We start from the raw sequence: 72,089 nt of genomic DNA on the forward strand, positions 1-72,089 counted from the left end.
CTTCACACAACACACAATGAAGCTTAATACAAAATAATATACAGCCACAGATATTTTTCCAAATTCCCCCTTTTCCGATTAAAGAACCGTAATTCGTCCATTAATATCACATGACATATCCCATGATCTCTCATTTCCCTCACACAAAATAATGTGTAATCGGAACTGAGTACTGCTCATATTATTACCAAAGTCCCAGGTAGTAACCTTTATCGCCTCCAAAATGTCACCAAACTACCAGTTACCATATTCTAAAGATCAGCCAAGAATTTTTTCATATGATTCATTTCTAAACAGTTCATGAAACTAAAAAACTCATTAGGCAGTAGCTGAAACCACTAACTTTAATAACCTCTAAGTATGAACCTGAAATATATTAATACAGCAACTATACATAATCACATCGGATAAAGCATAATAACATCCTATTAAGAGTGAAAGTAATAGCCATTATATACATTTCAGTATTAAATGACCTTGGTATAAATTATTCTAATCCGGTACTTGTGATAATACACAAAATATTTAGAATTTAGAATATTTATTTGCATTTGTTTAGAAGTTCAAGCACTGAGACAGGAGAGGCTATAATGTAGCACGTCAATGTCCTAGCAGCTGCACCCACTCTAGGTGGTCAGTTTTGGAGATCCATCCTTTCCAACTTTAAAGGAATAACAACCACGCCCCACAGACTTGAAGTTAATTTAGAATCATATTATAATTCTGAATGTTGCATTGCTAATCAATGTACTGGTAGTAATTATTAACTTTGGCATAGCTGATTATGTCATTTAAATCTAAAATATATTCTTAAAATGAAAGACTATATTGATATTAATGATGTAAGCGATTTTAAGTGTAAAGCTTGCGACATAAGTAAAATAACCAGAAAAATTCACCCAAATATTGACATAATCAGAATTCAGAAACTTCAGAATTAATTTATTTGGATCTGTGTGTCCTATTCAGATTGAATCAATTGGTAGGTCCAACTATTTAATGATCCTAGTGGATGATTTTTCTGGAATGTATCTTACATGTTTGCTTAAAAGTAAAAATGAAGTACTTGATGTATTTTCTAAATTTAAAGCTAAATATGAAAATTTAACTGGTAAAAGAATTAAATGTTTGAGAACAGACAATATTTAGAACAATAATAAGTATCTTGCTAATTCTGGTATTTTTCATGAAAAAAGAATTCCACATAATAGCGAGAGTAATAAGAAAGCTGAATGTGCAAACAGAGTTCCTTTGGAAAGGACTACATGACAGTAAGCTTCTAGTAAAATTCTGGGCAAAAGCAATTAATTTTAGTATTCATATATCAAATTTAACATCCGAAAAAGGAAAAGAAAAAATTCCAATGAAAATTTGGACTAGCAAAAAAACAAATTAAATTACCAGAAAAATTTGGATGAGTGGCATACTTTCACATTCCGAAAGAAATGCAAAACAAATTTTATGTACCCAGAAAAAGCAAGTTAATGTTAGGATATGCTAGAGAAAGGAAAGGATATCATATTTATGATATAGTAAGTAATAAAGTAATAGAAGAATGATCAGTTAAATTTAACAAATCATCAAAAGGCAGTAATTATTTAGGAAAAAATAAAACCACAGAAACTTGGGATATTGAAGAATTAAAAGAAATTTTGTGGAAGGAAAATGCAGATCAAAAAACAAAAAAACCACATCTTGAATTTATTGATATGAAAAATAATCAAGGAGATGAATATACTGACTCATCAAATTTCAAAATCACCGACATAAATTATTGTAACGAAAATGAAGCTAGAAAAAATAAATTCCAAACACCTGCTGGCTATGTAAAAAGGAATAAAAATGGAAGCAAAATATCATTAAGATGATCCAAAAGCCTCAAATCAAAATAGCTAATGTCAAATGAAATCAGTAATGCTCCGACTAATTTTTCAGAAGCAAAAAAAAGGTGCTAAGTAGTATGAATGGAAGTCGGCAATAGAAAATGAATTAGATTCATTACATAAGCATGAAGTGTGGAAAATACAAGGCCTGAAAAAAAATTAGTAAAAAGTAAATAGGTGTACGCTTTGAAGGAAGGAGACTCTGGAGAAATAAAATATAAAGTAGGTTTAGCAACAGCTGCGCTTAATCAAATAAAAAATAAGGATTACACTGAATCGTATTAATACTGAATGATTTAGATTATTGCCTGTACTTTCAGCTAAATTAAATTTGACTGTTAAATTTTATAATGTAAAAACTGCATACTTATATAGTGACTTAAACGAGGATGTATATATGACTTCTACACCTGGTTATGAAACTTTAATAAGAGAGGGAAAAGTATGTAAATTAAGGAGAAGTATTTATGGGTTGAGTCAATTGGATAAAAACTGGTATATGAAAATAAAAACTGAATTAAAAAAACTTGGATTGATACAACTAGCATCCAATAACCGTATATGGTTACAGTAGACTGAAGGGTAACCCTTGTATTATCGCAAAGTTGTTCCATTTATTGCCAAGCTGTTGTTTCATTTATGGTAACCTGAGTAGTTGAATGTTCCGTAAATATACTTTTACCTAGAATTGGGTGCTCCTTTGACTTTTTAAGTGAAAAAATATCAATGTGTACATGAACAAAGGGAGTGCGCAATGCCAAGTTTGTTTAATTGTCTGATTTTTTTTTTTTTTTTTAAGTGAAAATAGGCCGACATATACATGGATAAAGCAAAGGAAGTGCACAATACCTAGTCAAAGAATTGCACAAACTCAGTATCCATGTGCCGCTAATTTTCGCCAATGGGTACCCGTAAATATACTTTTACCCTGTATATTCATTAACAATGATAGTAAAAACTTTTTTTATATAACGTTTTTATGTTGATGATTTAAGTTCAAGTTTACTTTTATAAAATTGCTCTTACAGTCTGCAAAAAATAATAAGCCACATCCAATTCGAAGATTAAAGAACAACGCAATTATCAACATTAACTGAAATAGATAATTAGATAATTTTAGCTTATACCATCCGTTATACATTAAACGCGCACGCGAAAACGTATTCTGCGCTTGCATACACGCATATGAGCAGTCGTAAAGGTCTTACGCGCACACGTAAACGCCTATGCGCATGTGTCAACGCGGTGCATGCACAGAAAGTTTTTAGCTTTGAGGTCCAGATTATAGATCATTCCGGATTATGGATGTCCGAATTAACGACTTTTGACTGTATATTATATTTGTCTCAAACAGAATATATTGATTCCTTATTTATTAAAAACAATCTAGAAAATCATAAAGCAGTAAAAACTGCAATAGTTAAAAAGGCAAATAAAGTTTTCTTAAGTACAAATGAAAGTACTGACACAACTTTTATATCTGGAATTAGTTGGGGAACTTTTATATTTAATGAATAGAAAGCATCCTAATATATTATTTGATTTCTCACAATTTAATCATGTAACAGGAAAGGGCATTACCTTTTAGCTAAAAGATTATTAAGGTATTAAAAAAGATTTAAAAAAAAAACTTTCTGTAGCAATGATTTCGGATTTTTAAATGCATACACTGATGACAGTTGGGGAAATGCAGAAAATGGTAAGTCATTTTCTGGTGGTTTTTTCTTTTACTAGGTGATTCATTGATTTCTTGGAAATGTAGTAAGAAAAAATGTTTTAGTCTCTCAACTTGTGAAGCAGAATTGTTTTCTATTCCTGAAATTTGTAAGGATATTGTTTGGACGGTAAATTTATAATCAGAATTAAAATCTAAGCAATTTTTCAATGGTGCAGTGATTCTGAATACAGACAGTCAAGCTGCTATCCAGTGGATCAACCGTGAAAGATCTTCTAGTCCAGACACATGAACTTACATTTTCATTTTATGAAGGACTTAGTGATCGACAATATCATCAAATTAGAATATTCACCAATTGATAATATGATTGCAGAATTTTCTACTTGGTGAAGAAAAATTACTGTATAAATTGAAAATCATTTCTTTAATTTCTTGATGTAATGTGTTATATATTGCTTGTTCGTATTTTCTATTTGCATTGAAAAATGTTGCTCAGAGGAGGAGTGTGCTGAGCGGAGGCGAGTGAACTTTTTTCTTACATGCATACGTATTAATTATTAGAGCCGCAGTGGTCACTTCTACTGACACATCCATCATTTGAGTATACTCAGGCTTGAGATATACTATTCTGTGTGATGTATTATTCGATTGCTGTGTGCTCTATTCATCTGTTCTATGTTTAAATAAATTATGCTGTCCTACAATTCATGGATTTTTTACTGTGTATATGGGCCTCTGAATAACAAAATGAAACAAAATTGTGTTCCAAAATCATTGCCTTACAGAGACAGCAGTTTTTTTTAACAACGCTGTGAAGAACACAAGTATAATATAAACCTAAGTATAATAATATTTACTTTCATATATTGTTTTCTCTGCTAACTTGAATTTATGTCATTTATTATTTAACTTATTTCATTATATGCACTAAATATCACATTTAACCGGCTCAATTCCATGTGCTTAATCAGGGCAGGGTTTACACTTGATAAGCTATTTGAGATATGGGGCCATTTTTGGGGGGTTCCCCAAGAAAGTGGGGGCCCTAAACTATAGCTTGTGTGGCTTATAGTATGTAAATCCTGCACTGTGCTTTGTCTGATAACTTAACTATACGCCGCTCATAGTCGATCAGTCGTGGCGAGTAAAATTACAAAGCCAACGGGTTCTTTGAGGGAAAAAATCTCAGAAACTGAATATGCATATACAGTTAAATTGACATCTGAAATATTTTAAAATGTAGAAGTACTCACTTTTCGAACGTTTATTTTCGCGCCTCATGTGAAATAAACAAACAGGAAAGCTAACTTTTGCACCCGTCAAGTCTTTTTGCCCTCATGGCGAAAAATAAGGAAGGACAAAAGAAAGTGCTTAGGAAAGACAAATAGAACGAGGGTCAATTTTGTTTTAGAAAAAATTATTTCGAAGCATTCGATATGAAATTTTTTAAAGCCAGTAAGAAAATGGTTTAAAAAGAGAAAAAATATCGCTATACAAAAAAATATTATGGGCCTAAGTAAAACACAGGAAATGAAATACAAGTTTGATGTAACCAAGGATGAGACTCCTATATAGTAGCTCGGGTATATAAGAGCCTTATTCAAAGAAGACACTTGTTACACTTAAAAAGGCACTAAAGCTCCTATGACATTAAGCTTCTATATCTCCAATAGCTCTATCTCATAGGCTCGGAGTTAAAATTTTTCATCTCTTACGTCAATTCCTTTTCAAAATTGACTACTTGGGTTAGGTTAGGTTAGGCAGTCGAGTTAGCTTACGTTTGTTAGGAGCAAAGTTCCGCTAGTGTAATCGGGCCTTTAGCGTAGGCGTGATGTTATTGAAAGAATTATTCTACCCAAACAAAACTTCCGTTTTTCCAGTAACAAGTTATTCGAAAGAAATAATAATTTTTTAAAGTGTGTGGAAATGATCACAATAATTGACCCTATCATATTTGTATATATTAATAAAATTCCAACTTAAAAAAATATGCTTCATTGCCTTGAAGATAAAATTCAAAATGAAAGAATTGGCTTATCAGGGGATAATATAAAGCAAATTATTTTAAGTAAGGCCAAACAGGCAAATTATTTTTCTATTTTACTTGATTGTAACCCTGATGACAGACATCAAGAGCAAATATTAATTTGTATGAGGTATCTATCTTAATTTAGAAAATACGAACACGAGTATTGAAGAAAGGTTTATAGTATTTTGTGTTTCAACAGATACGACCGGTGAAGGACGAAAAGACTTTAATGAGGAAAATGGTTTAGGTATTAGTAATTTACTCAGCCAAGAATACATGAGAGGTAAACAGTTTTCGAGTAATTATGCTCAAATCGTTGCTTTTCCGAATTAAAAAGTCAACCTATGTTTAACATAATATGTAACTGCACTTACCTTTTTTACGTAGAAAAACAATAACAAGCAAACATAAAAAGATAAATGTTGCAGAAATTACTACTATTGCAACAGTAAACACAAAATAAGGATTAAGCAATTTATCGAATGCCTCAGCCCTTACATACGCATCGGCATCACGTATTTTTAAGTTCAAATGAGACAGAAGAGAACACCAGAGACGAGCTCCTGCCCTGTTAAAAACTTTCGGTCAAATAAGACAGTGTGCTAAGAGGAAGGGTCACTCAGACCTGGCAAGCTAGAGGCTGCCTTTAACGCAGTTGAACGCCCCAACCCCTAAAGGCGATCCAAGAGGCCGCTAACCTATCGGCCGAGCCGACGAGCTAAGCTGAGTCAACAGGAATACTTAGCAATTCACATTCCACGGCCCCGTTCTGGAGGGATTGTAAAGACATCTACCATCAACAGAGGCCTCCAAACCCGGACAGCAACACGAAGTCATTTAAACACTGTCAGACAGACCGGGCCAACAATCCGGCCTGCTAACCCTATATCATGGTATACATATGTCAGTTTCAGACGTCTCCAGATAGAAACCAAGGAAGGATATAAATATGCAGTTTTGATGCTCCAGGCGCCCACTGGAAACCTCAAGCAGTTTAAAGGTTCGCTGAATTCCCCAACTCCACCGACTAGGGTGTTTCGCCCCGGAAAACCATAAATATCTGACTATATAGCTCGACCACAACCAGCTGAACGGACTAAAATGACATATGGTAACTGTCGAGCCTGAAACAGCCATCGCTAGCAATGACTCCAGTCCTGTGGAGACTGATTTTAAACACCCGTGGCCGAGACTGCCTAGGTATATATCCTGATAAGTAGCTTTCCAGGTTTTACATGAGTCGTTTAAAGTTAAAATCCTAATCGGTTCTGTTTAGACAGGCAGCGAGACGAACTGCTTGTTTTAATGATTGCCAGGCGCCTTTTGGACTTTGCACTCTCGTTCGCCGCGCGACCTTGCACCTATTGTCGGCGCGGGCCTGTATATATGTCATTTTATGGGATTAACAAAATACGCAAATTCTGCCCTGCAGTAACCGCAAACAGATTTTATTGTTGCCGCAAATCATTATTATACTAATTGCAAATAGCAAAATGAGCAGAATATATATGCATTAGAATAACTTAAGTGTGGTTATTACATATTTTGTTGGTATGTTGCTTAGACTGCAAAGCATGCAAGAACTTGGAAAATTTTCTGAGGGCACCTGCTTCGTTTTCGCATTGCATAAATAAATCATAATTTATTCATTAAATATAACTAGGTTATTATACTCATTGAAATTAACTAGATTATCAGTTACAGGGGATCTTGTTGACCACTTCATCGAAACGTGTTAAATGAAAAATTGAATTGATGGTGAAGAAACTGGATCATGTAAAGTGGCTTTTATTCCGCAGTTTGAAACGGAAGTAATCGATATCGATAGCAATTTTCTGTATATATGTAATTGGTATCGTAACCGTGTCGGTCCCGGAAGTGTCTACAAGTACGACGTCGGACGGTTAGCTCAAACATGATAAAAATGCCAAACGTACGACTAGTTGCGCAGAGACATCTGCGCATCAACATACTCCAACGGTCCCCAACGTAACATACATTCTGGTGTTTTTTCCCTACACACATATTTCCCGTCAGCCATTGCTTCCTTATGTCCGCCATATCGTTGCTGGATCATCGAGCGCTCATAGTAGGAAGTAGCACAGAGTGGTGTGCAAGCAAGCATTTGTGGGGATACCGAATCGCGGCCCCATGCAGCACTCGCCATACGAAATAAAAGAGAAATTATTACAAGCTCTGGACCACGAGTACAATGTAGGTATTATTACAGGCTTATTTGATTGCACCTTTTGAATTAAAACGTGTGTGTTGTTCTAAAATATTTTCAGAACACTTCCGTGCTATGTATTAACGTTAGGCATAACATTTAGAATTCTTCGTTTGTAGGGGTTCTGCACTCTATATTCTTTGAATTCAAAAACTTTCCCATGAATTTATTATTTGTTGATATTAAGAAAATGCATGATAGAAGTAGTAATGCAATTTCATCCCTAAGAATGTTTCTGTGTTGCTGAATTGTGTTGAATATCATTATCACGTAGTCGGTCACGTAAACGTCAAAGCACATGCGCGGGATAGTTATATATTGTATTAGTTTTTAAGATTGGCGGGTTCATTTAATATAATGGTATAATTCATTGCTGCATGAAGCGCTAGCGTTCAGGAAAACAAAAGAGTCCTGTATCATACGCAGTATAGTTAGTAATTTGTATTTATTCTTGAGATGAAATTGTTGCATGTTGTATTACACGGAGCAAAGCTATAAATTTGTTTTCTTGTGTTTCCCTGTAGTATTTGATTATATCATTGCCCATTCTTCAAAAAATGATCGCGTAGATTTACTTAAATAGCAAGTGCTATAGTAATTTGATATGTAAAGTTTGGATGCTCAAGTGAGAAAGTTTGGTTGCCTGTGCCTTTTATATTAAATTCCTTCTTTTTCTTGTGTATAATGTTTAAATTCCATTTTTTCTGATGCTAAGCTTGAAAAAAGGTTTCTAATAGATTCTTTTATAGCAATGAAAAGATAGAATTTAAATTTTTACACATCATTATAGAAATCGTGATATTGTATGAATGCATAATATGTAAGATTTTTTGAGATGCAGAAATAACTGAGAATTATTTGATACTTAGACTGTAAGCCGTCTATGATTCCGATGTTTTTCTCCAAATTTTGTTCAATGCTTACCTGCTTGTCTGAAATTTAATCTTTGTAATCGTAGAAAATGATTCAATTGTTCGATTATCTTGTACAAATAAATTTCTTTTTTACAAATACCAAACAGAAAACTGCATTTAAAACTGGTTTCACGGGCTTAAGTAATTATTTTGATACTCATATTCAGAGATTGATGATAAAGGTGAATGATATTGTAAGACTGTAATATTGGCCATTTTTGTATCATTGTGTGATATATAAATATACTTGTTTAAATTTCATTTTGAACAGTGTTACATATCGGAAGTGCATAATGTACTTTGCATAATTCTATGTCAGTGTAGTTTAAATCTGTCTGCTTTTTTATGTATTGTTCAGTGATTGCCATTTATAGTTTTAATTTAAATAAATATTTATTTGAGAAATGACTCTACATAATAAAAGAAATTTATGAATTACCAAAAGTAATTTTATTAGTTTGTACTACATGGGACAGGTTTTCAGTATAGGCCTTTTAAGATAGCCGTAAAGTGATATTAGCTCCATGTGGCTATTAAATTTTGATTGGTTTTAGGATGGATAAAAATAAAATTATGTGTAATTTTCATTATAGGTATTTCAGTGATTGTTAGTTAATGGTATTTGGTTTTTCTTTTGTTTTAAAAATAGAATTCATAGTTTTTTCACTATAGAGGTTGACATGGTAATTAAAGCTGATTTTTTTCCCATACATAAGATTATTTTCTGTGAAAGTTTATCTTAAAAGGGTATAGTATTTAAAGATTGAAATGTTAATAAAAGTATTATGCCATGAAAGTAATTAATGGACGTGCCTGTATCCATGCTATGTGCAGATTAAAATAAACGGAACTACTCTTATATATGCCCTCTCTTGGCGACAAATTTGTCTCCAAATGCTTTTGGCGAGAAACTCCATGGTGCCATATTATTACTATTTAAATTTTTTTGTCTACATTTCGAACTGTAGGCCTAAAATGTCTCCAAAAACGTGGTTTTCGCATGTGCAAAAACCATGTTTTGAACACACAATTTAAACTAAAAATCCGAAACAAAAACAAAATTTAGATCGCAAAAACAAAGTTTCTAACCAAAAGTATTTGGCAAGAATCCATGTACGCAGCAATATGTTTTAACTTAAACAAACATCTACGAATTGCACAATCTAGGCAATGAAGGAATCTACGAACACTTCGCTTTAATAAATTAACATAACAATAAATTTCAAAGAATGCCATGTACACAGTATCCTGTTTAAACTTTAAAACAAATCTACAAATTGCACAATCTAGTCATCGTGCACAACTTAATAAAATAAACTAAAATTACAAACAATTCAAAAAACAACAACAGAAATTCATAGTAAAAAAACAATAAACATAACATTCTACATAGTAAAAACAGTAAAATAAAATGCAGTTGATCTTTGGATTATGGTAACTTGGTGATTTTTTGGCGACCAACTCTGCTATAGCAACCCTCTTATTTTTTTTTTTTTTTTCCGCCGCCATTTTGTCTTCGCGAAGTAAAGACATGTTTCTTTTCTTTTTATTTACTGAACACTTTTTCCAACAATCTACTAGCCAAATTACACTTATACTAGAAATTTTATCTAACAAAACTGCTTAATCATGACAAATATTCACTGCAAAATTGGGAAAAAGTGCACAATCGCAAACTCCTTGCGCGTTTTTCACAATAACACATACACATAAACCATGTACACGTCGACTTATTTTTACTTAAAAAAAAAAATACCAGAATTGCACAAAAATGGCATAGCGCACACTCTTCACTATATCCATGTACACTGCTTTTTTCTCATAAATTAGAAAAATTTCACGAAAATGCATGACAATTTTCTGAATCTTTAAACCCGGTAAAAAGAACATATATGAAATTACCTTATCGCGAAAAAGTATATACCCTTTCCAAATATGAACATTTCCACATATAAAATAAATAAAATATCCACAAACGTTTACCTCTAAATTATCTATTATATTATAAACGTCACCAACGAATTCATACCGCAAACATTACAAATACTTAGTGTCAAATATTTAAATTATTTTCATGCAGGTTTACTTCAACTAAAACGTATACCAAACTCCTACAAACATAAAATTCACAAAATAACTATCATTTAATTAAAATATCACTAAACCATGTATACATCGACTTATTTTTACTTAAAAAAAAATCCCAGAATTGCACAAAAATGGCATTGCGCACACTCTTCACTATATCCATGTACACTGCTTTTTTCTCATAAATTAGAAAAATTTCACAAAAATGCATGAAAATACTCGACGTATACTACTCAAACATATTCCAAAGTACTACAAACATATAACTCACAAAATCACGATCATTAAATTAAAAAACTCTACTTAAAATATAAATAAGCACATTCATTAAATTAATAAAAATTAGATTACGATCCTAATTACTTTGAACTAAATCATTGCTAATAACAATTTTCAAATAATATTTTAATTTATTTACTCCTTACATTTAGAACAATGCATAAAAATAATATCCTCAAATGATTAAAAATACTAACTTACCTAATCTTCTTCAGAATCTTCATTACATCGCTGCAGTACTACTGCTAATTTCTAAATCCTAAATCCAGTAGTCAACTGGAAGTCTATTCACCAAGTAATAAGAAATTAATAAAATTTCACCTATACTCAAAACTACTTTCAGCAAACCACGTACCCTTCCTTACACTCCTTTTCACAAAATGTCCATTTTCACCATATTTCTTGCACCACCATTTAAACTTGTAATATCCTTCCTTTCACACAATTTCAACTTATTATTATTATCAGATAAACGCATTAAAAATTTAGAATTCACTTTACATAGTGCCATGCAATCCGAAAATTAATCAACACTATTTCACACAACACACAATGAAGCTTTTCCAAATTAACCCCCTTTTCCGATTAAAGAACTGTAATTCGTCCATTAATGTCACGTTTCACACAACACAGAATATAGCTAAATACGAAATTTCCAGATTCCCCCCCTTTTCCGACTAAACAACTGTAATTCGTACATTAATGTCACATGACATATCTCATGATCTCCCATTTCCCTCGCACAAAATAATGCATAATCGGAACTGAGTGCTTCTCACATTATTACCAAAGTCCTAGGTAGTAACCTTTATCGCCTCCAAAATGTCGCCAAACTATCAGTTACCATATTCCAAAGATCAGCCTAAAATGCACTTTGTTAGCAATTTCGGTTGATCTTTACATTATGGTAACTTGGCGATTTTTTGGCAAAAATTTGGCGACCAACTCTCCTACAGCAACCCTTTATTTTTTTCCCCCGCCGTCATTTTGTCTTCACGAAGTAAAGACATGTTTCTTTTTATCTCCTGAACACTTCTTCCAACAATCTACTAGCCGAATTACACTTATGCTAGAAATTTTATGAAACAAAACTGCTTAATCATGACAAATATTCACTGCAAAATTAGGAAAAACTGCACAATACCATCCTCCTTACGCATTTTTAAAATAACACATACACATAAACCATGTACACGCCGACTTATTTTTACTTAAAAAAACATCCCAGAATTGCACAAAAACGGCATTGCGCACACTCTTCACTATATCCATGTACACTGCTTTTTTCTCATAAATCAGAAAAATTTCACGAAAATACATGACAATTTTCTCAATCTTTAAACCCGGTTAAAAGAACATATATGAAATTACATGATCGCGAAAAAGTATTTACCCTTTCCTAATATGAACATTTCCACATATAAAATAAATAAAATATCCAAAAACTTTTACCTCTAAATCATCTATTACATTATACACGTCACCAACGAATTCATACATGAAGCATTACAAATATTTAGTATCAAATATTTAAATTATTTCCATGCACGTTTATTTCAACTTAAACGTATACCAAATTCCTACAAGCATAAAATTCACAAAATAACTATCATTTCATTAAAATATCACTGAACCATGTACACGTCGACTTATTTTTACTTAAAAAAACATCCCAGAATTGCACAAAAATGGCATTGCGCACACTCTTACTATATCCATGTACACTGCTTTTTTCTCATAAATTAAAAAAATTTCACGAAAATACATGACAATTTTCTCAATCTTTAAACCCGGTTAAAAGAACATATATGAAATTACATGATCGCGAAAAAGTATTTACCCTTTCCTAATATGAACATTTCCACATATAAAATAAATAAAATATCCAAAAACTTTTACCTCTAAATCATCTATTACATTATACACGTCACCAACGAATTCATACATGAAGCATTACAAATATTTAGTATCAAATATTTAAATTATTTCCATGCATGTTTATTTCAACTTAAACGTATACCAAATTCCTACAAGCATAAAATTCACAAAATAACTATCATTTCATTAAAATATAATTAAATTCAAAAACACTACTTAAAATATAAATGAGCACATACATTAAATTAATAAAAATTACCTTACAATCCTAATTACTTTAAACTAAATCACTGCTAATAACAATTTTCCCAATAATACCAAATTCCTCTCCACCTTACATTTACAACAATGCATAAAAATAATATCCTCAAATAATTAAAAATACTAACTTACCTAATCTTCTTCAGAATCTTGATTACGTGGCGGATACACTTTTCTTCCTTCTGTATCAGAATCTTTAAAATCATACTTATCTTTCAAAGCAAGATACCAGGTAAAATAAATAACATATTAAAACACCTTTATTTCTCTCTCACACAACCTTAAAAAACATTTCTTACTATCCTTTTCAATACCACTAAATACCCATTTCGAATTCACTTTACTTACGGCCATGGGATCCAAAAATTCACAAACACTATTTCACACAACACAGAATAAAGCCAAATACAAAATTCCCAGATTTTTCCCGATTAAAGAACAGTAATTCGTCCATTAATATCACATGACATATCCCATGATGTCTCATTTCCCTCACACAAAATAATGCGTAATCAGAACTGAATACTACTCACATTCTTAACAAAGTCTAACTAACCTAATCTTCTTCCGAATCTTCCTTACATGGTGGATACACTTTTATTATGGATTCAATAAAATTACTGAACGATTTTTTTTTCCGAATTTGATAGAATTTGATAAAAAAAAATTCTCTTTATCACATCTACAATTCACTTTAGACAGCGCCATACAATCCCAAAATTATTCAACCCTACTTCACACAACACACAATGAAGCTTAATACAAAATAATATACATCCACAGATACTTGTCCAAATTCCCCCCTTTTCCGATTAAAGAACCGTAATTCGTCCATTAATATCACATGACATATCCCATGATCTCTCATTTCCCCCACACAAAATAATGCCTAATCGGAACTGAGTACTGCTCACATTATTACCAAAGTCCCAGGTAGTAACCTTTATCGCCTCCAAAATGTCGCCAAACTACCAGTTACCATATTGTAAAGATCAACCGCAATTTCCACAGTCACCGCCAGATGGCACCGTGATGTTAAAAATATTCAAAGCATTTGTAATAAAAACAAAAACGAGAGATGAGGAATATAACCACGGCGGCAGACGATATTAATCACTCGTGCACTTTTTAAAATAGTAGTAGAATAAAGTATTATAATGTTGGTTGTGAATTTCTGTCCTGTTAAATAATAATGCAAAATCAAAGAGATACGCATAGTGGATGTAAGAGAAAAATCTTGATGCCAACAATTTCAGAATTGGGATTGTCGATGTCAATCTATTGTGATTGAACGCTATTGAAGGTCTGATGCATAAACGAAAAAAGTAAACGTTTTGTTTTTACTCTGTTGTAAAGTTATTAAACGTATGTATGAAAGTTTTTAAATGTATTTTCAAAAGCTATTGAATGTATCAATAATAAGTATTAAACGTATATAAAAAGGCAACTTAAAAGATGTCTTTTCTTGGCAAGGGACACAAAAGCAATGTAATTGAACTTGCGAGGGAAATTGGTCAAACGGTTCCACCAGACGCCATTCTGATTACAATTAAAAACATCATCACTAATAGTAAAAATTATGACGAATTATTTGTAAAGCAAGTCTTTGAAAGAATTATCGAGGAAAGACTTAAGAAAGAAGATGATGAAAGATTGGAAAGACAAGCGCAATTAGAAACTCAAGAACACGAAAAACGAATACAGTTAGAAGAGCAAGATCGGGGAAAATAAAGGAATTTTGAATTACAAAAACTAAAACTTTTAAACGAAAATAATGTCTGAAACGTCAACGGAAAATACAACCGCACGAGAGAACAAGAGAAGAAAAACAGAAAATTACAAATTACGTCTTTAAAAGAAATATAGTATATCGGAGTGTTTTCAGTAAAGGGAGAGAAAAATTGCTCTACGTAATTCCCAAAAGTATGAGGAAAAGCATAGCAGTAAAATTTCATGTTTTAATGGGACATTTTTCAGTGGACAAAACTGTCTGTAAAATCGCTGTGGGTGTTTGGTGAATAAAATTTCAGTAGGTAAACAGCAGGGGTAGTTACACCCAATTAGACCAGGAGGAAGACCTTTCTCGATTATACACATGGATCATCTAGGCCCATTTGTGAAAAGTTGAAGAGGAAATCAAGACTTACTGCTAATAATCGATAATTTCACAAGATTTACCAGGCTGTTCCCTGTAAAAAATACATTCTCTTTATATGTTTTAAAAGCTCTCAAATATTTTGCTGATGAATTTGGATTCCCTCATAGAATCATCAGTGATAGAGGAAGCTGTTATATATCACATCAATTCAAGCTGTACTGTCATGAAAACAATAAATTGCACGTTAAACTCTACGCAACATCCAATGGCTAACGGGATGGTAGAAAGAGCTAATAGAACAATCTTATCCTCATCCATGAGTGATTCATGCCACGAAGATTGAGATTCACGAATAAAAGAAATTGAACAAAATTTGAATAATACTGTCAACAAAACTACGGATAAAACACCTTTTGGAAATCCTACACGGTTATTCCCCAAGATTTAACGATGGAATCCTACGAAAAGTTGCTGATGAAAGTGCAGATGTATGGACTGATCCAAAAGAAGTTCAAGGAGAAACACGAACTGTCACCGAAGGGAAACAGCATAAGATGAAAGACTACTACGACAAGAAAAAGTGCCGAACAGCTTTGATTGTGACAGAAGTCCTCCCCAGTGATATTTACAGAGTGACCCAAATGGAGGGAAAAGAGTGTGGTAGACTATACAACAACAGCCCGGGTAAGCCAGCTGAAGTCTTCGTATGTTAATAACCTAGATGAGTTGGATGAAGAGGAACCGGTAATTCGGATGTTAACTCATGAAGCTACAGGTAATGTAAACTTTTATTTTTTCTTTTCTCAAACCTACAAAGAATTTTAATGGAAAAACTTCATTAAGAACTTTTTGTTCATTCTAGAACTTTAAATTATGATTATACTGTACACAAAATGTGGATTCTTGTGGTATTGCCGCCCAAGTTTAAAAAAAAAAAAAAAAAAAAAAGGCAACAATTGAGGGCAATTGTTTAGTCAGGGTGCTCGAATGTTAGCAATTTCCACTGTCTACCAGTGGAAGATGCCAGATGGCGTCATGATATTAAAAGATATTCAAAGCATTTGTAATAAAAAGAAAAACTGGAGATAAGGAATGTAACCACGGGGGCAGACTAAATTGATCACTCATGCACTCTTTAGAAGAGTATTAGAATAAAGTATTATAATGATGTTGGTTGTGAATTTCTGTCCTGTTAAATAATAACGCAAAATCAAAAAGATACACATAATGGATACAAGTGAGAAATCCTGACGCCAACAACTTACCATAATACATTTGCTAACAAAATTTCGCCAGTCACACAACGTCTGTGAGCAAAAGTGCCACTATTTTGCTATATCACATGTCTTTCCGCGATTCAAAATTTCAAAAGTAATGATAAAAACTTCCTCCAAAGTTAACTTACTGCACAAAAACCACGATCCAAATCTTGAAACTCCGCTGACAGTCACATACGTAAAGCAAGCATTTGACTTCAAATCCATGCGAGAACTATCAGAAATGCCCTTCTTCGTCTGAGTTCTCATAGCAGCTCTGCCATTTTAAATAGCCATTTTAAAAGTCCCTCAGAAATTCAAAAAATACACTTCGATCCTCATAAACACACCCGTGAACAAAAGACTTGTTAACAACTCCAAGATCGTACTAAATTTACTTTCCACACAATCTGAAATACACGATTGAAATCTTGCCACCACGTCTATCATTGCAACATAGGCCATTTCAAAACACGCACGACACGAACCAATGAGCAATTAAACCACTGCAGCAAAAGAGTTAAGTTTGAACGTCAAAAGGGTTGCCATACAAACAACGTCCTCCAAACCACACCACCGCATTTGCGCCAAAAACCAGCGCAGAATATATATCGCCACATTTGGTGATCTGAGGGCAAATATAAGAATAGAGCCAAATAAACATTGCTGTTGAATGTGCTTCCATGTATTAAACTAATCTGAATGTGTATTGATTCTGATGAGTTTTAAAATGAATATGCTGTGGAATAGGTTTTCACCACCAAATTGTCTTATTGCATAATTTTATCTTAATTCTCTGACTGACATGGCCAGCTTTATTTGGTCATGAGCTTTTTTATTATATGGTACATATTAGCTTATAATAACCCTATCCTCCCAAAGCTAAGGTTATTTGTTCTTCTAACAGTCATTTTAAAACATTTTAATATGTATTTTCATTCTGCCGAAATAGTAAGAATATGGAAAGATTCTGTTGGAAATATAATTCGGCCTAGAATGAAAACTGGGGAAAATGGCATCAGAAGTGGGCTGGTCACCAAATTATTACAAACTGAAGATTAACCAAATATGCATTGCAGATGTTCATGTCAACATGTTTTGATAAGTTTATTTAAACACATGAAAGTAACACATCTTATCTGATTATAAAATCACATTGATCATGAAAATTGAAGTAGATCTCGCCATGCTAGTCTGTAGCAGAAGTTTGAAAGAACTAATTGCTCTTTAGATAATCTAGAGCATGGCTTTTTAGAATTTTTCAGTCGCGACCCCCTTTTATCACTGAGATATTTTTTGCAACCACGGGACCCCATAATATTTATTAAAATTTTGTTTGGCCCCCATAAGCATTGTTGAAATCTGACATGCGTGTGAGTGAAACTGTCAATTTTTTCACTTGTACTGTAATATACTATTGCAGTTTTAGGTCATTAACTTTAATTTCTCATTTTAAGACAGTATTGTGTCAATTCAATAGACAATCAGTGCATAAAGCATTTCAACAGTAGGTAAGCCAGGGGTGTTTGTGCTCCGGGGAAATTCCGGGGATTTTGAACTTCGATACCCGGAAATTCCGGGGATCGTCGTTCAAAAGAAAGTAGGAATAATAATGAATTATTTATTTTGATCTGGGTAATTTTGTTTGCTTTGAAAGCAGAAAATGCAAGGTCAGTGTGTGTGTGGTGAAAACTTTTCCTTTCTTTCTCCAAAGGCAGTGATAATGCGTGAAAAGGGGGAAAAACTTCTTTTTTGTTCTTTCCTTATTGCGAGTTATGACTCATTCCCCCTGGTTCTCAGACATTCTCTTCTGGATTCTTTTCGGCAAGTAGGCGCGGCAGAAAAAAAAGGGAGAGACTTCGTTCGACCAGATGTGCGATCACATGACTCTGGGTTCAAAGGTCTTATCTCTCCTGGCGTGGCGCCAATAAGTAGAGAAGGGGGATTTTTCACCGTATTAGCTATTTGTCATTGATCGCTTCGCAAGTTTTTTTTCTCCGCTGTGTAAAATTTTCGTTTCATTTATTGATGCACGTGTAAATTTTTCGTTTCGTTTATTGAAATATTTTTTTATTTATGTACGCAAGAGAATTTCACTATGAAATTTCTCGATATAAATAGTGATATTATACAATTAGAAGAAGGTGTTTGGAATGCATTTAGGTGGAATTGGATTGAACGGAGAGATGGTAATGGGGATACCATCGGCACATAGTACAAGAAAATAAATGTTGCTGGACAAGCATATTGTGTTTTTTGTAACTCACTGCTGAAGTATGGTGGGGAAGGATTTAAGGCTTTCACAAATCATTCTGAAACTATGACGCACATAAAATATTCAAAGTACATTAGACATTCAATGACTTTAAGTAATTATGCTAATTCAAAAAATACTGATGACTTACTGGAGACTGATGCTCGGCCATTGGATATAGTGACAAGAAAAGCATGCCATGAGGTATTAATAACTTTGTTTATCGCCGAGAATTCTCTTTCTTTCATTGTAGCTACCAATTTAATTGAACTCTGCAAACAGTTGAGCCACGATCAGACGGCACTAAACTCGTTGGAAATGTCCAGGGCTACTGCATGTTATAAGATGAAATATGGGCTCGCAAAAACTATTAAGGAAAATATCATTAAAACTTTAAAGAAGACTCCATTTGCTCTAAATTTGGATGAAAGTACTAGTAATGCTCAAGAAAGTATACCGGCAATATTGGTGCAGTTTTATGACAACAATCAAAATGAAGTTGTAGTTCATCATTTTGCATCTCTAAAGATGGAATCTTGCAATTCAGAAGCTGATTTTAAAGCAGTTGTTAATACTATTGAAGATAATAATATTCCATGGGCAAACTTAATTAGTGTATTAATGGACTCATGTAACACCATGCGTGGGAAAAAAAAAAGGGTGTTGAAATCGGACTACGATCAAACAAAGCAACCCACTTATTAGATATTGATGGTGACACATGCCATACAGCTAATAACTGTGCAAAAAAATTTGCTTTATGTTTTGATAGATACTTAGAAGATTTGTTTGATGATATCTATTTTGATATGAAAAGCTGCAGTAAAAGAGAAAATTTTTTCAAAATCTGTGAATCCCTTGCCATTAAAAAACTTAAGCCCTTGAAGAGACCAGACCATAGGTGGGTGTACATTTTATGTGTTTTAGAAAGAATCAAAGATCTGTGGGATGCTCTTATTGCATTTTATTTCACTACTTGGATAAAACTGATAAAGGGGATTATTTTTCTTATGTTAAAACTGTATGTGATGTGTCGAATCCTCGGTTATTTTCTTTACAAAATCCAGCTGTCCGACGGGGATCCTGTAGTTCGGAGAACATTTGCGTTGCAGTTCCTTGCCAGAATGGAAGTCAATGCTGCTTGGCCGTGGAACATCCTTTGGACGGATGAGGCCCATTTTCACCTGATGGTCAAATAAATACGCATAACTGCCGCATTTGGGCAAGTGTAAACACGCGCGCAATCCATCAAGGGCCCTTGAACCCTCCAAAGGTTACTGTATGGTGTGGTTTCACTGCAACATTTGCCATTGGGCCTTATTTTTTTGAAGAGGTGACTCCAACAGGGTTCAAGACCTGCTCTGTCACAGGAAAATGGTATCAGGACATGTTGACAACATTTGTGATCCCTGAACTGCAACAACGTGGCCGCCTCCAGGACACGATATTTATGCACGATGGTGCACCTCCCCATATTCTTCGTGGTGTTCAGCTGGTGTTATGGGCAACTTTTACCGATGCACGTGTGATCAGCCGCTGTTTCCCTACAGCTCGGCCTACCCGCTCGCCTGATCTCACGCCATGTGACTTTTGGTTATGGGGATTCTTAAAGGATCGGGTCTACCGAGAACACCGAGCAACCTTGGCACATCTGAAAGGCGCAATTATTCAACATGTTCGTGAAATTAATGTGGTGCTGCATTCCGCTGTGGAACACACTGCTTTGCGAATGGAAAGAATTGTGGAGAACCACGGCACACATATAGAACATCTGCAGAATGTCTTGTTGATCTGCAGTGCCACCTATCGGCAACTTCTTGTACTAATTTTTTTTGTTTAATAAATCTCGAGCACATGATCTGAAGTGTCTGTTTTTAAAATTTCATCACATTATGACCTATACAACACTGTGTACAGGCCTCTGAGTTGGGGAAGTTTAATTTGGATAACCCTGTATTTTATACATAGACATCAATATCCAGATAATTTTCTGCTTATATATGCATTAAAGGAAAATATATGTATAAATTTTAAAATGCTAGCTTTATGACAAAAGGTGGATTCTAGTTGCAGAATAAAATGATTTCAATATTTAGTAATTTAAAGTAAATAAAATGGTCTGCTTCATTACTGTGATGAACGTGGATTATTCGGAAAGTTGGCAACTGTGTAAGGTAGTGAAAGTGAGGGTCCTAGAAGGAATGCTTTTGTGAGAGATGTATTCGAAGTTAGATACACATATCTTTCCTTCATGTAGTTTCTGAGATGGTGTTGCTCATATAGAATTTTGCAGATGTAGAACAATAGGTATTGATGCCAATGTATAGCAAAATTTATCTGCAGTTGATGAATAAGAAGATGAACATGCACTCTTTCTTTTCGACCATCATCTAACTACATACAGACCAGAAAACTAAAGCAACTCATGTTTGCTGGCGACCAAAACCCAAGTTGAATAACCACAGCTCAGCACTGTGACCAATCACACACTAGTGAGCCACAGTAATGGTAGAAACACACTTGTACATGTTACAAAAGAACAGTATGATTTGTCTTGTTTAGTAACATCTTACTGAATGATGCAAAAATTATGTAGTTTAAAATCATCTAAATTATGCAGTGGTTATTGTGTGCACTTGGAAATGTGTAAGGAATATTCGTCCTCAGTGCATTAGTCAACATAATAGCTGTCTTAAAATATAAGAGCACCATATTTGTCAAAAAATATGAATAAAAAATAATGCAAAGAAAAATATCAAATTCATGCTTATGTTTTCCTTGAAATCTAGGAGTGGGTATTTGCAAGAAATTTCTGTTCATCACAATTTGGAATTAAAACAGATAAATATTAAAATTTGACGGCTAAATATTAAAACTTTCACACTTTCATTTATTCAGTTAATAGTAATATATTGAACTGCTAAATAATTTTTAATTTAAACTAAAAAGAAATATACAAAAGCTTCCCAAGAGGGACAAAACTTAAGAATAAATAATGACAACTCTTTTATTTATTAGATTTTTCTATGCTGCAAAACGGGAAAAAAAAATATTTGTATGTTAATTAGTGTAAACATCTTTGTTTTTTTCTACACCTTTCAGCTATACCTCATGATATTTCAATTTTCATGAAGTTTGTAATCTTGGAGGGAACTTGGGGGTATCATCACAAGTTGTAGATGTTCATGGCAGTCTGGTTCTTTTCGTAGACTTGTTAACTTTCAACCATGAAAAAGACTGTTCTCATGTAAATGTTCTAAAAATGAAGTGATTATTCTTATAGCAAAAATTAATAACTGAACATATTAAGTTTTGACAAGTGCTAATAAAAGTTAATTAAATTTGTATCTGCAAATTTTTGAATGAGATTTATATCATACTGTAAATTAATAAACTCCATTTTTATATTTTCTGAACAGTTACTGACATTCGTTTGTGGTAATGGGTAACGTAAAACTAGTCTTCAAACCATTAAAATATTGAATGTTCTCATAATAATGCTAATTAATTATCGAAAAATATATTAACATGGAGTATAAAATTACTTTATTAGAAAACAATATATGTGATTAAAATTTAGGATGTCCACATTGTTAGAATATTGTTTCACAGCAGAACAAAAGCACAATCTTAAACAGGTGAAGTCACAGCAGATGCAACATAGTGACATCAGACTTCTTCCTGTTAACTAACCCTATGAGGATCGTGTCAGCGAAGAGTCACAAAGGAATGAGCTAGCCCTTCTCTTTAAACCTGGTATTCTCTAACATTTTCTGTAGAAAAGAGCTTCGGAATTGTTTCTGCGGGTGATAAGCAGCTAGTAACCCTCTACTTAGAATGTTCCAAACATGTTTTATTAGGTTCATGTCTGAGAAAAATGTGGCCAATCATTCAAAAGATTCCTTAGTCTAAAAGGAAATAGTCCTCTAGCTGAGCACGTTGTGGCCTGGTGTTGTCTATGAGAATGACCTATGAGAATCCTCGATTGTTGCAGTGTAAAGGACCATAATAGGTCTGAGGATCTCATCCTTACATTGCTAAACGATTAGCGCTCCATTCCTGATAATGTACAGGTCGATGCCAAATCGGAGACTTTCATGGATAAATACGGGAGTATTCCATTTACCAGGTTCTTTCAGGTAAGGTATTGCCTGTTGCCAGTTTATATTCTAAAGTGAAGCTCGTCTGAGAAGAGCATGTTGCACCATTTGTCTGTATCTGAAATGCTCCTGTGCCGATCTTCTGCAGGCTGGAAGGGCTCTTCATAAGAGTAGGAGAACCTTTTTTTGTAAGGGCACTCGGATGAAACTTTTTGTATTTCAAATAGTGGCTAACCTGCTTAGGTGTTGTCACTGTTGTGAAGCTATTCTTTTTAGGTATTGAATAATATTAACTATCTTAGTATTATCAAAGTGTATCTTAGTATTGGGTAATTTTTAAATAAGCATCTAAAATATGCTGAGTAAAAAAAAAGAGGAATTGATGTTGAAATAGGGATTACATGGAAAATATTTTAGGGCATACTAGTAATTATTTTTGTTTGCAGTGTAATTTGTAACATTAAGTAAAGAATGAATATTTCATCTTGTTATTTGATCTGACAGAAAGGAACTTTTTGTTGTTAAATAATTGCTTACATTATTATGAAAGGCCACAAATTATACCATTGTATTATTTATTGTCAACATGTAGCATAAAGATTAAATTCACTTGCTGCATTATTTAGTACTCTTTTAAAATTTGATTATGCCAGTTTTGCTCTCAGCATTTGAATTAATACTTAAGTAGGTAGTATTGAAATTTAAAAAAAAGGGGGGGGAAGCATTTTTCAAACTATTAATATTTTGTAGATGATCATTTTACTAATTGTCATCTTGTCTTATTTTTCAGATGATGAATTTTGAAAACTGAATTGTTTTTGTATTGCTTTTATGCGTTTGTAAAGACTTGTAATATTTTTAATTTAATATAAAACTAGATAATTAAAATTATGTGTATTACCATGACATTTTGATTTTTGTAGACATTTTCTGAATTCAATATGAAAAGTAAGATGTAAATATTTTTATAAAGATATGCAAGCAATAGGAAATGGTTCTAACTCATACGATAGGAAAAATAAGATGTACATATTTTTATGAAGCTTTTTGCAAGTAATAGGAAATGGTTCTAACTCATACGATAGATATGTATTTAACATATGAACAATCATTAATTATAATTCATGCTTTCTGAAAGTCTTAGGAGCAACAGTGAAATTGTAACAGATCATTTTTAATAAATGGTATTCTGGATCTGTAGAATTACTTTTTATGCAAGTAAAGATGTGCTTCACCAATGAAATGTTGATTTATAAAGGATTAAGAGCACAAAATCATAGCTGTTTAGTGTTTCTTTCAAGTTTTTTTCTTTTGCATTAAAGCAAGGGTGTCAAACTCGCGGCCCACAACAAATATTTTTGCGGCCCGGCCAATATATCGGCAAATAATATATAATAATAAAATAACATATCGATGAAGAAAAAAATGAAATGTTTACTGCTAAGTAATTAACGATAATTTATTCAGTGTTGTTAGATTACTCACAGCGAGCTGACACACACACTACTTAAATTACAAATGCGTGTGAGTAGCTTGCGTTCAGCTACCTTCGGCTTTTGGGGGACACATGCACTCAGAATTGTACGCATTCCCCCGATAGCCAAACTCGTGGTCTCTGTTTTCCAATCGTAGTTTTGTACGATGTATTGATTTGCTTTATTATTAATTATTACTTAATTCATATTGTTATGGATTTCATAGTTATTTATTTATTTAGTTTTTTTTATTTAGAATTGTAATTAGATTTGCTTCATGTTGCCTTAGCAACGCAGACGATTTTTGAAAAGACAGCTGCGTTGGAAGGTTAAAAATAAAACAGCGCATGCATTTAATACCTAATAAATAAATATCTCGTAATTGCTGTTGCCGTCCACAAAAATCCAGATATTTATAGATGTTTCCAGTATATTCAAGAAATTAATTATAAAGCTTATAAAAGCCGAAAACAAACAACTCATCTCGGTAGTAGCTGTAGTTCTAGCGAACTGTTTGTTTACTTAATGCTGTGATTGATTTGTAGCGATTTCGCTGTGAGATAGAATTAGTTTCTCTGTTTTGAATTGATTTTTGCTAAACGTTTGACATTTTGTGATACTGTTAGAATATTTTTGAAGAAATATTTCAGCATTTTTTGATTTATCTCTTGTGGAAAGAATAAATTTTTGTTAACTTTTTAACGTTAACCGTGTTTATTCCAGCCCTTTGTATTCAGTATGTCTATATCAAAACCAAGTGGTAGTAAAATTAAATGAAAAATCGCTGACAAACATAGAATATTCCAAGTAAAATGGGAATTAGAATATTTTTGCTGTGAAATAAAAGATAAAATAATCTGCTTGATATGTAATAATACTATCAATGTACCAAAGTTATATAATATTAAACATCATTACGAACAACACAAATCGAAATATAACAATTACGAAGGATTAATGAGTGAAGAAAAGTTGAAAGAGCTCAAGTTAGGAGTGAAAAAGCAACAGTCCATGTTTAGTAAAGTATTGCAAGAAAGTGAAGCGGCGGTACATGCAAGCTACGTCTTGTCCGAGTTGATAGCTAAACATTCGAAGCCTTTTACTGACGGTGATTTCATCAAGGAATGCCTAATGAAAGCTGGAGAAATTTTTTGTCCTGGAAATGTGAAGGCTTTTCAATCAATTTCATTGTCTCAAAATACAGTTGCAGAAAGAGTTACTGATTTAGCCGCAACTTTAAGTAATCAGATCAAAGCAAAATCGTCTAGTTTCGAAAGTTTCTCCATTGCCTGTGACGAGAGCACGGACATTAGTGGCAAAGCTCAATTAGCAGTGTTTCTTCGTTTTTGTGACAAGAATTTTAACATTTTTGAGGAATTACTGAAATTAATACCGATGCCTGGTACTACCACAGGAGAAGATATATTTACTTGTGTTTTTGGACTTCTGCAGAAATACAATCTACCTTTGGCAAAATTAAATTCTGTAGCTATAGATGGCGCTCCATCAATGACCGGGAAAAACAAAGGCTTCGTAGCATTACTAAGAAAAAAACTTAGTGAAATTCACGGTTCAAACATTCATCATATGCATTGTATTATACATCAAGAAGTTCTATGCACGAAAGTAATAAATATGGAGAATGTTTTGTCATATATAAAAAAAAGTTATAAATTTTATAAGATCACAAGGTTTAAATCAGCGTCAGTTCACTGCTTTCTTAAGTGAGTTAGATAGTGAATATTCGGGTTTGTCCTACTATACCGAGGTACGTTGGTTATCTTGCTCCAAGATTCTCAAACAATTCTGGGATTTGAAAGAAGAAATATGTCAGTTTTTAAAAACAAAAAATCAAGATGTAAGCTTGTTTTACTATCCAATATGGATACAAGATTTATCTTTCTTGGTTGATATAACCAAACACTTAACCGACTTAAATTTATCGTTACAAGGAAAAGATCATATCATTACGAACATGTTTGACATAATTAAAGCATTCAAATGTCAACTAGTTCTTTTTGAAAAACAGCTTAAAAATGAAGATTTGACGCACTTCCCGACGTGCAGCATGAACAAATCAAGTTTAGATGATACTTGTTCGTATCAAAAATACGCAGAAAAAATTGCAAATTTAAAAACTGAATTTGAAACGAGGTTTAATGATTTTAGTTCCATCGAAGACAAATTTTTTTTGTTTTCTTCGATTTTCTCAATAAGTATTGACTCACTACCCAGCCATATGCAAGTGGAGGTGATCGAGATTCAATGCAACTCAAATTTGAAAGCAAAATTCATTGAAGTGGGCGTGCCTGAATTTTACAAATATTTACCAGCCAGGTTTGAAAATACTCGAAAATTCGATAAAAAAATATGAAATTATTTCCATGTTTGGTAGCACTTATTGGTAGCACTTATCTACACTTGCTTTAAAAAGATCATAAAAACTAATCCATTCTTCTGTATCCTCCCCTGTAAAGGAAAAAAATTTTAATTTTGGCAATTGAACACCGGATGAATTTACTTTTGCTTCACTACTTGTTTTGATAATAGAATCGCTGGAAGGTTTCTGTAACTTTTTATTCATAGTTGTCCATAAATCATCTAAAGTTTCTTGTATTGTTTGTTGTTCCTTAATGAATGTATCATAATTTTTTTCAGGACACAACAAAAAAAAATTCTTTTTAGTTAAAACAGGTCAAATCAGCCATTATTAATAACAATAAATACTAACAACTTTTAGCAGAACAACAGAGAAAAATTGGAACATACTCACCCCAGTGCCAAGGTTTCTACACTATGCCACACGCATATTTGCCAACTTCAAATCGAAACTGATTCAATTCCGAGGTAAAAGGACCAGAATAATTACAAAGTAAGATATGCACTAGCAGACTGTATTACTACTTTATCAACAATCAGACTTTAAAATAGAAGAAAAGCCGTCCTTGTGGTGACACAACATTTTTAGTTGCACATATAACTTCAAAGCGCAGTAGCAATAAAAAAAAGAGAATATACATACTTTGCAGGTTTGTTACCATAGCATCCATAAATGAATCATGAGGAGGTAGCACCATCTATTGTCAAGACTCGCTAGAAATTCGTTTGGTAACAAAAAATACTAAACACGTTTTATATTACTTTTGATCTCTGTATCAAAACAACAGTATAAGCATTCAAACTCTAAATTTCTATCTAAACAATGAAAATTATTCCTACCTTTGTCTCTCTTTGTTCAGAGGCAAGCTGATGGATTCTTCCTGATCCAGTTTCATTAAAATATCACAATTCTCATAAGCTTCATTTGCATTTAATATATACACAGTAAAATTCCTATAATCTGCAACGTGGGTTCAAGATTTGTGCAGATTTTAGGAAATAAATGAGGATTTTGCATATGAACTATCATAACATGCCCATACTTAATGAAATCAAGGTTTATGCAGCAATGAACTATTATACATTTTAAATACAATTATATATGCAAAGTGAATAATGCCAGTATGAGGGGAGATGTAGTAGAAGGAAAAAGAGATAAATGAGAGGGAAATATTTTGAGCAAGTAAATGTGAAAATGCATCAAAATATTTTGCATATAAGTAAGGTGGGGGATGGTATATTTACCAGTGAAAACACTTTCAAAGTAACTTTTATGCTTCTAAATGAAAGGAAAAATAAATATTTTAGTAAATATATTGTTTACTAAAATCGCTGTAGTGAGATTTTCCTAAAATTGAATCCTTATGCTATCTTCATTGGTGCCTTCCACATGTGTACTGTAAAATTAGAAACATTATTAACAGAGTAACCATATTTTTCATTGTTGCATGTAGCATAAAAGATGACTGTAAACGGCATGTACTTTCTCAAAGGTGTAAAGAAATTGCTATAAAACCAAAAGAAATATCAGATTTATTTATAAGAATGATTAACTGAATTTCATAAAAACCTGAGCCATTTAATTCAATTTTTTAACTAAACATAATCTTCGAATTTATGGATTTTAATTTTCTCTACAATATTTGTGCTTTAAAGTATTTGCTTCAGTAATATTAGTAAATTTAGTGGTATTTCTGCTTGAGTAATGAAATGAAAATTTCTCATTAATTATGTATATAATTTACAAGAAGTATTTGAACTTGTTAATTTTTTGGGGTAGGGGATTTTGAGTTGAATAAAATTAATTGCATTTAACTGTCAAGTGAAGAAATGTGTCTTACACACACATTTTCAGAGTTATAAAAATGTTATTCGCACATTGACTACTGACAAGTTACAAGTTTGGCAACAGGTTGGGGTCTGACTCTGCTGCTGGAGATAAAAATGTTTTATTTCTGACAGTGTTCTGGGTTTGGAAGTTATTTCTATTTTCTTTGACGAAAATGACAACCAATAAAGAGATTTTTTTAGTTACGAGACAACTAATTATCAAATTGAGAGATGAAGGTAAAACTCTTCGCTATATTGGTAGAAACATTTCAAAACCATTTTCTAGTGTGCAAAGAGTTATTCAAAACTATCTTGACACTGGCAGTCTTGCTGTAAAACCAAGATTTGGGAGACCGAAGAAGCTGATGCAGAGAGAAGAAAGAAAAATTCTTTTACGAATTAAATAAAATCCTAAACTTTCTTCTGCAAGCATTGCAAAAGACATTTTTTTAACTAGCAACAAGGAAATTTCTCCTGAAACTGTACGAAAAGTGCTGCGAAAGTCCGATTATCATGGACGCAAACCTAGGTCTAAGCCATACATTTCCGAGACAAATGGAAAGAAAAGAATTGCTTTTGCCAAAACATATTTAAACTCTTCGCAGGACTTCTGGAACAATGTAATTTGGTCATATGAAAGTAAATTTACAATATTTAAAGTTAATGGCCACCCTATTGTATGGAGAAAACCAGGAACAGAACTGAATCTGAGAAATTTAAATCCAAATGTCAAACATGGAGTTGGCGGTGTGATGGTATGGGGGTGTATGTCGTCGAAAGGAGTTGGAAATTTTCACATTATTGATGGTCATGGATAAGTATGTTTATCTAGATATTCTGAAGAAAAATCTACGAAACAGTGCCCGAAATTTAAACTTTTCTAATACCTTTATTTTCCAACAAGACAACGACCCGAAAATACAGCTAAAATTGTGAAGGAATATCTCCTCTATCACACTCCAAGACAGTTGCGTACTCCTCCACAGTCACCAGACCTCAATCCAATCGAACATTTGTGGGCAAAATTGGAGAAACGAATTCGAAAACACAATATTACGTCGTGAAATAAGCTAATTAGTAAATTGCAGGAAGAATGGGCGAAATTTACGTCGGATGACACTGAAAAACTAGTTCAGTTAATGCCCAGATGTCTGCAAGCTGTTTTGAAGAATAAAGGATATCCTACAAAGTATTGAAGTAATGTAAGAAACTTATATTTTGCTTTTTTTTTGAAAGTGTATGCAGACTTATTGGAGGGAATTTCTGAGTTTTTTTTGACAAAATATATTTTTGAAAAAATGTAAAAAGTATTACACTGATATTATTTACTTTTTATTTAAGCTTACAATTTTAGCTAATAGAAGAAAAAAATGCAATGATTAAAATACATTTTTCTATGCTTTAAGTGTTTTTTTAATTCAAAATTTAGTCTGTATGCAGACTTTTGTGACTAACTGTAGCTTCAAATGACAATATCTGAAATTTCATTTCAATTAGTTGAGCAGGTAGGCAAAATGGGGTTCGTATATCAAAGAATTTTTTTTGGGGGGGTGACCACCCTGTATTTTTCCAGTCATTAATATTCTGCACTTAAATAAGTGTTGTCAGGTGTATTGAAAAATGTCTAGATCCAAGTTTTAAATAATTGTTCTTTTCATGCCGGGATTTTTAACGTCTCAAATTTTCCTTCAAATTGAGGTTATTTTTATGTCTTGTATACCATGTTTTTTTAATTTGTTGTAACTGATTGTGTGATATTTTAGGTTGTGGACATGGCTTCAGTTTTGGAAGTTATTGCTGCCTTGGAAAAAGCCATTATAACTAAGGAAGCTTTAGAAGTTTGTATTAATTTTTATTTTGTGATTTAATGTGTTACTGAGACACTAGGCTGTCGCATGCTATATTGTATATATTAGCATAAATAATGGATTTTTTGTTAATAGAAATAGTAATTTATTATAGTTTTCATTGTGTACATAACAGTAATAAACAGCCTTTAAAAAAGTCAGTATTTCATTTTGACATTTAATCCAAGGCAAAATTTTTTATCTTTCCATAATATAGGGTGTCCATAAAATAATGTCTCAGTTTCAGTTATATATTATATCAGTTTAATTTAGACTAGTTACAACAAGTCATACATCAAATTAAAGGTAAGTTTAGTTTTTTTTACAAATGTTCAGTATGTGCACCTTTAGTTATATGGCACATTTCCAATCTTTAGTCCAATTCTTCCCATGCTTAGGTTAACAAGACCGGAGTAATGGAAGCAACAGCCTTTTAAATTCTGTGTCTCAATTCTGGCAGATCATTAGCTAAAGGCAAAACGTAGACACAATCTTTTTGTAAAGCCTCAAATGAAAAAAATTATGTGCCACTAGGTTAAATGAATGTGGAGGCCAGAGAAAAAGTGCATTGTCATTTTGACCATTATGATCAATCCAATAGTCAGGGACTTTGATGTTCAACCACTCTTTTACAAAAGAGATTCCAATGGGGAGGGGCTCCACAAGTTTACAGGTTCACCCTCTGCTAATAGGGAAAAGAACCATTGTAACATATCCAGATAAGCAATTTCTTTTACATTAGCTTCAATGTAATAGAATAGTCCTTGCACTTGATGTTGGTGCACAGAAAACATTTAATGTTAAGGATTCTCTTTGATGGATGAGGATGTTTTGACCCTCAGATACTAACATTTTGAATTCCTCTTCAGATGAAAAGTTGACTCGTCACTGAACATCACAATCAAGAAAGTCAACTTCTTGCTCAAACGTTTCTCTTGCAAAATTAAAACATACACCAAAGTCATCTGGCTTTAAGGCATGTGCCAACTGTAACTGGTATGAATTGTACAAATAAATGTTTCCTTAAAACCATCCAAACTGTCGTCTTTGGCAAACGACGTTTGATTTTCGAACAGATTTCTTAGGACTATGAATGAAGGTAAGATGCTCTGGCATGGTCCACATCCTGTACAGACACTTTTGGCTGTCCCATGCTTTTCCTTTTACGAACACATCAGGTCAACCTGTGCCATCGGCCGATGTTTTTGCCACGTGAGGGATCGCAATTAAACTTTAAACAGAGCATACGTTAAACTGAAATCGCAGATTCATTTTTAGAAAATTGTAGAACACAAAATGTTTTACTCGCAGAAATAACCATTTTGCTTATATGTCGCTGCAAGTGAGAAAACAACAAAGTGATACTCATGTATGTGGTTATCAAAAACTGTTTCAGTTGTTCCTTACCAACACTTTGCAATGCTTATAGTTGATACTATTAAAATTTATAACTTGGACATTCTTATACTGTATTTAAAACTTTATATTGTACATACAGTATTTAAAATTTTGTAAAAGTAATCATGCTAGAAAGGGAATCTCAATAAATGAATGGTTTTTATCTTCACATTAATTGGGCTTTTATGTTTTGGACCCCATTACCAAAGCTGTATACACCTGTATATTGCAGTATGTACTCAGTACAATTAAGAATTATAAGTAGGGAAATGTTTACTCCATTTATTTTATCTGCATCTTTTAGTGAATAAATGCATTTTTAAAATTAACAATATTAAGTAGAACTCCAGTTATCCAAATCAATTAGGGACCCCTAATTGATTTGCGGCCGAGCGGTAAAGTCGCTCAACACTGGTAGTTCGGTCCGAGGTTCAACTACCACAAACGGGCTGGCTGCATGGGCGTTTTCATGGTTTTCTCCATGTGTAACATGTATACGAGCCAGTTCCCCTTAGAAAGTCCTCCACGAAGGCATCCCTCCCCTTAGGCAGATAGCCCTAGTGTGCTTTGCCATAATTAAATACACCACCAAATCAATTAGGACTGTACCCCATTCAGATAATCAAAAATTTGAATAATAGGATTTTTTTCCAAAGAAAGGGTCTATATACACTTTACTTACTATATGTTGAAAATGGGAGAAAAAACTTTTTAAAGAAAAAGAAGTTTTAATGAATTAAAATGAAAAGGCAACACTTTTACATACATGTTATATAGTGTACTGTACAGTACTTACAAGGGCTGAAAGTTATTATTTGCTCAACATCCGAGTCAAAGTTTGATTGTCTTCATCCGTTTTCAGGCAGCCAAGTTATGCATCTGCTTGACAATGAGAAGTTGCATGTGGTCACACTCGGGCTGACGCTCCATCCACTTCAGCACAGTTTCAAAGCCGGCTGATGGTTCTGTGTTTGCTTCATCTTCGACTTTAAGGTCATCTTCCTCGACACTTTTCTTTTCTCATCCTTTCAATAAATTCATCATGATTTAAAATTTGAAACAAATCGCACACCATCCATTCTACTGTATTCTCAGCACTAACTTCTGAACACCAGGAATTTTCAAAAGAATGTTTCTTAATTCCTCAAATCATCGTCATCTTCCATCTCTTCCCATTCCGTTTCTTAAGCTTCTTTTTCCTTTTCTCCATTTCTTCTCATTTTTAGTTGATTATGAAAATTTCTGAAAGCGATTCATATAGTCAGAGTTCAGATAATTGGTTTTGTAATGTGGTTAAACAGCATTGCCATCTGTCCAAGAAAATGATAATGAACATGAATTATTCAGAGATTAGAATCTAAAAGCAATTACAAAGGACTAGATATTGAAATTAATGCCATCAATAAAAGAAAATAAGTTTTTGTGAAGGGGAAAGCTTCAAGGAAATCCAATTCAGCAACCAAAGAATGGACAGTTTTTGCGGGGCTAAAATTTAAAATTCTTATCGGTTTCATCAAGTTATGTATTTTAACTATTTTGCTCTTTTCCATGCTATTCCATGTTTTGAGTGTTTACCATCTTTTTCTTTTTTCCAATTTAGATTAATATGCTATTAGGGAACAATTGGTTTTTGCAAGTTATTCCTCAGGCATATAAAGTTTTTGAACCATCTCCATTTTTTCCTTATATGCAAACATCTGAATAGCATTCTCAAGTTTATGCAAGTTAGATGTAGTCTTAAATTTTCCATTTGTATTTCTAAAATTATGCATAAATTATTATTTACTCATATCATAAGAAAAGTGTTGATGCTTTTCTAAAATAATAATATAAATAAATAAGTATAAAATGTATCTTGATTTGAGATTTTCCAGTTTTATTTGTGATTTTTCCTGTATTGATAAAAAAATCTTGGTCTAGAACTGAAACTTCTTGTCATTGCCATAAAAAAGTTTCTTGCTTCTAAATTTCAAAAGCTGACTTTCCTGTCATCTAGTCTCCATTGCTAATATATCAATTGCTTTTGAAGTATCAAATGAAAGAAAATATAACTTCAACTTTCCAAAAACATCTATACTTTTAGCTTCTCAATCATTGCTTTTAATTAATCACTGCTGAAAGAGCTTTTAGGTCAAGTAAAATTTCACAAACACAAAAGGGTATAATCTACTGCTTGATTACTTAGAACATTAATGCTAATAATAAATCGTTCATCTCAGATCTTAACCAAAAGGAAAGAAAGATCTAATGTGAAATTCATTCTGATTTAAACACTATTATTCCAAAGCTGATAAGGATGGACAGATCATTGTTATGGATAAACACACATACATTGATGGATTTTCTAAACTGATTAATGAAAGCCCATACTGTGGATCAGCAAAGATCCTTTGACGTCCAACCTCATGAAAGTGAAAAAAGCTGCTACCTATAATAATTTCCCCATATGACTGAACTCATAGTATGCTTCCAGCTCGGTTTAAAAAAAGTACTTATTCCGCCAATTGCTTATGCTCTTCCCAAAGTTCACTAAATTGGATTTTTTTTTTTTTTTGGCCATATAATTTTTAACGTGGAAATAGCATCATAGTTTCTTTTAGGATAGTTTTATGGAATCGTAGTTTAATAGCCCAACATCATCTAAGTTTTCCTTTCGCTTTCTAACAATGTTTGTTGTAAAAAAATTTTTTTAAAGTCATCAATAAATGATTTATTTCTTCTCAATGTTCAGTTATGGTTTCTTTTGATATTAAATCACTGATTACTGATATTCCAGTTGAGAGAGCAGTAAAGTATCTTGAAACTAGACTTCGTGAATTCCGTATATGCTTAATTTTGCATTTTAGGAAGAGCAATTTATGTATCTAAAGATAACCTAAATACCCTTGTAAAGGGTAGGTTTTTGCAGACTTGTAACAGTAAATTTTGTTTTAAAGCACTTTTTGTCAAAATTATACAAGTATAATCTAAAGAAACTACAATAAGATCTTAACTTATGTGAATTGCTACTATAAAATACGTTTTGCATGTGTATTCAAAACTTCGTCGAATTCCTGAACAACCTCTCTGTGAATTTGCTAGGTAAAAAATTAGTATTTTTTAAGAGTTTTTTTGGTTGACTTTTTTGAATTTAGGAAATTCGCCATTGTGTAATCTGCTATGATTTTGTAATACTTTATGGTACTTACGTATTAACGCAACCAGGCCAAAATTCGCATAAATTGCCAAATTTGGCGACCCTACTTACGGCAACTTTACGTGTTATACGTAGTTTTGTAAAAAGAGCATGTGGAAATTCACAAAATTTTCCTGCATTTTCGTGCAAATTTTTGTAATTTATGAGAAAATAGCAGTGTACATGGATAAAGTCAAGAGTGTGCGCAGTGCCATTTTTGTCCAATTGTGGGATGTTTTTTTAAGTAAAAATTAAGTCGACGTGTACATGGTTATGGCGAATACGGTTTTGAATCAGTGCTAAAAGCAATAGACAAAAGATTTCCGCGGGAAAAATAATTCTGCAACTTACCCTTCCGGTTTCGAATTTGAATAAGTTGCAGAATTATTTTTTCGGCGGAAATCTTTTGGCTATTGCTTTTAGCACTGATTCAAAACCGTATTCGCCATAACCATGTACACGTCGACTTATTTTTACTTAAAAAAACATCCCACAATTGGACAAAAATGGCATTGCGCACACTCTTGACTTTATCCATGTACACTGCTATTTTCTCATAAATTACAAAAATTTGCACGAAAATGCAGGAAAATTTTGTGAATCTCCACATGCTTTTTTATAAAACTACGTATAACACGTAGGGTTGCCGTAAGTAGGGTCTAAAGCCGTAAGTAGGGTTCAAATTATTCAAATTCGAAACCGGAAGGGTTTAATTGCTATTTTATATTTTAAAACAAAATAATATAAAAAACTGTATTAAAAATTAAGAGTGTGCGCTTCACTAATTATGTTGTAGAAAAAAGGATTCTTTCTAATTTAGCCCTTTAAAAAATTTTATACTAAGATTTGCTGCTTAAAAAACCCTTGAAAGCAGATGAAAAAATTATTCATTATGAAAGTGTGATGCTACTGTTGAATGGAGTAACTTAATATCAAAGTTCATAATTTTATCCAAAATTTAAAAAGAATTAACGTCTTGTGAATTTTTAAGATTTAGTATAATGTACATTATATACCATTATAATTTGGATTATTCTAAATGAAGTATTAATAGTAATTGCAATGTGTACTGTAATTTTGTAGAAAACATGACTGAAACAAGAAAGTGATCTTTCTGTATTCATCATGTGCCGGAAAAATTAAAAATTTACTTTTATGAAAATGTCAGGTTGGCGTCGTATCATTTATCGTGATATGTGGTGTCCAAATTGGGGGAAAAGATATTTCTGACCACCGCCTTGGAATGGTTTTAATAATAATTTTGTTCTTTAATTGAATATTCATATTCTCTGTTCTGAATCTTGGCATGTCTTTTGTATTTTTTCCTCTCTCTGTGTGTGCATGTGCATAAATGAGATGTTTCAAAAAATGAATGTCTTTTTATGAAAAGTATATTTTCAGTATATTTAAAGTCAGTAATTAATAAATGTACATTTTCTTTCTATTCATACTTTTTTACTCAAAGTTACAAATAGCGCCAACCTGGTTGCGATAATATGTAACTACCTAATTTATATATGTTTATTCACATATGTCATTTTGAACTGTATGTATTCAGAATGTTTTTTTACAATTTCTCATTTGTGACAAAACGTGACCACCATGTTTCAGGAAATAATTTAAATCCTGAATGATATCTGCATGAGCAGGTTTTGGAAAAACTTTTTTTAAAACTGTCATTGCTGATATATAATGTTTAACTGATTACAAATTGTAAACTTAGTAACAGTATTTAAAATTAGTTGAACTTTCAGTTGTGTTTACTGCACCATCACTGTCTTGTCTTATATGTTTGCTTAAAATTTTTGTCGGTTTCTATCATACATATTTTTAATAACTATGTAATCACTTTAAATGTTTGCATGCAGATTTGATTATAAATTGCAGTATTATAAATAAGCTTGTGAACTCGACAGGAATTTCATAGTCTTAAAAGTGTGGTGTATAATTTACCTATGTATTAATTTCCAGATACTCCTTTTTTTAATAATAAAATTCCTTATTCTTTAAATGAGCTTTTAAATCTATGTTTAACTGATATTTAAAGAGGGAAAGGAGAATCGAACATGAGTCATATTTAAAATTTTAAAATGTATATTAATTAAATGAAAACTTTTTATTCACATCATTTAGATACTGGTAATTAACTTGCAGTCTGTGATCGAGAGTACTATTGGAAATTTCCTTGGCATTATAATTTCGTTGTTTAAAGCTGAAGTTGTATTTCAGCATTTGTGTAAATTATATACCACTTTATTTATATATTTTTTTATTGTCAGTGAAATTTGTTCAAGAGTGATGTATTCAGTATTTAAATTTTCCAGTTTACCATATTTTCCATTGTTGTTTAAAGAAAGTATCTCAGATTGTTAATGGATCTTGTGAAATTATTGCTCATAAATTCGTTTCTTTTATAAATCAGCATTTTCAATATCTATAGCGTGTTTGAAGTAAGAAGCAGCTGAAAAAATGGTCCTTTATATAATTTTATTTCTTTTAAAGCTTGGCAAGGAACATGTTAAATTTTGATGTAGAAAAATGTTATAAAAGTATTAAAATTACATTGTAATGTTATAAAAGTATTTTAAAATAGCAGTCCTTTTTTTGGTATGCTGTGTTGGCTGCTAATATTTTAGAGAAAACATTTTAACTTTGTGGTGCTTGTGTTGTGAGGTAAACCGTTTTTAAGTGCAGTTAAGTATTATTAGAAACTTCACTAATTATGTTTTAGAAAAAAGGATTTTTTCTAATTTAGCCCATTTAAAAAATTTTATACTAAGATTTGCTGCTTAAAAAACCCTTGAAAGCAGATGAAAAAATTATTCATTATGAAAGTGTGATGCTACTGTTGAATGGAGTAACTTAATATCAAAGTTCATAATTTTATCCAAAATTTAAAAAGAATTAACGTCTTGTGAATTTTTAAGATTTAGTATAATGTACATTATATACCATTATAATTTGGATTATTCTAAATGAAGTATTAACAGTAATTGCAATGTGTACTGTAATTTTCTAGAAAACATGACTGAAACAAGAAAGTGATCTTTCTGTATTCATCATGTGCCGGAAAAATTAAAAATATACTTTTATGAAAATGTCAGGTTGGTGTCGTATCATTTATCCTGATATGTGGTGTCCAAATTGGGGGAAAAGATATTTCTGACCATCGCCTTGGAATGGTTTTAATAATAATTTTTTTCTTTAATTGAATATTCATATTCTCTGTTCTGAATCTTGGCATGTCTTCTGTATTTGGGATTTTTTTCCTCTCTGTGTGTGTGCATGTGCATAAATGAGATGTTTCAAAAAATGAATGTCTTTTTATAAAAAGTATATTTTCAGTATATTAAGTCAGTTTAAGTAAAAGCTTGGTTCTGAAATGAAATATGTAATGAATAATTTGGTTTGAAAATATGTAAATTATATTTTTGGTTTGCATAAAAATATGAATGTAAAAGTTTTATCATTATTCGTGTGTATTATGCACCTATACTATGTGAAAAATTCTGTATTCCGAATCAATTTGTGCTAATTTTCCTAAACACACTTTTGATAAAAAAAATTCTCAAACATGTAAATTTTAAGGTTTGTACGATTGTTTTGTTTTAAGTAACATAAACTTTATCATTTGGGCATTGTTTACTATTCTAAGCATATCCATATAGAATCAAATTTCTGTCAGAATTATTATCTTAATTCTTTTGAAAATTTTAATCAAATTTTTGATGTAATGCACTTGTTTCTGCATAAATGCAGCAATGAAGTATTTATTGAAAATACTTAATGTTGTAGATTTAAACTAATGAATTTTAAATTCTACACAGTGAAAGAAAGTTCATAATTTTTATTCAAGTAAAAGATTGTAAATCATTTAGTGTTTGATGAAATTCAACTGTCATTTCATACTTGGTTAAATTGTTATTATAGTTCAGTTTTTTGCATGAAGATAATTTATATTAAAAATTAATTCATTAATTTGTGAATTTACTCTGTATTCCTGTTGTAACAGGATGCAAAACAGTGCTGCTCAATGCACAAAATTCAGAAATATGATTTCAAATTATGTCAGCTTTAAACATAACTGAGTTTATAAATATTAGGCAATACCTATGGCTAACAAATATCGGAAATTTTGATTTAAATGTTGCAAGAAATATATTATTAATATATTTGTACCTTTTGTTTATTAATGTATTTATAATTTATGTTCATTCAGTATTCTATATATGACTATGAATATTCAGGCAGTTATTGTACATTTTTTTGAATATGTGTTTATAATATTCCAAAAGAATAAATTATCTGCCAATTACAAGCTATTGTGTATAAAATGGAACTTGATGTGTTTGTGAAAAATATTTAATTTGGATTTTCTGATGTGAAAAATATTTTTAAATGATTGTTTGTTTTAAAAGGAAAATGTTAAAGCATATGAAATAATGGATGCAGAGTTATACAGTCAAAAGTCATTAATCCGGACTCGTTGGGACTTTGGTGATTCCAGATTATCGATTTTTCCGGATTATAGATAATCAGTTTACATCTCGTTAGATGGCGTGCAGAAATTCTAAAATTAAAAATATGAAACCGTAATTTATGAAATAAAGAACAATTATGATCTAAAGGGTATCAAAATTTACCAAAAAAAAAAAAAAAAAAAGCTTAATACTTATTTGTTTACTTTATTAAACATTTCTTTCAATGTAAGTTGTTTAAGTTGCTTCGTTTTACGTGATAATACTTTCTCTTTAATTCTATAAACAGACGTAATTTCTTGCTCAGTTACAAAGTTCCGCTGTTCAAGTCCAGTTAATTGCTGTGCCGAGAATACCGACTAACTTGTCAATCGAAATTTTTTCTTTTTCACTAACCTCTCTGTCCCATTCTTCATGTCTTTATCCATTTTTTGCAGCAATTCCACTTTTTGTTTGATGGACATCGAAACATACTTTCGTTTTGTACGATCCTTTGGGAGCTCCAGAATCGAAAATTCTATTTGACATAATCGAAAGTTCAAGTTTACTTTTATAGTATTGCTCTTACAGTCTGCAAAAAATAATAAGCCGGATCAAATTCGAAAATTAAGGAACAACGCAATCATCAACATTAACTGAATTAGATAATTTTAGATTATACCGTCCGTTATACACAAAACGCGCACGCAAAAACGTATTCTGCGCTTGCGCACACGCACATGCGCAGACGTAAAAGGTCTTACGCGCACGCGTAAAACGCCTATGCACATGTGTCAACGCGGCGCATGCGCAGAAAGTTTTTAGCTTTGAGGTCCAGATTATGGGTGTCCGAATTAACGACTTTTGACTGTACTGCATATGACACATACTGAAAATGTTTCATTGCAACTTGCTTTTTAATGCTATATTCTCAAATGGCATACTGTTTCATTAGTGTTATTAAAAAAATTATGAATAATAAATGTTACAAATTGTGTAAATTAATTCTTGAGTTTTATTTTGTATTGACAGATTTATTTATCAAGAAATAAAAATTCTATTTTTTAATCTGTGATGCTTATACCAATTTTCTTTTATCCTGAAGTTAAAAATGAATGAAATCATAATGAAAGAAAATTATGTGTACATTTAACTATATACGCAAAAGTTATGCATAACAAACATCAAGTGAAGTTCAGTGTATATGCTAACTATGCTGTCACATGTTTTAATGTGTAAATTTTGTAGTGATTCTCCAATTTTAAGAGAAAGCTGATTGTGATGAAATATATCTGTTGTTTAAAAATGTACCATGTCATAATGTTTGCAAAAATACAAGCTGAAATTTAATTTTGAGTTTTATATTTATGTAGAATTTAATATCATAAAATTATAATATTTGATTTTTATTTCCTATCTCAAATTTTGTTATCTAGATCTGCTGTTAGTTCTTAAATACTTAAAGTTTGATCAACTACAGTCTATTTTGAAGTAAATTATGATGATAAATAACTCATTTCAAAATGTTAATCATTTAAGTAGTATTTACTGGAGGTAAATGTGATGTATAAAATGCCTGGTATAGGCTGTTAGCCTTAAAAGAAAAAAAACTATTCTTATTAATATTGTTTTTATACTGTATTTTGAAACATCATGATTTATTATAATTCTTAATGTGGTTTCTAAATTTCTTTTGAGTCATGAGTGGAAAGTTTTAGAATTGCTGCACATTTTTCATATTTTACATTTTTTAATGATATGATCTCGACCAAGTTAATTATTTACTTGGTTCCTATGCCTTTGAAATGTAAGAAATCTGAATTGTTTTGAAAATTTCAGTTTTCAAATTTTACCATCAAACTTTTTACAAAAAATGCAGCAGGTAATAGTTTTAATTTAGCTGTTATGTAGAAATTCTGTTATATATACTATATGTAGATACCCTGCAGTTTAGGTTTGGATCTTGGCTTTTATTTCAAGTACCTAATTTTTTAATTCTTTAAAAAAATATTTTTTTCATCTATTCCAGCAGTTGTCAACCTTTTGACTAACACTTACCATTTAAACAAAAATTGAAAACCTCTAGTACCACAGCTACAAAGTACTACTACCACCCCCCCCTCTTGAACAAAGCTCAGAAAGCATAAATTTACGAGCGCTAGAGAAAAAACTCATTCAGGATGTTAGGGTTTTTAATTTTTGAATTTAATAGTTAAAAATACTTTGCTTCTTTGTGTATCACCGGTTGAGGACCATTGATCTATTTATAAAAACCTTTTAGTAAAGGTCTCAAGCAGAAAAGAATGTTGTTGTGAATTGGCAATTATACGGTCATTTATTTAACTTTATTTATAAAAGTTTGCATGTTTATCAACAGCAAGCAACTAACTAAATCATTAAAAGAAAAAGTCTTTTTGGTTGTTTCTTTATGATATTTCACATGTGTTATAATGAAAAAATTCTTGTTATAGAGGATGAGCATGAAGGCCGCCTAATTTCAGATATTGTACAGTAACTGTGGAAGAAAAGATGTGAAATTTTTATTGCATAATTTTGTTGTTGAGGTTTTTTCTAACTATGCTGTTACATTTTCATTATAACTAAATTATTAAAATAGTCATTAAAAAGTATTATATTTATTAACATTAATAAACTCTTAATTCTTATTACAAGACATTTTTAAGAATCCTACTGCAATCTGTTACGGTGCTCTGTTGCCAAGGCAACACTTTTTGTTTTATTAACTGGATACAGTTAATGAATATGTAACATATTCCCTTCAAGGTTTGTATGATACTTTGGAGACCTTAGGTGTTTTGAAAATGATTTTTGATTCTTAACTAAATTTATGAAATTTTCAGGCAGTCCTTTAATTTTTCTCATTTGACATTTCCATCTCTTTTTCTGTGGCTGGCATTCTGAATTAACATTTTGAATGAATGTCGAATTCAAACCATGTGGCGCATAACAAAGCCATCACATATTGATGTAATCAATGAGAACAAATCGGTTATCATAGAATGAGAGTTTTTGAAATTCGTGATTGCTTGCTTGCTTTTTTTTTTTTTTTTTTTTTTTTTTTTTTTTTAATGTAGGCCTTCAGAATAGGTTATCAACAAAGTACTATCTACTTGCAGTAAAAAAAGGAAAGTTTCTTGAACTTCATCCTTAACCTCACAACCATGCTTCGACCTACTGTGACAAAAATTTTAATCTTCAAGAAGATCAAAGTTTGCATTTCCACTTACTGTTATCTGGAAATTCTTCATGGGTAAGGACAATAAACATGGAACAGAACATTTGAAAGGGGGGGGATATTTTGAAAAAAAAATCGGTTGGGTTTAAAAGTAGAGATACTGGAATATGGCAAAGAACAAGATGATTAATCTGCCTTAAGAGGGATGCCTTTGTTTAAGACTGGCAAGTATTCACATTACACATGGGGAAGACCACAAAAAGTAACCATGCAGCAAGCCCATTTGTTTGGGGTTGTACTCATAGCATTCAGCAGTCATAATCATTTAGCTACTGGAAGGGCTGTCTAAGTCTAGAGAAAGCCACTTGTTGATGTAGAGCATTCAAATGCTTCTGCTTCAGTGCTACTAGAGACAATGGAAACTGCCTGCAGAATTACTTTGGAAACATTGTTTTCTGTCAGATTATAGCTTTTATAACAAAATTTAGAAAGTGTATCTGCCAATTTTCATAAGTTTTTCACACTTTTTAGAAAAACCACTCTAGCTTTAAGATTGTGTACACAAAAATAATTTTTTCCAAGTTTTTCATTTTTCTGTAAAAGAAATAAAACATTTTTGCCACATTAGGCAATTTTAAGACCAATTTGTTTGCAAAAAAACCTTTGATTTGTTGATATATGAATACCATGATGATTATTTTAACAAATACAGTCAAAAGTCGTTAATCCGGACTCGTCGGGACTTCGGCGATTCCGGATTATAGATCATCAGTTTAAATCTCGTAAGATGGCATGCAGAAATTTTAAAATTAAAAATATGAAACCGTAATTTATGAAATAAAGAACAATTATGATTTAAAGGGTATCAAAATTTACAAAAAAAAGCTTAATATTTATTTGTTTACTTTATTAAACATTTCTTTCAATGTAAGTTGTTTAAGTTGCTTCATTTTACTTTCTCTTTAATTCTATAAACAGACATAATTTCTTGTTCAGTTACAAAGTTCCGCTGTTCAAGTCCCGTTAATTGCTGTGCTGAAAATACCGACTAACTGGTCAATCGAAATTTTTTCGTTTTCACTACCCTCTCTGTCCCATTCTTCATGTCTTTATCCATTTTTTGCAGCAATTCCACTTTTTGTTTGATGGACATCGAAACATACTTTCGTTTTGTACGATCCTTTGGGAGCTCCAGAATCGAAAATTCTATTTGACATAATCGAAAGTTCAAGTTTACTTTTATAGTATTGCTCTTACAGTCTGCAAAAAATAATAAGCCGGATCCAATTCGAAAATTAAGGAACAACACAATCATCAACATTAACTGAAATAGATAATTAGATAATTTTAGATTATACCATCCGTTATACATAAAACGCGCACGCGAAAACATATTCTGCACTTGCGCAGACGCATATGCGCAGTCGTAAAAGGTCTTACACGCACGCGTAAATGCCTATGCGCAAGTGTCAACGCGGCGCATGCGCAGAAAGTTTTTTAGCTTTGAGGTCCGGATTATGGGTGTCCGAATTAACGACTTTTGACTGTATAAGAATGTTATGATGCCATAAAAATGCTAGTATTGAAATTTTGTTTTAGAAAATATAAAATTATTTTTATCCACCATGTTTTAAAGAAAGCTTTTCCTTGCCTCTTTTTGATTTTTGAATATGCTGGTTCTTTAAAACAAGGTAATCAATCTCATAAAGCAGAATTTTTTTAGTTACTTTTTTGTAAAAAACAAGAGCCCTCGTAATTAATCTCAAATTAGTTTAATTTATGCAAATTTTAGTAAGTTTTCAGCTGTGCATTTTTTCAAAATACTCCTGTGTGTCTAAGAATTCATTTTGTGCTTTTCACAGAACTTTTTCAAAAATCTTCAGATTTTTATTTTACAGTGTTGGCAGCTGTTTTCTTGGCTAAAAATTTAGAAAAGGCCTATGATGAAGTGGAAAATATAATTAATGGTATTTAGAAAAAGACATGTCTTGCTGGAAAATTTTGAAGAATGTTTGGAGAATTCTCAAAAAAAGAAAATAAATAAATAAAATTCTATGAAAACAAATTTATCAACATCACTTCCTTACTATCCAGTCCCTTAGTAGTGCAACCCTACTCATAGCTTTTCTCATGATATGCAAACTTGTGACTGTACCTTTTCTACTTAATCTCAAACATCTTGACAAATCTGTCTTTATTTTGTAGTTTTCATTAGTCAAAAGTATGAAAAGCTATAAAAATGAAAGTAATCTTTGCATATGGATAGGCATCTGTATAAGGGACTTTCTCTGTTAAAAAGATATTGAAAACTGGCAGTTTAAAAGATTGATCTTATATATCGGTATACCTATTCTATCATTTAATAAAGTTTCTTGAAATTATTCTCAGAAGTAAAATTACTAAAGAAATAAGACTAGTGTCTTCTGCTTGTTCTAAATACAATACCAGCTGCTTGTAAAAATTAATGTCGTTCCAAGATGCTGAGTTTAACAAACAGCAATTTATGCATTCTGAATTGTGATATAGATTTTATACTTATCTACTAAAATAGCAACTAACAAGTAATTAAACAATTAATCCTAAAAAAATAATTAAAACTAAAGTTATGGTATTTCTGCAATTCTGAAATTTTTAACTTTTACCAATAATTGTTCTGTCCATGTTTGTTTCATATTGCAGTCAACCCCTTTCAGTTCTAGTGCTTTCTTACAATTTGCAGAGCTTTTTTGTATTTGTGATCGATGTGATCATTTCATAACTTCATTCTTTGTCAGTTTCTGCAGTTGTTACTGTAATGTGCATGTTAATTTTTATATACATCATTTCAGTATTGTCAACTGACTCATATTTTAAAAATCACAATTTCTCCGAGTTTTCTATTTTTTTCATTTCACTAGCCCATTAAAAAAAATAAGTAAAAGTACTACTTATCATCCATAAGTTCTTCGTGCTGTGATAAATTGAAAGTAAATTCTAACTCCTTTCAAACATAGTTTTCTGCTTTTATTAATACCCAGTGTGGTTTCTTTAATTGGATCCATATTGCACTTTAATAACACAGTAGATCATTAATTCAGTTTATTAAACAGTTGCTATTTCAGTTTTGCTCAAAGAAAACTCATTCAATTTCAAAGGCAAATAGGTACAGATCCCCTTCTTTGTCAGGAGCAAAAAAAGTAACAACTTTTTTGTTTCTGAGAAGAAGGATTTGAACATATTAGCCCTCAGAACTGTTAGTTTTTATTCAAATCAATGCCAAACAAAACATCTGTTTCACCTTTTTTATGTTTTTCTTCTCATTTTATTTTTGTCTCACAGGAGAGGCCACTCTGAACAGAACAGTGCTATAAAAAAGTATTATTAGAAATATATTTCTAAATAAAAATAATTTATTTACAGCGGGGATGTTGCATGTTAATTTATTATTTTCATTATTTGGAAGGACCTGAAGCCCTGATAAGTATAGATTCCTCTTCAGTATCAGATTTTAATACATATCTAACTTAATAAAAACATTCATAGTTATATTCGTAATGGAACTTGGAAAATAAATCTGTTTGCTGATCATAAGGCAATCAAAAACTTCTCAACATCCAGGGTCATGAAAATTTTCTTGACATTTTGACACTTGGTGATAAGATTAAATAAGGATTAAATTGAAGGTGGATCAATTATTTTATTTTATTTTGTAACACAACTCGCACTTTGCACAACAATAAGTAAAGTTTAAAAATATCAATTTATGAAATTATCAAAAACATCAATTAATTGTTAGCCAAGTGCATCAACTCACACTTTTTTCTCTTCCTTTTCTAATACAAGATAAAATTTTGGGAATGAAATCTTATCTCCCTCATGCAAGATAGAATTTTGAGTTTCCCTACACTCCCTTTTCTATCTATCTCAAGAATATTCATATTTCATCAAGTTTCTAAATTACAACTGCTTAAAATGATAGAACTCTTATTTTTCGGTGGATCCACGTGCTTTCTAACATATTGCGTGGTCTCTGCATAACTTGGCAGCTAGTATAGTAAAATTTTATTACCGCTTTCTATTAAATTCAATTGCAGTCTTAAAGATATGCTGTTTGAAGTATAGTAAAACATTTAGTTTGTGTACCAAGTGATAATTATTTGTTCATAAAGTATAATTTTAAGTTTTAATGTTTTGGCAACATTGATATTTTCTTAAATTGTAAAAGAATGAATTAAAATGTATCTGGCATATGGAGGGTGTGTTATGGTTTTGTAGAATGTGGTAAAGTTTGTTATGACTAATCTTATTTAATAAAGTTTTCTTTTTATATATTGCTTTAATGTGTTTTTATTAGAAGTAGAATATAGAACATTGATGTTATTTAGGCTTAACAACACTAATTTCTCTAAGTAATAAATTAGACTTATAATTAGTGAATATAAATTGGAAAGTATGGCATATAATATGATAAACTTAAGTTGCATGGAAAAATTAAATAATTACCGTATATGGGTAAATAGAATTGAATGTGAATTAAAAAGTTTGAAAATATGGAGAAGTGTGATAGAAGCTGATGAACCACCAAAACCGTATAAAAGGGATGATGTTAATTTTGAAAGTGAAATAAAAACATAGGAAATATGGAATGATAGTAATGTGATAGCAAGAAATATAATGAATCAAAATATGACAGCTGCACAATTGTTAAAATATGTAAATGGAAAGAATGCAAAGAAGTTATGGGACGAAATAAAAAAATGAAATGGCAGTAAGAACAGAAGGTATTCAAATCAAATGTAGAATAGAATTGGCTCAACTGAAAATGAAAAAGGGAATCTGTAGATGATTATATGAATAGAGCTGTAATTCTAAAAAGTAAAAGTATTCAAGTTGAGTATAAAATTAGAGATAAAGAATTAAATTACTTCATACTAGAAGGACTTAGGAAGGAATTTGATGTTAAAATTATTGAAAGCAGTAAAGAGAAAGATCTAGCTTCAATTAAACAAGCTTTAAAAGAAACAGAAGGAAAAAATAAACAGGAAAGAAATAGAAGTAAGTTCTAAGGCAAAAGAAAACTGGATAAAATCGGAATATGAAAAACGGTGCTTTACTCATGGAAAATTAGGACATTTAATAAAAGAATGTCAGGATAATAATAATACAGTACAAAGTCCGTAATCCGGACTCGTCGGGACTTCGGCGATTCCGGATTAGGTTTTTTTCCAGATTATAGATCATCAATTTAAATCTGGTAAGATGGCATGCAGAAATTATACAACAAAAAATATGAAATCATAATTTATGAAATAAAGAGCAATTATGATCTAAAGGGTATCAAAATTTACAAAAAAAGAAAAAAAAGCTTAATATTTATTTGTTTACTTTATTATATATTTCTTTCAATGTAAGTTGTTTAAGTTGCTTCGTTTTTTGTGGTAATACTTTCTCTTTAATTCTATAAACAGAAAAAAATTCTTGTTCAGTTACGAAGTTCCACTGTTCAAGTCCTGTAATTTTTGTGTCGAGAATACCGACTAACTTATCAATCAAAATTTTTTTGTTTTCAGTAACCTCTCTGTCATTTTCTTCATTATCGGAAGCGGCATTTTCTGGATCTAGAACCATACTGCAGATTTCGCCGCCCGTTAATTGATTGATGATTGGGGCATTGTCATTGTAATGAAAAACTTCTGTTATATCATCTTCATTTATTACCGCTTCTCCACATTTCCTTACAAAATCCAATAACTGGAAAATGCCACCTTTAGTTTGCGATGTCTGAAAACTTCAAATTCGTGGCTATCATCTTCATCGTCCTTGCCATGAAATATGGTAGCTGGCCATAAATTATGCCAAGCATTTTTTAATGTATCTGGAGACATATCCTCCCATGATCTTGCTCCACGCAGCAGATTTTTATGCTAAAAAATTTTAAAAAGTCTTGAATAGTCTTACGCGCATGCTTAAATCATACCAAAAAAAATTGTGACTTTGAGTTCCGGATTACGGACTTTATACTGTATAAAGTGCTTTAGCTGTGGAAAATTCGGCCACAAATCAGCTGAATGTAAAATGAAAACTGAACGAGAACATCGAAAGCAGAGAAATTTAACAAATAAAACTTATAGAATGTCAAGTAAGGAAAAAGAATATGAATCAGCTACATGCGTATCTGAAGTATCTACGAAAATAGATAGCTCTTGTCTTAAGAGAGAAATGATGGAAAGAATGAAATAGATGAACAAGAGAGTAAAAAAATTTAAGGGATTATTGATTCAGGAGCCACATCTTGCAAGGCAACTAGTAAAGAAATACTTACTAATTTTATAGATGATGAATGACAAATAATGACAGCTGAAAAAGGCGCCATGATCAAATCAGTTGGTATTGGTAACATTAAAATGCAAACTGATAGAAATAAGAACATCTTGAGAGTAGAAAATGTTTTGCAAGTACCAAATTTAAGTGAAAATTTACTGTATCAAAAATTGTAGATCATGATTTAAAAGTAATTTGTACCAAAACTAAAGCAGAAGTGATCAATAAACATGGAAACATTCTATATATAGCTAACAGTAATGGAAATAAATTTGAAGTTGAAGGAAATATAGTTGAAGAAGCTAAAATTACTAATCTTAATGATGTACTGTGGCATCAGAGACTAGGTTATATAAATTATCAAAGGCTGATAGAAATTTAAAAAAAAAAACTCATCGGTCATTGGATTAGAAAATGTAAACATTTCTCAAAGCAATCGTGAACCTTGTACATTGAATGACGTTAAAAATGACGCGAACATCTTATAAAAGTGTGGAATTTAAGCAATCTGAAGATATTTTAGAATTATAGCACATAGATTTAGTTGAACCAATTGAGAAATCAATAGATGGAAGTTATTTTTTAACAGTGGTAGATGGTTACAGTAATTTCATATTTGTGATAACAATTGAGAAGAAAAGTGAAACTTCAGAAGCTCTAATCAAGCTTCAAGAAGGAAGACAAACTAAAAAAAGAATTCGTAGTGATAATGTTAGTGAATTTTTAGCTAAAAGTATAAAAGAACTTTTTGAAAAAATGAGAATTAAACATGAACTTTCAACTCTTTATACCCTGGAAAGTAATGGAAAAGCTGGGCGTTTTAATCGTACTATAATTGAATATGCTAGACCTATGTTAATTGATGCAGAATTACTGATAAAATTTTGGTTTGAAAGCGTTAAAGTAGCTGCACGTGTGAATAACAGGAGTCACAAAAATTATAAAAAGTTTACACCATATGAACTATATAAAGGACACAAGCCTAACATTAATTATCTTAAAAGATTTGGATATGAAGCATATGTTCATATAAGACGAGAAAAACTTAGAAAGATGGATCTAAAAGCTCAAAAAGGAATTATGATAAAGCATGAAGAGAAAAGCATACAAAATTTATATTCCTGTATTTTTATTTAGTATAATATATACTAAATAAAAAATTCAAGAAGTGAAGAGATGTAAAATTTAATGAACAGAAACTCTAATCACCTTTACTAAAAGAAAATTATTTAAAATTCAATCAAAATCAAATATTAGAAGAATTTCATATTTTTTACTAGGAACAAACTGATAGCAGTGTAAACAATTGAGAAATAACAGACAAATACAATAGAGAAGATAATACAACAGATGAAGAAGCTAAGAAAATTTTACCATCAAACACTGATGATGAATGCGACGATAAGAATTCATTGGAAAAGCCAACAGAGCATCCACAAATAAATGAAGAACCTGGAAATGATAGTCATGGAAATTCTGTACAGAAAAGACCAAAGCGAATGACAAAGCCCCCCGAAAAAATAACCAGTTAACTGTTGCACTCTCGTTTAAGAGTGCGCACCAGTTTGTATTTCCGGAATCAAGCCATGACAAGTATATTTTTCAATCACAGAGTAAGTTGCGCTGGTAAGATATTGGATGAAAAAGATGGGTTTATTTTATAAAATTGAAAATTTTATTTCTAATATTTACTTAACATAAGCATATATTACATACAGATTAAACTAAAAATGCAATAAATTAAATACTATACATATAAAAGTAAGAATTTAAATTCCTGCTCTGGAGTGATATTCAGCAAAACAGGGTACTGTACGCAATGGGACTTTGCAAATCGAACACCAGTAACATGATTCCTTCCTGATCTTATTTCTGTAGCAGTGCGAACACCTTCACATAAACTTTTTTTTTTCGATGTTACGAGCATATGATCTGGAATATGATTCCCGCCTAATTAATTGGCTTATATTGCATCTAAATTGTCAATTTAGTTCTTTCAATTGGATACGTTGTAAAGTGTCTAATAAATTTGAGCAAAAAGTTGATGCGCGATAATGTACCATTATTTCTTTTATATAATATGAATGCATTCAGACATATAATGTCTAAAAATGGAGAAATTTCTTTTTGTAGTTCTTTTTGAGTCGTTTTCTTGCTGTGGAATACACTATGATGATTTCATCGCTCATATCCACTCCATCCATTTTTTTATTATAATCAATCACTAGCTCCGGTTTCTTTGTTATTATTTTTCATTTCTCTGTTTCTATTACATTGTCATTATGTACGGTACTTACTAAATAAACCTCCCTCTTATCTTTCCATTTCATTATACGCATGACGAGAGTACTCGTCAATACACAAAATTGTGCTGCTTCTCCATGACGAGTATACTCGTCAATCACAGTTAACTCGTTAAAAGATTATGTAGTATACATTACAAATGAAGAATTACCTAAGACGTGATGAAGCTGTAGAATCTGCTGAAAATGAATTCTGGCTACATACAATGATGGAACTGAGTTCAATGGAGGCTAATGAAGTCTGGAAATTAGTTGAAAGACCCATCGATAAGAAAGTTATTTAAAATGTTGGATATTCGCAAAAAGGGATGAAAAGGGTAATATAGAAACAATTTACAAACCAAGACTAGTAGCAACCGGATTTAATGAAAGAAAAGGAATTTATTGTGAAGGTGAATTTAGTCCAGTAATGAGACTAGCAACCTTTAGAACATTGTTATCAATTGCAGTTTAAAAAATAAGATTTTACGATGTAAAAACTGCATATTTGAATGGATACTTGGATAAACCAATTTACATAGAACAACCACCTGGATTTATATCAGATCCGAACAAAGTATACCACAATCGGGAAAATGCTGGTATGATGAATTACGTAAAGTTCTTAAGGAACGGAATTTAACTTAAGTCAGATCCATATGTTTATATTTATAAAGATATGATCAACTATCCTGTCAAAGCAGTGTATGGGGATGACTTAATGGTGATTGAAAATTCAAATTCTGAGATAAATGACATCGTTCAACTATCTAAATCGTTTACATTACGAGAAGGCACTAAAACATACAAATTTTTAGGGATAGACCATTCGGCAATAATCTGGAAAATTTATACTCGGTGAAGAAAACTATATAACTAAAATCTTAAAAAACTTTGAAATGGATGAATGTAAAGCTGTCGAGACTCCAGGAATATTGGGTGAAAATCTTGATCACATAGCATCTTCGCCACCTGTGTTGAAAACAAAATATCAAGAAGTATTAGGTTTATTGATGTACTTAGCAACGAGCACAAGGCCAGACTTAGCTTTTGCCATAAGTAATTTGTCAAGATGTAATCAAGATCCCAGAGAGAATCACTGGAAAGCTGTGAAGAGGATATTTAGATATATTAAAGAAACACAAAATGCTTGTTTAGTATATACTTGACAATGGGAAATTAAATGCTACATCAGATGCAAGTTGGTGTACCACTGAAGATAGAAAATCATTTGGAGGTTATTTCGTTAAATTAGGTAAAAATGTCATGAATTGGAAGTGCAACAAACAAAGATTAGTTGCTCTATCTAAAATGGAAGCTGAACTTTTAGCATTCTGTGAATGTGCATGTGAAGTTAAATGATACATCTTTTTACTTGAAGAATTGGGACAAGATGATCAAATTGAAAAACCAATAGAAATTAAAACAGACTGTCAAGCAATAATAGATTGGATAAGAAAAGCAAAACAAAGTAGTAGTTCAAGGCACATAAATAGAAAATATTTCTTTGTAAAAGGTGAATATGAAATGAATCAAATCATTCCTCAGTTTGTGTGTTCACAAAGTCAAGAAGCGGATATTTTTAACAAAATATCTACCTAGGGTGAAATTGAAAGATTAACTATTAAAGTATGGACATGACTGACTGAATAAAATTATTGCTTTAAACACAAATAAGGGGGAAATTGGTAATGTTTGTTTATAAAGTGTAATTTTAAGTTTTAATGTTTTGGCAACATTGATATTTTCTTAAATCGTAAAAAAAAAGTGTTAAAATGTATCTGTCATCTAGAGAGTTTGTTATGGTTTTGTAGAATGTGGTAAGGTTTATTGTGACTAATCTTAATAAAGTTTTTAGTAATTTGGTCTGTATTTCCGTAAACTTTTATTCATTAAGATGCTATTTAAACCATTAAAGCAAATACAAAAACATATTTTAAATAATAAGGTAATATGTATCAAATTAAAAAAAGTCATGATCAAATAAAAGCAGCAATGCTTCTCAAAAGTTTAGAGATAGGAAGCAAATAATGAGATCATTGGAATATTGCAAATACTGTTGTTTAATGTAAAATTACCTGTTCAAAGTTTACTTCTAGTGAAAAGAGCGACATAATACCAAGATTGACCTTTGTCCATCGATTTATGCTTTTTATCTTGAAAGACTGTTTAGTAATATAACCTAATAAATTAATTTCTATCCCATATATTTAATTAACGTATTGTGTATTTTTAAATGTATCAACATGGAAGAAACATTATGGGTTCTCTTTTTATATCATTAAAGCAATCTTGTATGGAGAGCACTGAATTCATTACACTTGGAGTTAGTTCTGTTGTTTTGAACTTCAAGTAGGAAACTAGAGGGGGAAAAAATAAGCTATGAATATGCACATAGATTTTAAGTATTACTATATATAACTATGTTTCTGTTGAATTTACTTCACTTGCAAGATATTTATTTAGCTTTTCCTTAACCGACATTGTGTCACTTGATTACATACATACATACCTTAGTCATTCTTTGATGTGATCTTTATATTATATTGTGAGTTGACCTTTCAATGTCCTCTCCAGAGATGCATGGTGAATGTGCATACAGTTGTTTCTTTCAAGCTAAACATCCATAAGTATAACAGCGTATTTCATATCCTCACATACTTGCATATTATTGTTGCTTGCAATGTTTTAGAAAATGAAGAATTTTAAGAATGATGGATTAGTTTTATGTTATATATGCTAAATTACATGCTTTAGTTAATTTGTTGAGATTTTTTCTTGTTTTATTTTCAGAAAACAAGAATTGGGAAGTATATTAATGAACTTCGAAAAAGGACAAACAATGAGCAACTTGCTAGGAGAGCTAAAGAGCTAGTTAAGAGCTGGAGAAAACTCCTTCCACAAAATCCTCAACGTGTCAATGGCGAAGAAGTCATCAACAGTGTTAGCTCATCTTCTGGTAGCATGACAGTTCTAGGTCCAGGTCCTGGCCCAGGATTTGGGCCAGGACCTGGACCAGGAAATCGAATGTTAAAGACAAGTGTTTCAGTGCCTGGAACTCCAAGATACAAAACTTCAAGTCCATCAGTGATGGGTGAACGATCTTCTAGTCCCTACTTCTCTAGTGCCTCAAACAGCCCATTATTAAATTCTTCTGTACTTCAGGGAACAAACTTACCTATGCCATCTAACTATGCTCCAGTTAAGTTTACTAACTCTGTAAACAAAAGCTTACTTAATGTTAGTAATCAAAGTAAAAACATGACTTCCAGTCAATTGTTTAAGCCTATAAGTCCATCTGCTGGTAGGCAAGGTAGTAATATGACATCCAGTGGAACAAATGTGTTGCCTTCTCTAAGAACTTGTAGTCCTAATGTCAACCTAGGGCTTAGGACCAATTCAAGCTCTAGTAGTCCGTTATTGAATACATCTGTGAATTTGTGTTCTCAAGATGCATCTCCTCCATTACCATGTACTGTTGCTCATTCCACCCTAGACATTGCAAAAACAAATGCTGCTAATAAACGGCTACGAAAAATGTCCTATAGTCCTTCACCTAAAGAAGTTGTTAGTAACTCTAAATCAAGAATTGGCAATGGAATGAGTGATGTGACTGAAAGTATTTTACCTAGTGAGAGTTCTGCATTCAAGAATGTTAATTTATTTAATTCCAAATCAATTGAAGGTGATAAGACACTTATAGTTACTAATTCAAAAACCCCAAAGAGGAAAAGGAGCTTTGAAAAAAATGAGCTTCAGGAAAATCGACTGGGAGATATGATAGCTTCCTTGCCTTCGGGCTCAAAACTTCCAAAAGTGAAAACAACTCAGCAGCTAATAGCTGATTTACATGCTAAAAAAGGCACTGTACTTTCTCCTAATAATTTGACTACTGTTGATTCCCTTCATAGTTCTGAAGCTGAAGTGTCTCAAACGAAGTCTGAATTACTCAAAAAGTTTTTGATATCATCTCAGTCTGTTCGACATGAGAGCAATGAAGAGAGCCCAACTTATGAATCTAGTATCTCTGTAAATGATTATGGTGTACATTCTGTTTCAGATGTTTCTTCTGTGATAAATAGGAACTCAGATATTCCCCCTTGCATTTGTCAACCTGATCCTGTTGATGAGGAAATCAATAGGATTCTTTCAGATTTACCTGCTATAAATCCAGATGAAATTAATCTTGAAGATAATGCTTCATCACCAAAACGACCTACATCTGTTACAAGTGATGATTTAAATAGGTTATCAGAACCTTTGGAATATGTGAATGGTGTGTATGATTGCCATGGTACTTGGAGGCCGTGGGAAGAATGTACTGAACAAAGATCTTATTTAGGGGAACGTTTTCAAATATTGCCTTATGTAAATATTGATTAGATAATTAAATTGTACACTGCATCAAAGAATGAATTTCATTTCTTTCTTACTTTATAGTTTAGAGACATAATGTTTACAAATGGTTTCCTTAACCAATTATGTGATACTAAATTACATATTTTGTATATGTAAATCTTGTTAAAAGTTGCTAAAAGAAAATTATATAGGAACCTGTTTTATCAAATTTATTACCTTTGGATTTAATCAAAATAATTTTCGGTAACCTATAATATTCAGAGAATCCTTTTTGCCTGTTTTGACTAAGTATATATAAACTTTATGTATATATTAGTTTGCGCTTTATATACAAAATTTTGTTTGTCAAATGATTATTTTAATTACCAAAAACATTAAATCAATCAAAGTGATCATTTAAGTATATATTAAAGATGAAGACATTTGTATATAAATGACTAGTTCATTATTTTAGTCTGATTTTATTGAAATCTTTGTGTTTCATTCATGAATCTTATTTATTTGCCAAAATGCCAAAAGTATATACTAAAGAAATTTTTCTAATTGATTAATGTGATGTCATTTAATATTGAACAACAATATACATATGGGACAATATGCACTGCAATTTTTTTTAAACCTGGTTATCAGTTTTTAATGCTCAAAACTACCTTATAGGGAATCAAATTGGAATTATTTATTAGCATATAAGTATAATGTATATAGGGTACAGCATAGCAGTATTTCTGCTCATCTGTTTGGGGTAATCTCAATAGTAAAATATTAACCTATTTTAAAATTTGAGTCATTAATCTTATGTTTGAATTTAAGTCTTAAATTTTCTTTTGAGCACTTCAATTTGAAAATTTATCAAGTGATGAAAACTCTTATTTTGTTAAGGACTTAACAGTACTTTTTTGTAAAAAAACCTTACAATTCATGTCATCATTACATTCTTGTAACTTAAAGTCAAATTTCTGAAGTACATTTTTATCCCTTCCCGTAGGTTTCCATAAATACACATTTTGCTAAAAGAAAATTCCATAGGAACCTGTTTTATCAAATTTATTTATTACCTTTGGATTTAATCAAAATAATTTTCGGTAACCTATAATATTCAGAGAATCCTTTTTGCCTGTTTTGATTAAGTATATATAAACTTTATGTATATATTAGTTTGCGCTTTATATACAAAATTTTGTTTGTCAAATGATTATTTTAATTACCAAAAACATTAAATCAATGAAAGTGATCATTTAAGTATATATTAAAGATGAAGACATTTGTATATAAATGACTAGTTCATTATTTTAGTCTGATTTTATTGAAATCTTTGTGTTTCATTCATGAATCTTATTTATTTGCCAAAATGCCAAAAGTATATACTAAAGAAATTTTTCTAATTGATTAATGTGATGTCATTTAATATTAAACAACAATATACATATGGGACAATATGCACTGCAATTTTTTTTAAACCTGGTTATCAGTTTTTAATGCTCAAAACTACCTTATAGGGAATCAAATTGGAATTATTTATTAGCATATAAGTATAATGTATATAGGGTACAGCATAGCAGTATTTCTGCTCATCTGTTTGGGGTAATCTCAATAGTAAAATATTAACCTATTTTAAAATTTGAGTCATTAATCTTATGTTTGAATTTAAGTCTTAAATTTTCTTTTGAGCACTTCAATTTGAAAATTTATCAAGTGATGAAAACTCTTATTTTGTTAAGGACTTAACAGTACTTTTTTGTAAAAAAACCTTACAATTCATGTCATCATTACATTCTTGTAACTTAAAGTCAAATTTCTGAAGTACATTTTTATCCCTTCCAGTAGGTTTCCATAAATACACATTTTGCTAAAAGTTGCTAAAAGAAAATTATATAGGAACCTGTTTTATCAAATTTATTACCTTTGGATTTAATCAAAATAATTTTCGGTAACCTATAATATTCAGAGAATCCTTTTTGCCTGTTTTGATTAAGTATATATGAACTTTATGTATATATTAGTTTGCGCTTTACATACAAAATTTTGTTTGTCAAATGATTATTTTAATTACCAAAAACATTAAATCAATGAAAGTGATTATTTAAGTATATAATAAAGATGAAGACATTTGTATATAAATGACTAGTTCATTATTTTAGTCTGATTTTATTGAAATATTTGTGTTTCATTCATGAATCTTATTTATTTGACAAAATGCGAAAAGCATATACTAAAGAAATTTTTCTAATTGATTAATGTGATGTCATTTAATATTGAACAACAATATACATATGGGACAATATGCACTGCAATTTTTTTTAAACCTGGTTATCAGTTTTTAATGCTCAAAACTACCTTATAGGGAATCAAATTGGAATTATTTATTAGCATATAAGTATAATGTATATAGGGTACAGCATAGCAGTATTTCTGCTCATCTGTTTGGGGCAATCTCAATAGTAAAATATTAACCTATTTTAAAATTTGAGTCATTAATCTTATGTTTGAATTTAAGTCTTAAATTTTCCTTTGAGCACTTCAATTTGAAAATTTATCAAGTGATGAAAACTCTTATTTTGTTAAGGACTTAACAGTACTTTTTTGTAAAAAAAACCTTAGAATTCATGTCATCATTACATTCTTGTAACTTAAAGTCAAATTTCTGAAGTACATTTTTATCCCTTCCAGTAGGTTTCCATAAATACACATTTTGCTAAAAGTTGCTAAAAGAAAATTATATAGGAACCTGTTTTATCAAATTTATTACCTTTGAATTTAATCAAAATAATTTTTGGTAACCTATAATATTCAGAGAATCCTTTTTGCCTGTTTTGATTAAGTATATATGAATTTTATGTATATATTAGTTTGCGCTTTATATACAAAATTTTGTTTGTCAAATGATTATTTTAATTACCAAAAACATTAAATCAATGAAAGTGATCATTTAAGTATATAATAAAGATGAAGACATTTGTATATAAATGACTAGTTCATTATTTTAGTCTGATTTTATTGAAATGTTTGTGTTTCATTCATGAATCTTATTTATTTGACAAAATGCTAAAAGCATATACTAAAGAAATTTTTCTAATTGATTAATGTGATGTCATTTAATATTGAACAACAATATATAATTTTATGTATGTATTAGTTTGCGCTTTATATACAAAATTTTGTTTGTCAAATGATTATTTTAATTACCAAAAACATTAAATCAATGAAAGTGATCATTTAAGTATATAATAAAGATGAAGACATTTGTATATAAATGACTAGTTCATTATTTTAGTCTGATTTTATTGAAATCTTTGTGTTTCATTCATGAATCTTATTTATTTGCCAAAATGCCAAAAGTATATACTAAAGAAATTTTTCTAATTGATTAATGTGATGTCATTTAATATTGAACAACAATATACATATGGGACAATATGCACTGCAATTTTTTTTTAAACCTGGTTATCAGTTTTTAATGCTCAAAACTACCTTATAGGGAATCAAATTGGAATTATTTATTAGCATATAAGTATAATGTATATAGGGTACAGCATAGCAGTATTTCTGCTCATCTGTTTGGGGCAATCTCAATAGTAAAATATTAACATATTTTAAAACTTGAGTCATTAATCTTATGTTTGAATTTAAGTCTTAAATTTTCCTTTGAGTACTTCAAGTTGAAAATTTCTCATGTGATGAAAACTCTTATTTTGTTAAGGACTTAACAGTACTTTTTTGTAAAAAAACCTTACAAATCATGTCATCATTACATTCTTGTAACTTAAAGTCTAATTTCTGAAGTACATTTTTATCCCTTCCAGTAGGTTTTCATAAATACACATTTTGCTAAAAGAAAATTATATAGGAACCTGTTTTATCAAATTTATTACCTTTGGATGTAATCAAAATAATTTTCGGTAACCTATAATATTCAGAGAATCCTTTTTGCCTGTTTTGATTAAGTATATATAAACTTTATGTATATATTAGTTTGCGCTTTATATACAAAATTTTGTTTGTCAAATGATTATTTTAATTACCAAAAACATTAAATCAATGAAAGTGATTATTTAAGTATATATTAAAGATGAAGACATTTGTATATAAATGACTGGTTCATTATTTTAGTCTGATTTTATTGAAATATTTGTGTTTCATTCATGAATCTTATTTATTTGACAAAATGCTAAAAGCATATACTAAAGAAATTTTTCTAATTGATTAATGTGATGTCATTTAATATTGAACAACAATATACATATGGGACAATATGCACTGCAATTTTTTTTAAACCTGGTTATCAGTTTTTAATGCTCAAAACTACCTTATAGGGAATCAAATCATCATTTCATTCTTGTAACTTAAAGTCAAATTTCTGAAGTACATTTTTATCCCTTCCAGGAGGTTTCCATAAATACACATTTTCAATATGGTTAATGTTGAAGGTTCACGCAGTTCATTTGTTTACTATCTACATGCAGGCTATTTGGGATGACCAGGTAAATAAAATAGAATGATAGTCTCTTGCCTCATTAATGGGTATTCCATCTTGCTGTATGTAAGAAGCTTAATTAGAAAACAAAAACATTTATGTTTTTGGAAGAATGGATCTTAAGTAATGTTGGAGCTTACAAGAGATGTCTTTTTTTGGGATAACTTCAATTCCTGTTAGCAGGGGTGAGGGAAAGTAATTTCGTAGGCACAGTTTAATTTCTTTCATTTTGAATGATGATTGCTTCACAATCTCTCACTCGAGCTGTTTCATCCAGAGTAAGATCAACCTTTTAACAAAATTCCAGCTGTTGTCTCGAGGGTTTCGTGAACATGTCTGCATACAACATTTTGCTGTTGCAGTGTTGTAATTTTACAATTCCGTGATTTTATAGATAACAGGCGTAGTTATATTTTACAACATTGATGTGTTTGATATAGCTACTGTAATTTTCTTTCGTGAAAAGATTTAAGCAGGATATATTGTCCTTGAATATATTACCTTCCTATTGAAGTCGTTCTCCATCAGTTGTTTCATCCACAAAGTTAAAGCTAGAGCGATGTATTTGGCTCCTGTTGAAGATAAGGTGACACAATTTTGTTTCTTTTCTGTCTATGATACTGTACTGTTTCATATTTGAAATATATATCCAGATGTGGATTTTCTGTTTGATGTATCTCCTACCCAATCAGCATCTCTGTAAGCTTTGATGACTGGTGCACCATTAGATTTCAGATATAATTTGTAATTAATTGTAGCTCTCAGATATCATGCGATTTTAATTATAATGTTTCAGTCCGATGCTGATGGGTTTTCTGTTAAGTATTCTATGTTGGGTTTCGATACTGTTGCTAAGTAAGTGCTCTCACTGCTTCCTGTATCCCTGATTATTGGGAAAAATATCTTGTTTGTTTTGGTTCGTCATAAAATTCATAATCATGGGTGTATAGCTCATTTTCTTTTTCTGACTCTCCATCGAATTTTTTTTATTATACCAGGGTTCATATGGTCCTTAACCTTTTGCGCAGAGCAGGGATACATAACACGCAAGTTTACGATGGATAAACAAGATTTAGTAATTCTTTTTTTAACTTTAGATATATCTTTATTCAGTACACTAATCTAGTGATATGTTTTTGTATAAAAATTATGTTTTATAATTCTCCTTCGTGTGATATTTTTCAAAACACTCTCCAACATGCAGGCCAAGTTTTCGAGTGCATGTATCGCAAAAATAATTGGTTTGGTGCCTTCCACCCTTAATCTTTCTGTTTGAACATACACTACAATCTTTACTTTTTACATTTTCACAATGCCACAATATGTGCAGTTTTCCATTAAGTCTCTCTTCCTTGTCGATGGTCTTCCTGGTTTTGAATCTGCTCAGTCACGAAAATCACCTACCAGTGTACCACCAATTTTCGGGCAAACATAAAATATGGCATAAGTATCCTGCTCTCTCTTCTAGCTGAATTTTGGGGAATTATTTTGGAATATTTTAAGAAGAGAGAATGTCTAATTACTGTTAAATATAATTTATAAAATATTCTTTGGAATTCTACAAGGTATCATCGAATGTTGTCGATTTCATTATGTTCAAAAGACGACTGCGTCTTGCATGGCGAGTGCTTTTGTTTAGATTAGATTATGTTATCTCCAATCGATGGAGCACCGTATTGGTTTGTGAATAGGTTCTTTAGGCATTGAGGTTCGTATTGGAAAAGTGTAAACTGATACATGAATGCATACAGTATACAATTCGTATAGTTCCTTGCTGTGGTGGCTGAGAGCAGACATACGACCGGAACGGTAAAAAGTCTGGTGGCTGAGAGCAGACATACGACCGGAACGGTAAAAAGTCTGGTGGCTGAGAGCAGACATACGACCAGAACGGTAAAAAGGCTTTGGTGGCTGAGGGTGGACATACGACCGCAAAGGGTTAAAACAGGGTTGCCACACTACCTGGAAAACCGGAAAAAGTCAGGGAATTCGGAAACTGACCAAAAAAGTCAGGGAATTTAAGTGTTTTAGTCAAAATCTGGAAAAGTCAGAGAATTTCATACAACGATTCCGCCAAAAAAGGCGAGTTTTGCGCCGACGTCGGAAGAGATCACTTGTTTGGCGAAATGTGTATCACGTGTGTCATTCGGGCAGCTGGCATAGAGCCAATTTTCGCAGCTCCAATTTGATTGTCTTTTAGAAAGGCAAAGCAAGTTTCCCGCAACTTTTGGCTTCCAGTAACCTCGAGAATCGCATGTGCAGTGCACGAACTAAAGAAAGTACCTGTTCTCGTATAAAACAAAATGGGTTTAATCCTAGTATACGGTACCATGAAGTTTAGAATCAAAGAATATGTATTGTAAAGAAGGAAAACCTCTTTTGAACAGAGGTGGCTCCGTTCCATCATAGAGGGAAACAACTGTGCATGCGCGATATATATGACGCCAAAGTTTGAAACCGGTGTTGAAGTTCGAAGGTCACGTTATCAAGAGTTCATAAAATGAATATCGTTTAAAATTTCTTTAAACTCTAGAGGAAAAGAAAATATTTTTTGGCGCAAAAATTAATTCATGGATTAATTATTTTGAGGAAAAAAAAAAAAACTATGAAAATCCGTTTTTAAAATTGTTGCGAAAAATCCAAGAAAAAATGTTCTTTGATAAAACGTTTTTCTTGGATTTTTCGCAATAATTTAAAAACGGATTTTCGTAGTTTTCTTTTTTGTCAAAGAACATTTCTTGACATGATCATGAGCAGTAAACGGGTCATTTTGTTCTTGGCGACAATTTTCAAAGTCGTGCGAAGGCCGTCTCGTATAGTAGGATTTTACCGCAAAATCTTTTTAAACCTATTTTTTTCCTTTCCTTTTTAATAAATACCTTGTCATAGTAGTAAAATAAAAAATAGTAACCAGTCATCTAGGCTAACCATGTAATATAACTATATTCGCTAAAATAGCGTTGATTATTCTAATTCAATTTTTAAGTAATTATCTTTATTTTTATGTTATTCATATCATTTAATGTTGCTTCTTCCCTCTAAATTTATTTATCATTAGTAAATAATATTTCCAAATTTCAGGAAATTTTCTCTGGCATAATCCTGAAATTAATTCTAGCAGTATGATGACATACCATCACGAAATTTAATGCACATATTTTTTTTCTTATGTATACTGCGAAATAAATATAAAATACCTCAATTTATTAAAAAAATATCATTAAATAGATTTCTTTCTTTCGTTTAGCTGCAGAATGTCTGCAAAAAAAGACTTATTTTATTCCAGATTGGGCAGATTCTAATCTCAATCTTCAGAGGAGAAAACAACTCCTATTATAATTATATTTGTGTTTTCAAGTGTTAAGGTGCCTTTTAAGAAGACACCTCATGCAAATTAAATTTACCTAAAATCTAACCTAACTATTTAGCATTGCGTTGTGATTTATAAGAACCGAATTAGCCTCGTATTGAACTGGTGATGATCATGAGTAATAATTAAATAAAACGTACAATTGTTATCCAATGTATATATCTTAAATTTTATTAAGTTTCATAAGTGGAAAAGTAAACAAAGTGTACCAAGAATAATTAATAATAAATGTCCTCTGGGATTTATTGAATAATTAAGTGAATTTGCTACATGGAAAAGTCAGGGAATTTCATTCTCGTGTTTGAGTGGCAACCCTGTTAAAAGTCCTTATGTTTTTTGGAATCGATTTTTGGTCCTTAAAAGTCCATAATTTTAATCATCTGGAATTTCTGTCTTCTTTTTACGATTGTCATTTTGAATATGAATTAGCATTTTGGACACATATTTTTGGCAATTCATTGATATAGTTATCTTTTGAATGAGTGAATAGGTTCATGGATTATAATTTGTTCCTTATTTCTAATATAAACAGTGGGATACTCAAGTTTCTGAGCAAGAAGTGAAACATAAGCATTTCAAAATTATTCCATTTTTTTCTAATAAAGAGCTCTTGAACAAATTTTTCGCTTTTGGGAATGTGAATTCTTTATTAATTGGTTCCAAATTTGGCGATTTAAAGATCAGTTTCTATACAAAATTTTTAATTTGGAAATCTGGGAATGTTTTTATATTTATTTAAAATACTATAACATTGATTAATTTCATTAAAATAACGATATACTGAAATTGCATTCAAGAAATAAAATTAAATAAAATTGAAACATTTTTCGCTATCATATACATTTCCATTTTGGCGACTTTTTATACAATATTGTGAATCTGAAAAATAAGGTAATAAATGCTTAAACTGCACTTTAGCATAATTTATGAAACAATTACAATTCTTTGCAAAAATAAAATAGCTATGTAATTAATTAAAAATGCCTTCGTTTTAAATTTTTTCACGGTAAGAGTTTTCCCCATGTAATTGTCTCAATATGCATCAGTTTTCTCTTTAAAATTAATTTTACACTTTTTCCTCTTAACATGTTTATCTTCGCTTTGTTTTCTCTACTTTTCACTAGACACAAGCATGGAAAATATCAAAAATGCTTCTATTCTTATCGCATGGACAGGCTTTTATAAAAAGGAATTTTTCTATTAATAAAGAATTGAAAACTGATCATTTAAAAGATTCATCTATGGTGTAGCTAGGAGGGGACATTTGTACCCCGGCGCATAGGGGGCCAAATTGATATTACAAAATTTTAGAATGAAATGTTTTTCATTCTTAGGGGAGGGGCGAAAATTTCATTCTAGAGAAGGGGCGAAAATTCTTCAGTTCTCCCCGGGTGCTGAAAACTCTAGCTACGGCTCTGTGCTTCATACACAGGACTAGCACTAAGCATTTTTCCACCCAGTCTCCCTGGATCCTAAATTTTAAAATTTTGCCATTTCTAGATTTTGTTGCTCGATGTGTCAATAAATTCTAACAATTCTGCTACACTGGCTGTGTACCGCCTCTTATCATATATCATTTCATATTTATTCTGAATGCTCATATTACTAAAGAAATAAAATTAGCACCTTTTCTATACATTCAGTTTCTAGAATAACAAAAATCTTTTAATTAAATTCTACACTCATATCCGTAAATTAAGGATAATGCAAAATCAGACAAAGGAAGAGTTAGAAGCAGAAAAAATTTGACTTATTTGTAAAGCTTATTTATTAAACAAAAGGTAAAGACCAAAAAAAGATGCTATATGTTTGATATTATTAAAAAAATTAGCGATTTTTTCTCCCTGGAGCAAATTACAAATAAAAACCTTTTACAAAAAAAAAACAATATTATATGGTTGGTATGATTGTTAATACAATGTATGTCTCCCAGACGATGCAATACAGTCCTAGGCATGCTGAGTATCAAATTATTGATCTGATCTTGGGGGATATTACACCACTCAAAAAGCAATGCTATCCGAAGTTCCAGTAGACATGTAGGAGGAGGTTGACGGGCTGCAACTCGTCGGCCAAGCACGTCCCACACGTGCTGTACTGGATTCAAGTCCGGTGAGAATGCTGGGCAGTCCATATGGGTGATATCCTCCGATTGAAGGCATTCGCTTACGATGTTTGCACGGTGAGGACAGGCGTTGTGATCCATAAACACAAATTATGCGCCCAAGGCGCTCTGAAACAAACGTATATGTTGTTCCAGAATGACGTCCCAATTGATTTGGCTTGTCATGGTTCCAATTTGAACATGCAGGTCCGTTCTGGAACCCAGAATAATTCCACCCCAAACGAGCACTCCTGCACCATCGTAACAGTGTCATTCAATGATGTTTTCTTGGTAGTAATGGGTACCTGGAGCTCTCCATATGAAAGTCCGGCAGGAATCAGACTGCAAGCTAAACCTGGACTCGTCGGAAAACATCACACAAGCCCGCTGTTGCGATGTCCACATTGCATGCTCTCTACTCCAGGCTAACCGCAGGTGACAGTGAGTTGCAGTAAGTGGAACGCATCTGACAGGTCTACGAGCATATAGACCAATCTGCCCTAAGCATCTGTACACGGTCTGCCTTGAAATTGTCATACCAGTGGCTGACGGGACAGGTCTGAGGCTGTGCTCCGCCTGTTTCTTTTGGCAGTAGCTGCCAAATACCGATCCTCATTCGGTGTTGTAACTCAACCAACACACACACACAGGGGCGACCTGTGCTGTAACGTCTACTCACATTACCATCAACTTGGAATCGTTGCCAAAGCCTGGAGATGACACTCTGCGCAATTCCAAGTTTGTCTGATGCTTCCAGTTGGGTACGGCCGATAATTCTACCACGTAAAAATCATCCAAATGCGTCCTTTGTGTCATAACTATTCGGTTATTGCACTGAAATGCTTATAAAGCGCCTGCGAACAATTTTACTTCTTTGCCTGTATTCCTTATATTCTCTTACACTCTTGTCATTGTGACGTACCATCGGTGTCATCTGGTTACTTCCTGAAATTTGCATATGATTCTTGAAGATGTGTGTAGTGATTTTACAGGTGATATATTTATTTTAGAGTTCGATTTCCGCGTGACTCCGAATTATCCTTAATTTGTGGACATGAGTGTAAAATGAAGAGGAAATATGTTGAAGAAAGAAACTGAACACATAAAGAGAAAGAAAATTATTCTTCGGAGATATGTACAGTTATTATTATGTAAATTAAGCAGTTGTTTATAACTTAAGCCTTTGTTATATTTTTCCGTTTCCTCACCAGAATGAAAATCACTTGGATAGTTTTTAAACTAAAGTTTTGAGGTTGTAAGATGGAATTTGTTTATGGCCTTTGCTTGCACATTGCATTAGTTTTTACCAGCTGTGGTAATTTGTACTTATTCATCATTGCGTTATTATTGCCGATATTTGAATTTGTTTTGCGATAACTACATTACAAAGAGTTACGAGTTTGTTACGATGTGTTACTGAGCCAGCTTAGATTAAAATTAAATTGTGTAGCCTGACTACTAGGCCACATTTTTAGTTTGAATTTGGCTGTTCCCGTGTAATTGGATCACCATAAGCTGTAGTTGATTTTGAGAACACGCCTTTATATTCTAAGGTCTTTTTAAATAAGAGGAATTAACCTTTGTCTGACTTTGTAGTTATTTTCAGACATAGTGATAATTTGCTTCATGTCTGTCAGGGATTTAGGACTATTTAACTTTTATCAGATCAAATAAGACCTCATAGGTACATAGTGGAGAGATTGACAAGTTAAAAAATAAAACATAATAAACTAGTGGACTTTTATCAGATCAAATAAAACCTCATAGGTACATAGTGGAGAGATTGGCAAGTTAAAAGATAAAACACGCAGAAACTAGTGGGAATATTGGTTTGCACATTGAAACAAATTTCTAATTGTTAGAAAAGATCCTTAAAGAGAAGGAAATTGATATAAATTAGCCAGAATGTCTGGATAGGCTTCAAATTAAAAAGATGCATAAATATTTTGTTTAGTATTGTTGCTACCAAGCATAAATGTTTTGCAGCTTTTAATGTGTAATCTTAATATCGTTTAAGAAACATGGTCATAAATTACATATATTTTAATCTGTCACATGTTAACAGACTGTGTTTTTAATAGTGCTTTTTTAACAAATGGTTTAAAAAAATAAATTTAATAGTGGCCATGTAAATATCTAATGACTAAGGGTATCAAACTAGCTAATTTAATTATTTGTAACTAACTGGTTTCATTAATCTTTACCGTGTGGTCACAAGATACAGCATAAAAATGTAAAACTGAATTCTTTGCATCTAGTGAGACTTAAAATAATACAACAAACTTTCACCTCTGGGTTACAATTCCTGGGAATGCTATATGAAGTTATGACTAAGAGCATCACTACTTTCAAAATTTGTCAACATCATACCAGGCTTTTGGATTTGTTCTGATCAGCAGGCCTCTTTCAAGGCAACAGCCGGTCTTCTATACTGAATCACGCTGATTATGATTTTACTTCTCATTTCAACCTATGCCGTTTGACATAAAATCTACCTGCTATTTACTAAACCTCTAAACTGAGCATGTGACAAAACGAAACACAACAGAAAAAATCAACATAAAGCTAACTGTTAGTAAGATGTAAATGAAATGTCTCTAATCTTCTTTCAAATATGTCCAACTATTATACATGCAAAATATTTAATGCTACTTAATAAATTTTATCAAGTGGATTTTATTCTCAAATTTGTTGTATGTTTAATAAGAACGGATCTATTTTATTACAAAAGTGAAGTTCAGACATAAGTTGATTGAATTTATTCAACTCCCGTTTGCTGATAGGTTCTTAATTCTTTTCATTAATGGTCCTTAAAAGTACTTAATTTCCATGTGCAGAAATGTGTATGAACCCTGCATACTCCTAATCTTTTTAGCTTGATGAAGTTAAAAGCTTCTATCTGTTTCAATTTTGATTGTTAGATACATAGATACTTCTCCAAGATTTTGAATGTTGAACTTGAATTGATTCACCCTCCTTGTCACTCACGACTAATATGTCATCAATGTATATGATTATACAAGTTCTTGCATTTTTCTTGTTTATTGTAAAGGAACATGGATCAGCCTTTCCTTGAACATATCCTTGTTTGCACAGGATTTCAGCTGTTTTGTGATTCCAATTTCTGCCAGCTACCTGTTTGAGTCCGTAGATATTTTTGTTCAGTTTACAGGCTTTGCTTCTGAAACAGAGATGAAACCTTCTGGTTGTTTCAGGTCTCCATATAGAAAAGCTGTTTTTACATCGAAGTGGTTTACATACATGTTCTTTTGAGCTGCTATTGCCAAGATTGTGGTATATTTTACAACTAGTTCAAATGGTTCATCATTGTCATGCCTGAATTGTTGGCAATATCCCTTAGCTACTAAAAGAGGTTTATATCTGATAACATATCCTGAAGTGTCAAATTTTGTTTTTAATGTCCATTTATTTCCAGTTGCTGTCTTTCCTGTTGAAAGATTGATTAGTTTCCATGTTTTGTTTCCCTTTAGTGATTCCATTTCTTCTTTCATGGATTTTTAACCAAAGTTCATTTTCTTTGGCTGGAAAAGTTTGCAGCTTTAATTTTCTATGTTGTTAGCCATGTATGAAAATATAGTGGGATTCCCTTAGTCATTCTCTCAGATCTTCTCGGTACTAGGGAAGTTTCTTCTGTTTCAATTCCTTCCTCTGTTGCAGCATTTGGATACTATTATCTCGATTTTCTTTAAGAGGCCATTCTGATCATTTAATCGATGAGGTATTTCTCCATTTTTGTTTTTATCGAATATTATGCTTCTTCTGATCACAACTTTGTGTGTGGCATGTAAATTCTCTATCTTCCAGTACAGTTACTGTATCCAATGAGGATTCCTTTTCTGCTTTGGAATTAGGCAATATGGCTTAAGGTTTTTTATTATTATTCCAGAGCTTGCAAAAGGTTTTTCTGATTTACCTTGATGGTAGCCTGTTTTGTAGATGGGGCCATCATTACAGCTTCACCCCAGAATTGTCTTTTAAGTACTGAATCAAGTAGTAGGCATCTTGTCATTTCCATTAAGTATGATTTTTCTTTTTTTTCTTTCTACTCTACCAATCTGTTGCAGCGAATATGTCACGGAGGTTTAATGTTAGATTCCCTCTTTAGATATTCTTCATCTCCTTGTTTGTGTATTCTTCTCCATTGTCTGTTCTTAAGACTTTTGGCTTCTTTCCACATTTGTTTTTCATGGTTACAATTGCTTTAACTGAAGATAGCTTTATCTTTTGTAGCTAGCAAACAGACTGTTGCGTATCTCCAATGATCGTTGCAGAAAGTTATGAAGTATTTCTTTCTTCCTAGTGATGTTGTACCAATCAGTCCATAAATGTCCAAATGTATGAAGTCTAGAACTGATTTTGCTCTATAGTAGTTCAGCTTGGGATATGGCAATTCGGACATTCTGCTTCAGCATTGGCATTCTTTTTCCTTTTTAGTTTCTTGATCAATCCTTATTCTGGTTGCCAGGTCATCCTTCTTTAGCCTCCTGATTGCTTCATAATTTCTCTATGCTATTTTCACTTCCTTCTGCATCTGCAGTTTTAGCCTTTTTTCTTTGTAATTCAGTTATGGTATATAAATTTCCTTCTGTTTTCTGCAAATATCTAAAATTTAACTGTAAACCCTTTTTAATTTTTCGCATGAATATTAATCTTCCTAGGCCAGAAACATACAGAACATCTAAGAGTCTTACTTCTATTCCATTATCTTAGTTGTCTGTACAATATAAGTATCCTTCTTTGATGCCTTTGAACTTCATCTGAAAACAATCAGCAATTATTTGCTTCTACCTAATTTCATGAAAAAGTTTATCAATCATATGACAATTGGCTCCTGAATCAACCGACCAGTTAGAGTTTTGAAATTTTCTTTCTCTAATGACTTCAAACATGTAATTTTCAGTCTTCTCAATTTCTTATTTTTGTTTTCATCTTCGTGTGTATCCTCGTTTACAGTGACTTGGTTTTTTTGTTTATTTACATAATTTCCTTTATTCACTTGCTTCTCACTTTTGAAAAACAGTTATTTTCGTTTTTGTTGTTTTCTTCGTGATTAATTAAGAATCTGCTTTCTTTTCCTAGGTGCAAACCTAGGTGTCCTATTTTTTGCAATAATTGCATCTTTGCTGACTGAAATGCTTGAATTTTGCGTTAAAATTTTTTTTTAAAGCAGTTGTTTCTTTTGTTAGTGTGCCTTTTTTTTAGCATTTGTCAATGAGTTTCATTTTTACGTATATCAACATCAGTTCTGTGTGTGCTGAACTGACGAATAATCCTATTAATTTTTTCAGAAGCATTTCAAGTTTGTATTTCCATAGTTGATACTAGTTACTGTTTAGTGTGATAATCGAATATTTATTTTCACACCTAGTAGCCAGTTCTGCTTCTGTTTCTCGAATGCTCAGTACACTATGTTAGTTTTTATCACTTTTATGAAGATAGGCTTGGGCTTTTCTTTTTTTGGATTATCCAGTGTTAATTTATGGATATGTGTTATGCGTTTGGTTGGCAAATATTGAAAGTTTGCACAGTTCGTTTGTTTACCATCTAAATGCCAGATGTTATTCGCGATGAGCAGATAAATTAAACGGAATGAAAGTCTCTTAGCTTATTAATGAGTAATCTGTCATGCTGTGTGTAAGAAGCACAATTAGAAAGCAAAAACATATTTATTAGGTGTGAGAAGGAAAAATATATCTAGCAATGGTTACAAGTTCTCTCTTCATGGCAGAGCACGTTAAGAGTGATCCATACAAGGAGAGAAGTTTGTCCTTCTATGGGATTGAATCCAATAGTTAGCTGGGGTGAGGGAAAGTAACATCAGATGTATAGCTTAATTGCTTTCAATGGTGATTACTCCACAGTTAATTGATCATGAAGCAAAAGTTACTGCACAGAAATTACTTCAAGACATCAGTGAAAATACTACACTTATACTGCATGTATGATGTGAAGAATTTACATTTTGAATGCGAAATTCCAAAAGAAATCAATACTGCAGATATTTTACCTTATATGGATCATGAATGTTTAAAACCCAGCTTTTAAAATGCAAAAACGAAGTTTTTTTTTCAATGTTTCTTTATTGAAGAAATATGATGGACAGACAAATGATTATATTGAGAATACACCCTGATTTTTCTCGGATGTAAAAAACTTCTGAATTGCTGCCTACAAACCCACTGAAATTCTTACAAATGCCTCGCATTGATTTTGCAGCATGTAAATAAAGGCAATATCATGATCTACAGACGGGATAACAAACTCAAATTTTCCACATAATTGTCTTTGCATAGTGTTTTAATTATATTAAAATATATACATTTTGAAAACAATAATAATAAAAAAAAAAAAAAAAAAAAAAAAAAAAAAAAAAAAAAGGAAAATTCTGCAGACTGCAGAAAGTAACATTTGAACACCCGAAGAAATACTTAAAAACGGTTTATTATTAAACTGAACAACAGATGAAATAAATGGTAGAAG

The 72,089-nt window shown here is 31.6% G+C and overlaps 1 protein-coding gene across 1 annotated transcript; it reads left to right on the top strand.

The window, feature by feature from the left end:
• The first annotated feature begins 7,577 nt into the window (after nt 1-7,577).
• LOC118198316 (uncharacterized) lies at nt 7,578-59,727 on the top strand. The gene is made up of 3 exons (XM_035369964.2): nt 7,578-7,804; nt 30,393-30,467; nt 54,078-59,727. The coding sequence occupies exons 1-3, from the start codon at nt 7,742-7,744 to the stop codon at nt 55,665-55,667; spliced, it is 1,728 nt and encodes a 575-aa protein (XP_035225855.1). The 5' UTR covers nt 7,578-7,741; the 3' UTR covers nt 55,668-59,727.
• The last annotated feature ends 12,362 nt before the right edge of the window (nt 59,728-72,089 follow it).

Source organism: Stegodyphus dumicola, chromosome X1 (assembly GCF_044657685.1).
Source record: "Stegodyphus dumicola isolate Sdum_Otavi_A_Nest chromosome X1, ASM4465768v1".
Taxonomy (NCBI): Eukaryota; Metazoa; Arthropoda; class Arachnida; order Araneae; family Eresidae; genus Stegodyphus; species Stegodyphus dumicola.

Excerpts from the sequence above, each read along its gene's own strand:
- LOC118198316 (XM_035369964.2), top strand. The coding sequence starts at position 7,742 with ATGCAGCACTCGCCATACGAAATAAAAGAGAAATTATTACAAGCTCTG. Across the intron at positions 7,805-30,392 it reads CTCTGGACCACGAGTACAAT|GTTGTGGACATGGCTTCAGT; the intron begins GTAGGTATTATT and ends GTGATATTTTAG. Across the intron at positions 30,468-54,077 it reads TAACTAAGGAAGCTTTAGAA|AAAACAAGAATTGGGAAGTA; the intron begins GTTTGTATTAAT and ends TTTTATTTTCAG.